The 60,948-nt window shown below is 37.5% G+C and overlaps 6 protein-coding genes and 1 non-coding gene across 8 annotated transcripts; 2 read left to right on the forward strand and 5 right to left on the reverse strand.

Moving 5' to 3' along the window:
- Window positions 1-15,426: 15,426 nt before the first annotated feature.
- On the reverse strand, window positions 15,427-17,968 carry LOC143616881 (DNA repair protein RAD5B-like). The gene is made up of 4 exons (XM_077089582.1): window positions 17,927-17,968; window positions 17,264-17,335; window positions 17,077-17,175; window positions 15,427-15,549 (listed from the first exon to the last, which is right to left on the reverse strand). The coding sequence occupies exons 1-4, from the start codon at window positions 17,966-17,968 to the stop codon at window positions 15,427-15,429; spliced, it is 336 nt and encodes a 111-aa protein (XP_076945697.1).
- Window positions 17,969-22,707: 4,739 nt separating this feature from the next.
- LOC143616878 (enoyl-CoA delta isomerase 2, peroxisomal-like) lies at window positions 22,708-23,442 on the reverse strand. The gene has a single exon (XM_077089579.1). It carries the CDS (start codon window positions 23,431-23,433, stop codon window positions 22,708-22,710), a length of 726 nt encoding a protein of 241 aa, XP_076945694.1. The 5' UTR covers window positions 23,434-23,442.
- Window positions 23,443-32,210: 8,768 nt separating this feature from the next.
- LOC143616873 (uncharacterized) lies at window positions 32,211-32,684 on the reverse strand. The gene has a single exon (XM_077089576.1). The coding sequence runs from the start codon at window positions 32,682-32,684 to the stop codon at window positions 32,211-32,213; it is 474 nt and encodes a 157-aa protein (XP_076945691.1).
- A 1,359-nt stretch (window positions 32,685-34,043) lies between these two features.
- On the reverse strand, window positions 34,044-34,176 carry LOC143616883 (U11 spliceosomal RNA). Its single transcript, XR_013150737.1, has one exon. It is a non-coding gene; the product is annotated as a U11 spliceosomal RNA (small nuclear RNA).
- Window positions 34,177-35,792: 1,616 nt separating this feature from the next.
- LOC143616882 (actin-related protein 9-like) lies at window positions 35,793-45,313 on the reverse strand. 2 transcript variants are annotated; one of them, XM_077089584.1, is made up of 20 exons: window positions 45,268-45,313; window positions 45,126-45,201; window positions 44,392-44,510; window positions 43,964-44,023; window positions 43,814-43,861; window positions 43,625-43,733; window positions 42,096-42,304; window positions 41,897-42,017; window positions 41,753-41,817; window positions 41,102-41,191; window positions 40,960-41,010; window positions 40,729-40,860; window positions 40,104-40,193; window positions 39,908-39,978; window positions 38,876-39,087; window positions 38,746-38,789; window positions 38,155-38,204; window positions 36,265-36,310; window positions 36,098-36,148; window positions 35,793-35,986 (listed from the first exon to the last, which is right to left on the reverse strand). In XM_077089584.1, the coding sequence occupies exons 1-20, from the start codon at window positions 45,268-45,270 to the stop codon at window positions 35,843-35,845; spliced, it is 1,791 nt and encodes a 596-aa protein (XP_076945699.1). In that variant the 5' UTR covers window positions 45,271-45,313; the 3' UTR covers window positions 35,793-35,842. The 2 variants fall into 2 exon arrangements, with proteins under 2 accessions (XP_076945699.1, XP_076945698.1); XM_077089583.1 differs by having other exon boundaries at window positions 43,814-43,879.
- Window positions 45,314-49,096: 3,783 nt separating this feature from the next.
- Window positions 49,097-54,524, forward strand: LOC143616874 (uncharacterized). Its single transcript, XM_077089578.1, has 3 exons — window positions 49,097-49,589; window positions 50,060-50,307; window positions 54,459-54,524. The coding sequence occupies exons 1-3, from the start codon at window positions 49,097-49,099 to the stop codon at window positions 54,522-54,524; spliced, it is 807 nt and encodes a 268-aa protein (XP_076945693.1).
- Window positions 54,525-54,787: 263 nt separating this feature from the next.
- Window positions 54,788-59,221, forward strand: LOC143616880 (uncharacterized). The gene is made up of 5 exons (XM_077089580.1): window positions 54,788-54,855; window positions 55,607-55,721; window positions 55,846-55,935; window positions 58,836-58,934; window positions 59,023-59,221. The coding sequence occupies exons 1-5, from the start codon at window positions 54,788-54,790 to the stop codon at window positions 59,122-59,124; spliced, it is 474 nt and encodes a 157-aa protein (XP_076945695.1). The 3' UTR covers window positions 59,125-59,221.
- The last annotated feature ends 1,727 nt before the right edge of the window (window positions 59,222-60,948 follow it).

Below are 60,948 nucleotides of genomic sequence, written 5' to 3' on the forward strand. Positions count from 1 at the left end.
ACATTTTAAATTACTCTCTATATTATAAAAACACCACTCACTGAATATGGTGGATAGTAGTGTTGCAAAAATCCCGACTAGGCACCGATTAGTCCCCGATTAAACGCTAGTCTCTACTTCACCGATTAATTTGGGGCTAATCGGTCAATGGCCAAATCCAGTCAAATTCAGGGTTAATCGTATTTAATCATCTTTTTCTGACGAGATTCTGGCCAAACTCGACGGTTTTTGACGAGATTCCAGTCAAAATCAGCAGTTTCCGGCAATATTCTAACAAAAATCAGTGGTTTCTAGTGAGATTTCGGCCAAAATGTGTTTATGTATGTATATAACTGAAAATTACATATAAAAATGTGTGCGTGTATATATATAAAACTGAAAATTATACATTAAAGTCTGATCTGATTAACCGCTAGTCCCCACCCCATCGCCCGACTAGCAACTTATGATTTTTATAACACTAGTGGATGGTATGTGAATACTCTTATGTTACATTTCTTTTTCTGTGTTTTTACAAATTTGCTCATTTAGCAACTTAAATTCTCTAGGTTTAACAATTTTGTTATATCGTTCACAAACTTGAATTAAGTTTAATAATATTAATAGTTAACTTTGATTTTATTTAGATTATTCTCATAACAAACCGAGCTAAACACCAACCAAATTCCTAACATGTCTTCACCGTAACACGCAAGTTTAACCGATATCGACCGACTTCTCGTCACGTTTTTGTAGTAACGTTGGAGTTGAAAGCAACTAGTTTAAATGAAGTTTGTAACAATATTTAATAAAAAAATAAATTCTTTATCAGAAATTAATATATTACCTCATGCTTAAAGATAAGATTTCAGAGTCAATATATGCTTCCGGATCTTTGATTTGCATGCCCAATCCAACGGCCATCGCAGCATATAATTCATGCACTACCCCCGTGTCACCGATCTGATGTCAGGTCTTATGTTACCGTTTTGTTTCATGCGATACGTGATGGTCGAAACACGTGTTGCTCTAGAAACCTCATATTAAACAACTTTATTCCACGTAGGTGTAACCATTTTCTACATGATGTAAGTTCACTCCAATTATTTTCTTTTTTATTTTTTCTAACTTTAGTTTGATAGTTTTTAATTCATTACTTTGTTTTACTTTAAAATAAAATAAATAGTCTCTTTTACCTATATAAATCTAAAATGTGTACAGTTTTTTAAGCTGCTTCTTACAAAACTCTAATTTAAAGTTGTTAATTTTGTGCACAGCCTAACAATTTTGGAGGCGCAAAACAAAAAATAAATTCAAGTCACTTTCAAATTTCAATACCAAAAAAATACTACTTATTTCGAGCAGCGACCGTAGTAGTAGTAATTTCTTTTGATAGAACAAATGTGATATTGCATTAGTGAAGTGAAGAGGTAGGTCCCAGCAGAGCCCAGTTGGACCCGCAAGACTCACCTTGAAGAGGGACGTCTGCGCAGAAACCAACTGGATCCGCAGGACCCACCATGCTCAGAGACGTGACGTCCTTACGCGCAGTACGCAAGCTGTTCCCGCAGGAAATGCCTCCCAATGGTGAAGGACTCTGCCTGTTCCCGCAGCTGCGGATACAAGCCATCAGGGAAGGCCACCCGCGCAGCAAGGCTACACGCACAAGGCACTTAGCTCTCAATCATTCAGTGTCACCTGAAGGAATGAGCAAAGCCGGGAACAATCCCGCACAAAGGCGGGAGGGGGAATACTCCCGCCCAACTAAGCCAGTCCGTACGATACGGGAAGATCTTCTGTACTGTACCTGACGAGGTATGGGCAAAAGATCTGACTAAAGATACGACAGCTTATTGACAACAGTATGGCGAGCAGCATGCTCCTGTACTGTATGTCACTATTAGCCGCTGCCTACTCACCAACTCCTGTCATACCACGTGCATAGCCGGCAGTTGGTGGAAAAGGAATAGTACACAGCAGGCCTGGTCACTATCAGCCGCTGCCTACCCACCAACTACCAGCAGGGCACGTGCGTAGGCCACAGTTGGTGGAACAGGAATACTATTCAGCCGGCCACACCTCCTTGGAAACCTACCTTCGGCTATAAATACCCCAAATGGTATGATTATCTCATCTTATCATATTATCATCATATATACCTGATATCTGCTCTAGCAATCTCTTAATATACATTTATATTTAAAGAGCAATCTAGTCTGATTCTCACGCCGGAGGGTGGTCACAAGGAGGAACCCCCCCTTCTCAGTGACAAGCTCACGGTGTCTGTTTTGCAGGTTATCAGAAGAACCATCTTTGCCGGGTCTAACCCCTCGTGGGAAACATCTATCTAATCCCCAGGTTACCCGTAATCTGCCCGGGGTCAGGTTAGTGTTTCTTCATTGGCGCCATCCGTGCATAAAAGCTAGAACTTCATTTCTTTTCAGTTTTTTCAAACTTCTGGAAAGATGGTTAAAGAAACTCCGGTAACCAAAACCCCAGCTACTGGGGGGAATACCGGCTACACAGTCTTTACAAACACTACCCCGGTTACCCAAGCCGGGGCAAGTGAAGTAAATTTTACGAACACTACCCCAGTTACCCAAGCTGGGGCAAGTGCAGTAAATAATCGCTCACTGGGATTCACCGATACCCAGTTAGAGAAACGAACAAGACTCCCCCGCCAAACACTCGATGAAGTTAAGGCATGGGCGGAGGCACGTCAGAGGGAATTCCAAGCTGAGTTGGACGAACGCTTGCGTTCTGTCCAACAGGCTGACGAATTCGAAGAATACTTGGACGATGACTCGGAGGAATCCGACACCGACGTGAACCCTGGCCATAGGGCAAAAGGGAAGCGTAAGGAAACGGACTCCCAACCGAGAAGGCGTTTTGGAGAAGCCTTCAAACCAAAAAACACAGGTGGAAGCCCACGTGACTTCTCCAAAACATTTAGACCAACTGTTGCAAATGCGGGAACGTCCAAATTTGCAAGGGACATTGCGGAAGCAATTGCCCCAAAAAGTGCCAAACAAATGTCCAACATAGACACATATGATGGTATATCTGACCCAGATGATCATTTGAACAGATTCATAGCGGGGGCAACCGTCAGCAATTGGACGGAACCTACGTGGTGTTACATGTTCCAAATGACGCTTGTTGGGCCAGCTAGAGCGTGGTTCGATCGTCTACCGGTCAACCACATCTACGACTGGGCAGACTTCCAACAGAAGTTTAGCCAACACTTCAGCCAACAACGAAAGTATACCGAGGAGCAATGGACAATCCTCAAATGCATTCGAGAGGAAAATGAATCTTTGCCAGACTTCATCACTCGCTTCAACTCAAAGAAGCTAAGTCTGGGTAACATTAGCGAAGATCTTGTTCGCGCTGCTTTTATTCAGGGCGCGAACGACCCAGAGCTCATCCGCACCTTAACGGGTAAAGATGGCATGCCATCCACATGGGATGCCATCATGACAGCAGCTAAACGCTTTGCGGAAACTGAGAGGCAACTGGGTAGAGATCTCCCACAGAGCACAAACCTCTACACCCAGAAAACAAGAGAAGACAACGTCCTTACCGCCCGATTAAACAAAAAGCGGAAGCTAGGCATTTGGCAGTCAAGGGTAAACTTTGACACCTCATCCGGCTTGCAACATCGGTTAGGCGGGAGGGATAACGTACGGTCGAACCAGAACTCCAGATGGACGCCACTCACCAAAAGCGTCACCGAGATATTCGCCACTGAGGAACTCCCATGGCCAAAGGCTCCATTAATCCGACATCGTCCCAATGCTGATCGGAGCAAATACTGCGACTTTCACAGGACAAAAGGCCACAACACTGAAGAATGCACAAAAGTAAAAGACATGGTCGAAGCATTTGTCAGAGATGGGACGCTCGCGCACCTCGTGGCGCAATGAACGCTGAGCAGGCTGATCCGTGTAGAACCTCAGCGGGGGAAAACACGAATAAAATTTCCAGCTTCAATGTGGAGACTACATGCTGCGTAAAGAACGAGATCCCGAACCAGGTGCATATCGGCTCGATGGCACTCCCATCCCAACAACATGGAAGGGAGCTCAATTACTGTAACACCCCGTAACCGCAGCGGAAACGTACACGGGATGCAACAGACACATCTGATATCAACAGCATTGCTTATAAAGAAAATACCACTACATTAATTTATAACATATTACATTGTTGCGAGTTACGTGACTGTCTAGGTGTTACACACATATTTTACCGATAAGACATTAATAAATTCATTACAAAACATAGAGCAGCAAGCTTCCAACAAGTAGCACAGATCATTAAGCACATATCAATCATTCCAACTTGGGCATACCTAGAAAACATGTAAAGAAAACGGGTCAACTACGAATAGTTGGTGAGTTTCACTAATTTAAATAAACACTGACAAATCAATTTAATAATCATTTATTAGCAATATAATCATGCTGGGAACTATGTTACCCCAGAACATTTCCATTAACTTTCTGGGAACTACGTTACCCCAGAACAATAATAACCTCTGGGAACTACGTTACCCCAGAACAATAATAATCTCTGGGAACTATGTTACCCCAGAACAATAATAATCTCTGGGAACTATGTTACCCCAGAACAATAATAACCTCTGGGAACTACGTTACCCCAGAACAATAATAACCCCTGGGAACTATGTTACCCCAGAACAATAATAACCCCTGGGAACTATGTTACCCCAGAACAATAATAACCCCTGGGAACTATGTTACCCCAGAACAATAACACATGATAAACAATTTATATATTCTGTGCATCAAACCATATATATATAAATATACAAGTATTTCCATACGATCGGTATGTACTTAAATACTTTAAATAAGACATGTTTTCCGCCCCGGGAAAATATATTTAAAACAGTTCATTAAAAGGGGCTCGTGAAAACTCACCTTTTTGTGAGTCGGTGGGTAATACAATGAACAGCTACGTGCCTGGATCTGTAATATAATATCTAGTCGTTACTATATAATTCCCGTAAATTAAATCTATGTCAATCGGTACGTCTGGGGACATTGTTAACCCAGTACTGTACTCGATCCGGGGACAATGTTAACCCCGTGACACTTCTAAGGACTCAGATTGTGACATTGCTTAGAGTCTGACGGTCAAGATTATCATTTTTATGATTTCCTTGATTTGCGTGCCTAGCACGGTTATCCGTCTTTAGTTTCAAAAATGAGTTTGGTCACACCCGACCCAAAAATGGTGTTTGACGGTTAATTTAGTTAAAGTGATGAAATTATAGCTCGGTTTGACACCCCGTTTGGCCGCGTGGCCCGTTTCCGTCATTTAGGTGCCGGAAACAGTAAAATCGGGTAAAATTACCCAAATCATCCGAATTATTTTCGGATGATTTATTTTTACTTAATTTACTTAGATTTATGAAAATAGTCCATTTTTAAAGTTTTCGTGTACCAGTCAGCTCGCTTATGCGAACTTTGCCGGTTTACACGTTTTAAGCTTTAAATATTTGTTTTTACGTTCTTTTTAGCACAAATAATTACCCGTTTAGTCTCGGGTCTTGAAATTTTGCACAAAACTTAATTTGACAGTAAGGAATTTTGTAAAAATTTTCCAGATTTATTTTCTTATATTTACATTTATTTATCTATTTTTAAACCTTATTAAAACACTAAATATGTCAAAAATACCAAAAGACTTTAGAAAAATCCCAAATTTTTCTGGGATGATCCTTGTCATCCTCATAACTTCCTGGAATTTTTCCAGAACTTAAAACTCATTTTTCAAGCCATTTTCACCCAAAACCGAGCTAGAAAGCCCTAGAACTCGTTTTACCGAAAAGCCTACTTAGACTTTTCCAACTGAGCTCAACTTTTGTGGGTGACTTTTATATGTTATAAAAAGCTTATCTTAAATTTTCCAGAATTTTTCATCATGTTTAGCTATTTTTCACTATTTTTGGCCAAAACCGAGCATTAAATTCACCAAATATTCATCTTTTATCCAAAAATTACCAAAAATTCACAGATCTTATATTTTCATGGGTAGATCATCTCTGTGAAATTTTGTGACCCGACTCTAAGCGTGCTACAATCTGTCCAAATTTCATAACCACACGAAAACCGAACTATTTTGTGTTTTCTAGCTTTAGATCGCAAGGATCTCGGTTTCTAGCCTTTGCTAGCCGCTAGATACAACACTTACAAGCACAATAACACTATACCAAGCAAACTATACCAACAATCAAACCATTTCTTTCATAATGTCGGTTTTTAAGTAAAAACAAAGGTTTTAACCGTAAAAATCCGTTCTCGACTCTTTTACTTATTTCTTGGACCAAGATCCTTTGTATAACATGTATACATCTCTTGATCATGCAAGAGTCGGTTTCATCTCGGGTTTTCACCCGTCTTTCACATGGAAACTCATTTACAAAGATTCTAACCGTAAAATTTTGTTATTGACACTTTTAACTCGTTTCTTGGATCAAGATCCCGTGTATATCTTGTATACATCACTTGATCTAGCAAGGATCGGTTCCATCTCTGATTTTCACCCATATTCACTTGGAACCTCTTGTTCTCAAGAATTATGAAATTAAAAACAAGATTCAAGCCTCAAATTATGTATATACCTTGAAGATCTTGGTTAAAAACTCAAGAATTTGGATGAACACTTGAAGGATTTGAGAGAGTTCTTGTTTGTTTGATGGATAAAAAAGAAAAAGTGAGGTAAATAATACCCCCTAGGACCGATCGGTCCAAAGTAATGGGTGGGGTGGGGCCCACACATCCATTCTAGGCCACATATTCGGATTACGCAATCCGGATAATGTTGTGGATAATCTGGCTCAGTTCGTTTCTCGTTTAAACTCGTAGTTCGGCTTAAAACGAGCATAAAATGGTTGTTTTTCGGGTTAAAATAAAATTTACCTAAAACTGATTTAAAAACTTAAAAAACTTAACCCATGACATTAAAACATCATATTATTAATAATTACGCATCTTTTTCGGCTTGATTGATCGTCTCTTGCTTGGTTTGGTGTTAAAGGTTTCGTTTAGCGTACCGACGTACCATTAAATCGAAATCCTTTTCCTGTGCTATAATTCACTTATCCCGAAGCATTAATACTTCGTAAACATCACTAAACATTATATGCTTCGTCTATAATGTAATTCCAGATTCGTTCGGGTTTCAATAATCGTTCATTGGTTAATTGTAATTCCAATACGATTCACTATATAATCGAGTATGATTCGTACTATGAATCATATATACTCGTATAAACGTACTATAACTCATATAATCAATATTAAATGACACGTAAATAGTATATACCGGCTAGGGTATACCTGGATTTGCCGGAATCGTTACAATTACACAGTTTGCATGTAGATCAATTCTAAATTTGTAAAGGCCCAGAGCCACTTCTAATGAAAATGATTCTCCTTAGAACATCGACGCTGATGATTTTACATTTATACTTTATGAACTATCAACACTGATGTCGGTTTTCACCGCATACATAAGTGTGAGTCGTTGCATGGGGAAGGCGGCAAAACCCGCATAAACCCAAAAAACGGCAAACCTTCACCCAGGTCAGTTGAAGGGGAAAAGTTCAGTCATCCCACTAAATGAAAGTGCCGGTCCATCCGCATGAATCATGAGAGGAAACTGAACACTAACCTATTAACAACCGCGCGTCGAACGGTTAATTTATTCAACACGGATATGCCGGTTTTCACCGCATAAATACGTGGAAAGTCGTTGCGTGGGGAATGCGGAAAAACCCGCATAAACCCAAAAAACGGCAAACCTTCACGCAGGTCAGTTGAAGGGGAAAAGTTCAGTCATCCCACTAAATGAAAGTGCCGGTCCATCCGCATGAATCATGAGAGGAAACTGAACACTAACCTATTAACAACCGCGCGTCGAACGGTTAATTTATTCAACACGGATATGCCGGTTTTCACCGCATAAATACGTGGAAAGTCGTTGCGTGGGGAAGGCGGCAAAACCCGCATAAACCCAAAAAACGGCAAACCTTCACGCAGGTCAGTTGAAGGGGAAAAGTTCAGTCATCCCACTAAATGAAAGTGCCGGTCTATCCGCATGAATCATGAGAGGAAACTGAACACTAACCTATTAACAACCGCGCGTCGAACGGTTATTCAAAACAGAGAATTTCTAACAAAAGGATGAGGAAAACCTACACGCAGGTCAGATGTAGGTAAAGTTTAGCCATCCTACTAAGTGCAAGTGACGGTCCTACCTGCACAATCACGAAAGATGAAGCAAAACTTCAACCTATTATCTACCACGTTCAAAGGTTAACTTGTCCTAAACACTTAGAAATTTCAAAAAAGATGAGGAAAACCTCCACGCAGGTCAGATGTAGGTAAAGTTTAGCCATCCTACTAAGTGCAAGTGACGGTCCTACCCGCACAATCACGAAAGAGGAAGCAAAACTTCAACCTATTATCTACCACGTTCAAAGGTTAACTTATTCTACACTTGGAAAATTGCTAGTTTAAACTAAAGTATGCAAGTCATAACGTTTATAAAGCAAGGAATCCAGAGAAAGTAGCGGTCTTACCCGCACAAAGATTTATATTTCACAATGATTCATTACAAGAATGGCCGGGTAACTACCCGCCTACAAGAATATAAATCTATACAAGCTAAATCTATCCTAGCGTGGGAAGGGATCTTCAGGATCAGGCTTCAGGGCCACTTCCACTTGGACCAGCACCGTCAGTAGAGCGTGGCAGTTCAAGGAAAGCTTTAAGGATAGCTAACCCATCATCAGCAGCAGCAACTTGATTCACCTTATCCACCACCGGATGCGGGAAGGCGGCGTACTGATTCACTGCTTGGTCGTATACAGCTTCAGTATCTACATTATACAAAGGGAAGTTGGAAGGCGGGATGCCTTTCTCAACGAACCCTAGACCAAGCAGGAAGCCGGCCTTTTCCCCATCCTCGTGAGAAGCGTTGAGGGCTGCGCTCATAGCATCGTCATAAGACGTATCAGCAAAGACTCAATGCACAACCTACAAGAAAATATACAAGTGTCAAAACCTTTTCTATTTACAAAGAAAAGCGTAAAGAAATGAAAAGCATACCTGAGACAACGCTTCTCGAAGAAGCCATTCCTTGGCAACCAGAGTTTCTTGGAGGGCAGCTTGAGCTTCGTTACGGGCGCGTTCGGCTTCACTCTTGTTGAGGTTGGCAAGCAACACTTCTTTAGCCGCAGCCTCTTCGACGCCCTTTAGCTTCCGCTCAGTGTGGTCAAGCACCCCCCTCTGGTCCAAGATCTCTTGGAGCTTTTTGGCGTCTTCCATCGCCAAGGCATCATGAGCCTGCTGGAGAGCCTCTAATTTGGCTTTAAGCTCTTCATTCTCACGCGTAGAGGCTCAGCAACAGCTTCAGCCTTGGTGGCCCTCTCGGTTGCGTTCCTTGCAGTTTCCTTAGCCAGCCGAAGCTGTTCATTAACAGCTTGGGCAGCCTTGGAACGGGCCTCGAGCCGGGCCTGAACTTCAACCTCGAAAGCCTTGAAGGCCTTCTCCTTTTCCGCAGCCACTGCGGTAAGCCTTTGGTTCTCCTCCCGGACAGCCCGCGCCTGAGCCACTTCTTTAATGCGAGCTGCTTTTAACTTGTCGTTTTCACGACAAAGCAGCTCGACGCGCGGCTGCATCCGGGCCAGGAGAACCCGAAGCTCATTGGTTAGCCTACCCTCCTGGTAGCTAGCCATGGCTTCCCCCAACGCACCACTGGGAGCAGCGTGACGAGCCCACTCCACGCACTCCACAGGGGTGCGAAGGGTTGTTCCTCGGCGGATGTTCCATCGTGGAACATACACTTCATTGGAATCCGACACTGCAAAAAACAAAAAGCAGTTAGGAAAAGATGATAAAAAAATATATAAAATAGGCCAAAAGAACCCTACGCACCTGTAGGGTCAATAACAGGCCGATAGCCGCCAAACCCATCACCTGAACCCAAGGGAAATCCATCCAAGAGGTCAGGCAGATGGGAAGGAGGCAGAGGTTGGCGAGAAGCCCCATGCATACCTGACGGATCGGCCGTCGTTGCCGATGACGGAGGCATGGTAGAAGCCGCCGCGGTCGCCGCCGCGGAATCCGCAGCAAAAGTAACCGCCGGCTCAGTGAAAGATGCGGTAAAAATGGCACTCACAGCCGGCGGTGACGTCATCACAGCTGGAACAGTCGGCTCAACGGAGTGAGCAACTGAACCAGTGGAAGCAGGCGCAGGCGCAGCCGCCTGGGTCGTCGCCTCAGGTAGGCTGACCGGGCCTACCGTCATTGGCGGGGGGGTACTCCTCCCCGCTCCACCCTGGAATGCGTCAACATCCACGCCTGCACAAAGAAGAAGTGTTAATGACGAAAAGCTATGAAGTTAAAAGATAAAGGTTGTACTTACGGGTTTTTTTGAGCCTGAAAGTGCGGACGGGCGGGGATGAACCCGATGGAGCCGGCCTCTTCACGCCGGTCACCGTTGTCATCCTGGGCTCTCCGGCGGTGACAGTTGTCACAGCCTCCGGAATGGTGGTCTTATCACCACCGGGATTCCCCGCCACCTCTTCGCTCTCGGTCTCCGAGTCAGACCGAGGCACCGGATCGGCAGTGGAGGCCACCTTCTCCTTCCCCTTCCCGCCGGCAGCCTTCTTCTTCCGCACCAACGGAGGACCATCTGCGGATTCCTCATCAGAACATACGATTAGAGGAATTCCAGCAGAGGTTTCAACATTGAGGGGTCGGGGGTTGAATAGCGCCTTACCTGGCCGCCTGGCGCTAAGGATCTCGTGGCCTAGTGGGTAGACCTCCACGAACCGATCCGCCGTTTGTTCTAGGATTGGCAACTCGTTCTCGTCTAGAGCGCGAGTACCCATCCGAGCGGGACCGTCAGCCTATCGCGGGTACATGAGCGACTGCAAGTCGTTCCCCTCTGAAATAAACAGGAAAGAAGTTAGAAGAAATTCTAAATCAACAAAAAGAAACAGAGCATACCGTAAGGAACAGAGTTCGAACCGTATTCAAGGACGATTGGGATTTTATGCGCATCCGCATCCTTCCACACCCGGCTCATCCCCAGCATCACCATCCCGGACTCCGAAAACCGGTAAACCGGAGATTGGACTCGGGATATCTTCGAAAACCATTCCGCCTCCTGGTAGTTGGAGGCGTGAAGGCTGGGAAGTGCTTGCCCATTCTTGAATTTCATGGCAAGGGGGATGGCGCGAGCGGAAATGTAGAAGAACTCCCTCTTCCACGAGCGAAGACTGCGCTCGGTTGCGCAAATCTTCAAACCCTTAATCCGGGTTATCAATGTGTACCACCCCTGGATGCACCTCCAGGAGTAGAAGGTCATCAGGCGGTCGACAAAGGGCTCAATGCCCAGAATCCGGCACACCCACTCGAAGTGGCGAATCTTCGCAATCGCCATCGGGTGCACCTCGGTCAGGTGCACACCGTGCCTCTCTAGGACACGGTAAACAAACTTTGTCAGTGGGAACCTAAGATTCCCATAGACAAAGAATGCAGCATAAACCCCGATCTTGCCTCTGGGGGCATCATACACCGTCTGGTGGGGTTCAGGAAACTCAGGCTCGAGAGACTCGAACATGAACTTCCTGACGATGTACTGATACAGATCGACAGGCAGAGCACACTGGCACTCGCCAGCAGTACTCTTGTCATCGGCTGTAGATTCGAGATCACGTGAAGACATCTTGCAGATGAAAGAAGAAAACGATTTCAAGGGAATGCTCGACTGAAAAGATGAGTATTCGCCGGAAATCGTTTTGAAGATGAAGAGAAGAGTGAAAGTGTGGATTACAAAGAACCCTCTCCCCCTTTATATACTAATCGCAATTAATGCGATGAATTTAATGCGGAAGAGAGAGAAATCGAAGGTGCAATGAAACTATGACACGTGGCAAAAAGCAAGCTGGCAACAGCTGTTGAAAGGACGCGTACCATTAATTTCGCGGCCACGCGCCCGAAAAATCGCGCCCACGCGCCTGAAAAAGCGTCTGGAATGACCATGTACTGTCACGTCACCATAACTTCCTGCACGTTCTGACACAGTCAGAAGAAACCGTCGCACGACGTTTCAGAGGTTTGGACTGTTCTTATCCTTTCACCAACTTTTCGAATTTCAAAATTCAAAAAGATTTAAAAGTAAGCGGGAAAATACCCCTTACCTTGGCAACCAAGTAACCATAAGACGGGTGCGGGTACAGTGTTAAGGCAAAACCCTTCACATACTTAGCACCTGCAGGGAATTGAAGCCAAGAATACCTTGGCAACCAAGTAACTATAAGACGGGTGCGGGTACAGTGTTAAGGCAAAACCCTTCACATACCTAGCACCCGCAGGGAATTGACGCCAGGAATACCTTGGCAACCAAGTAACCATAAGACGGGTGCGGGTACAGTGTTAAGGCAAAACCCTTCACATACCTAGCACCCGCAGGGAATTGACGCCAGGAATACCTTGGAACTAAGTAACCGTAAGACGATCGCGGGTACAGTGTTAAGGCAAAACCCTTCACATACCTAGCGCTCCGCAGGGAATTGAAACCAAGAAGGATCTTCTGGGCAATGCTTGCGGAAACGGAAATAACATCCCCGCATAGCGGGAACGTCGAGAACTACATTGTTTGAAGCTCCAGGATGGCATTGGTGGTTTTAACATAATTGATCACTATGTTCAAAACTACCAAAACCCCATGGAGAATCCACACAAGTGGGACTCAACGCTCCTGACTTGCGAGGAGGTTACAGACCTACCCGCATCATACCCAAAGATCAAGTAGGAAAGTCGGGAATTTCTGCAAGTGACAAGGACTTCCGCGGGAAAAATCCCCATGGAAAACCTTAAAAAACCCTTTTCAAAACCCTTTGCTTAAAGTCCAAAAGTTCACCTCACTTTATTAAACATTCATGAGAAGAACATTGGACTGGGGGGACTTGAAGAGGTAGGTCCCAGCAGAGCCCAGTTGGACCCGCAAGACTCACCTTGAAGAGGGACGTCTGCGCAGAAACCAACTGGATCCGCAGGACCCACCATGCTCAGAGACGTGACGTCCTTACGCGCAGTACGCAAGCTGTTCCCGCAGGAAATGCCTCCCAATGGTGAAGGACTCTGCCTGTTCCCGCAGCTGCGGATACAAGCCATCAGGGAAGGCCACCCGCGCAGCAAGGCTACACGCACAAGGCACTTAGCTCTCAATCATTCAGTGTCACCTGAAGGAATGAGCAAAGCCGGGAACAATCCCGCACAAAGGCGGGAGGGGGAATACTCCCGCCCAACTAAGTCAGTCCGTACGATACGGGAAGATCTTCTGTACTGTACCTGACGAGGTATGGGCAAAAGATCTGACTAAAGATACGACAGCTTATTGACAACAGTATGGCGAGCAGCATGCTCCTGTACTGTATGTCACTATTAGCCGCTTCCTACTCACCAACTCCTGTCATACCACGTGCATAGCCGGCAGTTGGTGGAAAAGGAATAGTACACAGCAGGCCTGGTCACTATCAGCCGCTGCCTACCCACCAACTACCAGCAGGGCACGTGCGTAGGCCACAGTTGGTGGAACAGGAATACTATTCAGCCGGCCACACCTCCTTGGAAACCTACCTTCGGCTATAAATACCCCAAATGGTATGATCATCTCATCTTATCATATTATCATCATATATACCTGATATCTGCTCTAGCAATCTCTTAATATACATTTATATTTAAAGAGCAATCTAGTCTGATTCTCACGCCGGAGGGTGGTCACAAGGAGGAACCCCCCCTTCTCAGTGACAAGCTCACGGTGTCTGTTTTGCAGGTTATCAGAAGAACCATCTTTGCCGGGTCTAACCCCTCGTGGGAAACATCTATCTAATCCCCAGGTTACCCGTAATCTGCCCGGGGTCAGGTTAGTGTTTCTTCATGAAGAATTTTCTTTCTATGTATCAATAGCTACCAGCCTTTTGTCACATATTGAGCGAGTGTAGTGTTCCGTACTTCCGTATGTCAAATTATATAATTTAGAATTTAGAGCTGAGGGTCTCTTTGAAAGCAATTTCTCTATTCTTTTAGATAAATGTACGATTTGCCTACATCTCACCCTCTACATACCCTACTAATAGATTTGCTATTGATGAGATTTTTACTGGGTATAATTGTTGTTTGTAGAATCTATATCAAAATGAGGGACTTATATATAGTATATATATAACTACTAAAAATGAAAATTGTGAAACAAATGGATTTTATGTATATGGAAAGAGAGAGATGTGTAGCAAATGAAAAAAAAAAGGATTAAAAAACTTTTGAGAAAAGATTGAGCATGTGTGAGAATGTCCACAACACGCTTTTTAAGTTACTGATGAACTATAGTTTTATTAATACGTTGTTTTCTATCATAGTTGAAAAAGTCGTTAGGCGGACCCTATGTGACCGACTGGAGAGTTGGGTGTATGCGGAGTACTTGGGAGTACTCGGAGAGTACTCGGGTATGGTAAATATAATAAAAATTAATTTTTGGGTATTATATATATGCCAAATATCATTAGTTTACCAATATTTATAACAAAATATGTGAATATCAATATAAATAAGAGAAATACATTTTTAAATGACAAATTATTCTAAAAATTGTTAATCATTAATTAAAAGAAAATGATATTTGTTCTTAATATTATAGAAATATGAATTATGTTTTATTTTTTAAGTCAAAATCGGCGTAAGTTCACCGACAAGATTCTGACTGAGGTTAACCATCTTTGATCGATTCTTAGTAACTAGGCGTAGTTAAAGAAACTCCCCTCGACGACATACCTTGTCCCAAGTACTCGGAGAATACTCGACCTTGTAAACATACTTTACTCAAACTAGCTATAGGACTTGCCCCGACTTTGTGATGCAAGACGAATAGGTTAAATGACCAGTTTGCATATAAATTAGTGAAAATATGGATCGCCATGAGGATTTTTAAAAATTTTAATTTTTTTCCTATATTGTTGACTTTTATTTATTATTTATTTATTTGCAATTAAGTGCTGTGTTTGTGGATTATTCTGACAGAAAGTGATATTTCGATTATGCTATCTATTTCATTTTGGAGTATAGTCAAGTTTTCAATTATTGACCAAATGTAATTAGTGAGTTACAAAATAATAAGTCTTAATACTTGCAACTATAATACATATGTTAAACCAGTAAATTATCAAAACCAAACCGTAAGCCAAACCGCACATATCATAAACCGACTAAACCATCCGAGTTGCTTTGATTTTCACTTAACAAAATTTACAAAGAGTGAAGCATTACATCAAAACAGAAACATAACCTAAACCAAATGTATTTCCATTTCAAAAATAAGAAATCATTAAAAACCAAAACTAAATCATCTAAAGAGCATCTTAAGTTCTTCAAGCTGAGCTGACCGAACTTCCTCATCGGTAAGAGCTCCAGCTATCATCTGCTGCTTCCTCGCCTGAACTTGTTGCATTCGTTCCTTCACAATATCCTACACGAAGGTCAAAACTAAATCAAACAAAAAGTCGAAATCATTTTCAAAGCATAAATAGTAAATCTACTAAAATCTTTAACTGAAAAAACACTAAGTGACCCCGGGCAGATTACGGATAATCTGGGGGTTAAGTAGATGTTTCCCACGAGGGGTTAGGTTCGGCAAAGATGGTTGTTCTTCAGATGACCTGCAAAACAGACACCGTGTGCTCGTCACTGAGAAGGGGGGTATCTTCTTGTGACCACCCTCCGGCGTGAGAATCAGACTAGATTGCTATTGAATATAAGTGTATATTAAGAGAAATGACTAGAGCAGATATGATGGTATGAGATGGGATAAGATGATTATACCGTTCCAAATTGTTGGAGTATTTATAGCCGAAGGTAGGTTTCCAAGCAGGTACAGCCGGCTGTATAGTATTCCTGTTCTGCCAACTGTGGGCTACGCACGTGCCATGTTGGTGGTTGGTGGGTAGGCAGCGGCTGATAGTAACCAGGCCGGCTGTGTACTATTCCTTTTTCACCAACTGCAGGCTACGCACGTGCTACGACAGGTTGGTGAGTAGGCAGCGGCTGATAGTGACATAAAGTAGTAGAGCGTGCTGCTCGTTGTACTGTTTGTCAGTGAGCTGTCGCAGCTTTGGTCAGATTTTTTGTCCATACCTCGTTAGGTACAGTACAAAAGATCTCCAGTATCGTACGGACTGGCTCATTTGGGCGGGAGTTTTCCCGGCTTTGGGCGGGAGTTTTCCCGGCTTGCTCACTCATTTAGGTGACATTACTGAATTATTTAAGAGTTAAGTGCCTTGTACGTGTAGCCATGCTGCGCGGGTAGCCTTCCCTGATGGCTAGTATCCGTTTCTGCGGGAACAAGCGGAGTACGTCAACCATTGGGAGGCTTTTCCTGCGGAACAGCTTGCGTACTGCGCGTAAGGACGTCACGTCTCTGAGCATGGTGGGTCCTGCGGATCCAGTTGGTTTCTGCGCAGACGTCTCTCTTCTAGTCTTGCGAGTTTAGCCTTTGCGCAGACGTCCCTGTTGAAGGTGAGTCTTGCGGGTTCAACTGCGCAGACGTCCCTATTTGAGATGAGTCTTACGGGTCCAACTTAGCTCTGCTGGGACCTACCTCTTCATTAACCTAAACAATCCATAGGTTTAATATATTTACATTCAAATGGCTGCTCTTAATAAAAAAACTGAAATCATGTGGAGAAAAAAACCATAAAAAGTCAAAGTTAGGAGGCAGGTGACCAGAACAAGTCATTTAATTAAAATGTTTTAAATCAGGTGTTTTAATTTTCTAATTGGAATATTTGACCCAGAAATATTCAAATACTATTAGTCCCGTTTTCTATTTGTTAGGCAGAAAAAGTTTTGAAAGTCTTAAATAGAATAATAAAAAAAGTCAAATCTACCTAAAGTCAAATTTGTTAAGAGTTTATGAATAATTCAGTGGTATTTGAAACATTGAGATAAGTATATCTGGGTTTCTTTTTGGATAAAATAATAACAAAATTATACTAACCTTTACAATAAATCTTCTAACACAAACGGTTCGTTTTTGACCGATACGATGAATTCTCATAATCGCCTGTTCCTCAACCGCAGGGTTCCACCATGGGTCCTAAAAGAATGAGCATAGTAATGTGAGCTTTGTATGCAAATCAAGAAACATAAAAAGTCAAAGTCAAAAAGTCAACATGGATACATACCATGAGAAATACATTAGAAGCTGCAGTCAAATTCAAGCCAACACCACCAGCCTTTAGGGACATTAACAACACCTGCAAGATGACATAAGTTAGATATATAAAAAACTAACTCAAAATTCAACCTTAATGTTCTAAGAATGTAGCTTGACGGGGGTAAAAACAGTCCTTTTTTTGTAACAAACACAAGGACCAGTTATACAAGTTAACAAATAAAGTTCAAATGTGCGACACATAAAGGAAACAGTTGGGTTACATGCGACCGTTCAACAGAAAGTAAATTCTTGACTATCCTTTGTGTTCACAACTTTTTGTGAAGAGACATTTAAAATGTAAAAGTGTATCAGTCTTTTCACTATTGTTTCTATAAAACCATTTTCACAACTTTTTCTGCAAACATTTAACCAAAGGTAAATTTTTGACTTATAACATGAAGCTTGTGTAGAAGAAACGTTTAAAAGACCATGCAAGGGTAAAACAGTTGTTTCATTATCCTTAATAAAAAATAATTATAAAAAAAAGAAAAAAAAAACATTTTCAAAAATTTTTAGAGGCAAAACATGGACATACTACATCAATTTGCAAAAAAACTGCTTCAACCTTATAAGACTTAAATCCCAATAACCAAACAAATAAATAATCAAAATCATAGTTAAAAATTCTCACCATTTTATCAGTGGTTTCACTGAACTCCCTAAGTGGTTTCATCGAATCCTATCGTTCTTCCGATCAAAAGCCCTAAAACATCGGTTTGTAACTCGGGAAAAAACATAACAGTGTTAAGTGTTTTTTAACAGAGGTCCAGTGAGACAAAAGTAGTTGAGAGTTGGGACCGCTTGTAATGATTTTTAAAATTGAGATTATTATCAGCCAATACACAAAAGTTGGAATTATTTATTTCCAATTTGCCTTTGTTTTTTTACTTTATAAGTTAAAAATACAATGTAAACATGACTTGTGAATAACAATGTTTTATGATACGTGATATGTGACGCACTGATATAACGTTTAATATACATTAATTCCGTGTACATTTTATTTATTATTTTATTAATTTTGTTTGTTTTCTTGTAAGATTTGTGTACTACTAACATGGTTTTATGTTTTAGGTGTCGGGTTTTAATTATGGTGAAAATAGGGCGAAAAAAGGAGCAAAAACAAGCTGAACCGGAGAACCGAAGGATCAAGAAACAAACCGGATCGGACCAGGAAGAGAACCGGACCGGCTAGGCCGGCCGGCCACCCCCCCCCCCTACATGCCGGGGCGCCGCGCGACCGGGGTAACCTAGCTCGCCACGAGGCGGCCCCTATGTTAGAACATTCCAGAAAATTTAACATACTTACGTATTTTTGGACTCCTGTTGCCTATTTAAAGATCCCTAAACTCACCCTTAAGCATACCCGGAAGTTCCAGACGAATTTGGTGAGTCGCGAGGCATCCGATATCAGTTTTCAGCAGCTTTGGAGTCGAAGAATTAGCTGGTGTTGCGCATATTGTTTGAAGACGAAGAACACGGGTTTTATCTTTTGTTTCTTTCGTTTTCGCTTATTTAACGCCATGAATTCTTTATTGTTTGTTTTGCTTAAATTTAAGATGCTAGGCTAAATTGCATGAACTATCTAAGCTTATGATGAACTTACTTTGATGTTTTGATTTGACTTTGGGATTTATTTACGTTATGGTTTTTCTGGTTTAGTAAAAGATTTAGTTATAATTAATTGATGCGTATGAATGCTTAGGATTGTTTGATGAGTTTTATTCCATAATTTTTCTTGATTATTGTCTGTCATATGATAGGATTGCTATTAGGTCAGTTACTTCGTGTTTTTGATTATTTTATGATTGATGTCATGATAAGATCATAGGAATAATATTATCGAATAAACCTAAGTGTGCTGCTAACCTAAATATGTAAAGTGCTAGGTTATTGATAAGTCTTTACTATTTAATCTTGCTAGATTTAGTTATTCGTAAGGAGTCCATTTAGGGTTGATATTTATTATTGTTTATCAAATCAATTAAATATAATAAATTGTCTTTAATTTCCGCGCTGTAAGGTAGGATTTCGTATAAATGAACTAAATTATAATTAATTAGGTGACCGTAAGGAAACTTGATTTTCAGTACTGGTGTGCATTAAAACTTGTTAGAAATCCATAGGTGTCTCTTGAGAATGGTTAGGGGTCTTGTTCGGGTTTTCTTTTAAGTCCTGTTCGGGTTTTCTTTTAAGTGTCTAATTTGCGATCCCAGTCCATAACTAAATATTTTCCCGAGTCAATTCATTACTTAAATTTAGGGGATTCTAGCCTAGGTAGTTTTCTCATTATCATATTATTTAATAATAGTATTAAATTAGTATCTTAAATAACCCCCCAAACAAATATAATTAACAAGTCATGTTTTGTAGTCGAGTCTAATTAGCTAATAAACGTAATTTAAAGAGTCTCGTGGGTTCGATATCCAGACTTACTTAGCTTTACTAGAGTCGATCGGTTCACTTGTCGGTTAGTAGTTTAGTCGAGTTTTAGAGAGTCTAGAGTATTACTTAGTGTTTATTTTTAGTTAATTTAGTTAATAAATATTAAACTACTTCAAGCACATCATGCACTATGATTCGAATCTAAAACATATTAATACAGGGCCCAATTTAAAGCCCAACATTTACAATGTTATGAATTACAATGTTACGAACTTATGATACGTGACATGTGACGCGCTATGAAGACAGGGTTTGGAATCACGCAATTGCTGTTTCAAGAGTATATGACTTTGGTTAGCAATTGTGAAATAAGTTTGATAAGAACACTAGCTATTGATGTTCATTAGCCTTACATCCATTTGACTAAATAGTTTCTTAACAATGGTTTTTCACTTTTTCTTTATGTCATTCAATTCACGCACAGCAGGATTCCTCATTTCAATACTGCAACTATACCATCATCATCCTCACCTCACCTCACCTCACCTCACCTCAGTATCCACATTCAATCACCATTCACTAGATAGTCATAACAGTTCATAACTTATGGACTGTTACTATAAGTAAAAGTGTCCAAACACAACCTTTTAGGTTATCGATGTTGGGGGTTGTCATGAATCTATCGATCGCCATCATGGGTCCTAAATAATGGTATTCCCATACTTGACTGGAGATCCAAATAATTTGTCCTGAATGTCCATTCAGATATTACATGATATCATGATACATTGATGCTAATATGTATACCTATCATAACCCCAAGCTAGCAAGTCATAATAAGGGAACACAAGTAGCTAGCGTGTGAACCACCGTTACACACACAGGTCGTGCCAACATCGTATTATTTACCAAACATGTGTAAGAGCACAAGTACTGCCAGGGATTTCAATACAACAACCTGGATTATTTAGAGAGTCGTGTGATGACTTTCAGATTAAGTGTTATCTTAGTGGTTCTTCAAAACACTTTAACCGAATAAAACTCTAAATTGAAACAAGAATTTTGTATGGAATTTGTGAGGAAGATGAGCCAGAGAAAAAATCAATCAAAACATGAACGATATATTGGCAGTTTTCTGGGTTAAGCCTCTCTCTCTCTCTGAGAATAGCTGCGGTGGTGGGCATCTGGGTTAATGCATACATATATATATATATATACATGGTGGACTGGAATGCGGTTGACCATGGTGGTTTCCGGTGGGAGTGGAGGTGGAGGTGGTTTTCTTTGTCGAAGAAGACGACGGCGGCGGTGGCTGCCGGAGAGCTTGGTGGTGGCTGCTGGAAAGCTTGATGGCTATGGAGGAAAAAGAAGACTAATTATAATTTAATAGATAAAATGACTAATTTGCTCTCATGTGCAAGGCACATGACCTGACTTAACGAGAAAATCTAACCGGATTAGGCGAAAAGGACAAACGCTGTTGGATTTTGAAACGTAAAGGACAAAAAAGATCAATTTTGAAGATCAGAAACAACTAGTGAAATTTGAGTCAATTTCTGTAATTCTATCTATATTATATTATATTTTATTTTCTGATGAGGGTGCTGTTTCCATTTTCCACACGAGAATGGTCATTATCAAATGTCAAAAATCTTGCAGCATTCTAAGGTGTTTTAATTTGGTGAAAATTCCCAAAATAAGCATTTATGAAAACAAATTTATAGTTTTAGGTATTATTTGCAAAAAATTCCAGAAATAGGTATCACAAACTACTCGTCACGACTAGTTTGTAGAACCAATTAAAATTTGCCACGTTTCCTTAAACTAACCGTAACGAGCACATTCACTAATCATTTACTCATCACGACTAAATAAGTTTGATACCTCGTAATCAACGCCCAGGGGTAATTCGTAAGTCTTTTAGTCGCGACGACAAGTTTACCCGGTTTATATTCCATACACGAGTAGTTTATTAGTAGCTAACTCGTCGCGACTAATTTAACCTTATAATCTACTCGTCGCAACTAACGGACTTATGAATTACTCGTGGGCGTTGATTACGAGACATGAAACATATGTAGTCGTGACGAGTAAATGACTAGTGAATGTGCCTTGTTACGTTTAGTTTAGTTTAAGGACACGCGGCAACTTTTAATTAGTTCTACAAACTACTCGTCACGACTAGTTTATGATACATATTTCTGGAATTTTTTGTAAATGATACATAAAACTAGAAATTTGTTTTCACAAATGCTTATTTTGAGAATTTTCCTTTAATTTGTCTTTCGGTCTTAAGGATAAGTTAAATAAAAGTAAGGTTTTGGTTTTTAGGGTGGGTGCGGAGTCGACACATATTATGTTTGAAACAAAGTCTCTATTTGCTTACAAGGCAAACACAAAACCAAAATCTTTTGTTGTGACACCAACTTAGTTTCTGTCTTTATTCCAATAATAATCCTATGTATGTATATAGGCCCATATTGAGATTTCCGAGCTTCCAAATTTATGTTCGGCTCCCGCATAGATACAAAAAACCGGTAGTTGGAATGGACCGTTACAGTCGATGCAATATAAAAGGAAATTTATGTAAGTAAACTATATATTGTAATGAATATTATTTTAGTTTACATATACTCGAATAATAATTATTTAAAAAATCAGTATATACATTTAACACACCCAAAGAAAATAATAACGTCCGATTTAAATGTAAAATAAATTATACAAGTCAAAACGTACTTTCAACATAAATTAAATCTATGCAAATGAAAAAGCGAGAAAGTAACATTAAAGGGAAATGTTGTACCTTATGAGTAGCACTAAACAAATAGTTACACCATATTTGGTGTATACATCATTTAGGCCTTTCATGTATCAATTTCATTCAACATTATTAAAACTCCATATAATCGCACCCCTTAACCACAAACAACCTTAAAAATATAATAACAATAACCATCCCAACTTTTCATTCTTTTTTTTTTACTTTTTATAAAAGCGTTTAAAACCACCCGCAATACTACTCTTCTAAAGCCGAGCCTTAACCAGATCTTTCGTACCTAACCCGAGCACACCAATCAACTCCGGATACAACCCCTTCCTAATCTCGGCATACACCTCACCATCCCACTTCCGTTTACCCAACCCCTCCGCAATCCGCACCGCAGCCTCCACCGTCTTCTCCCCACTATCACACGCCGAATCAATCAAACCCTTCGCCACCGCCTCGTCCGCCTTCACCTTCACCCCATTCAACAACACATCCCGCCGCGCATCCGGCCTCGCCACCTTCGACCTCACCAACGCCGTAAAATAATCCGGAAACGTCATCCCAATATCCACCTCACTCATATACAAAACCCCACGCTCTCGCCCCATGATGACGTAATCATGACTTATCGCCAGCATCAGCCCCGCGGCGGCTGCGTGGCCGGTGACGGCGGCGATCGTCGGCATCGGCAATGAGATCAGGTCCGCCACGACGTCCTTGAAGAGGTTGACCATGTGAAGGAGGAGGTTGACGGCCTCCGCCGGAGATCCGCCGGAGTTGTATTTGGCGTAGGCGAGATCGAAGCCGTTGGAGAAGAATTTTCCGGCGGCGACGGTGATGAGTGCGGCGCCGGGAGTTGACTGGGATTTGACTTGGGCGAGATATGTACGAATGGAGGCGATGAGAGTAGGGTTGAGACGGTGCTGATCGTTGCCGGTTAAGGTGAGGATGAAGAGGCTGCCGCGTTTCTCTAGAGTGCACATGTCGGCGGCGGGAATAATAATAATATTAATATAGATCTGGCCGGAGACCGACAAGCATAAGATGATTGGGGTTGTGGGGTAACTGGATAAGTGTTTGAAACTGTGAATTAAATATTTGAACTACTTTGCTTGTTTTGCATGTTGAGTCCCCAACTTTGAGAAATTACGGACTCAATCTGAATTGGATGGATGCTAACTTTGGTCGTTAAATGAGAACACACGTGTCTGGGGTTGAGCACGGTTTACTTTCGTTCGTTTATTAGGCGAAATGGAAACTGAAATTATCGGTTTTTTTAATGTAAAAACCGTTCAGTTTTGTTTTTTTGGTTATTTTCGGTTTCGGTTCGGTTATAGTCATTTTTTTTCCAAACATTGCAAAAAAACAAACAAATAAATAAATAAATAAATAATAAAAATGAAAAATGAAGATTTTAAGCTTGTACTAATATATTAGAGTACTACGTATATATTGAATTCAAAAAACAAAAATAGGCTCGTGTTACGTGAAACCATACGATATAAAATTACAAGAGCTAGAGTTTAGAAAACACTAAAAGTTTATTCTCAATTTTCATCATTTTACTCATCTTTAAAGTTTAGTCACAGTAGTCATTATATTCATAATCTTCATCCACCATCAATCGATTTGATTTGTTTTTTTTTTCAGTTTTTAAAAATGGAAAACCGAACCGAAACCAAAAATTTGATCATTCAAAAAACAAAAAAAATAACCATAAGTTTTTTGGTTAATTCGGTTTCGGTTCGATTAATTCGGTTTTTTCTCACCCCTGCACATACCTACTGTTGGAACCTATTCCGGGTGAAGGGGAAGGTTCCTAACAACTATAAGAATGGAGATCGAGAGTTGATAACGAGTAAAGAGTATTTTTGTATTATTAGTGAATGAATTTCCATGCTGATCTCTTCTTTATTTATAGAAGAAGATGTTTATACACATTGCCTATTGGTTTATTTAATCCGGTCGAGTCCTTTGGCCCGTCCTTCTTTCCTTTGGGCCTTGTTAATTCGCAGATCTTTATCTCCTGGTTATTGCCTTCTATCCCGGGTCATGCGTGCATTGGGCCACCCGCTAGATCGGACGTGCCACATGAGATTTCCCTCGCAAATAGTTTCCTTCCAAACCATCTTTTAGAACCTCTTGTATTATTGGGCCTATCATCGTTGGGCTTTGTTGACATTGCTGGGCTGGAGCTTGTCCATGAGGCCATTTCATGGTAGGCTCTTCACCTACCTACCGTATTGATTACTCGTTTTCATAACGAGATTTATGCATCTGAGTGTTTTAAATACCGGTTCATACCGGCCGGTTGAACCGGTAATACTGGGTTTCACATATCAGCCCGGTATTTTAAGGCCGGCATTTTTGGACGATTTGCTAGAATATCGAACCAGCGGTTTTTTCTAAAATACCGGTTTAAATCGGCAAACCGGTTTTAAGCCCAAGAGATTTTTTATATATTGTGGCCTATATTTTTTTTAAATTACTTTTAACCTAGCGATTACCGTTGAAACGAGTATACTTTTGGATTATTTTTTAAAAAACAAGCAGTGTTGTATTCTTTTTTAATTATGGATTAACTTTTGGATTATATTTTATTATGTAATCATGTATTTTTGGATTATTTTTCCGTTGAAGTTACAATTATATCCAATTGCAAGGTAACTACATAAGCCGGTTGAACCATCCGGTTCAACCGGTTGTACCATTTTTTAGCCTAATTTAGTATGAGTAAAAAACCGGTTTTTAAAACATTGATCTACTAGTGTTGAATACATTCTCAAGACCAATTATTGAAAATTATTTCAAGTTTGGTGTCGTGCGCTAATTGATTTCAGTTTTTCCAATATTATTGGTTGCGATTTTATAATTTAAATGATGTGATTTGGTTTCTATTTAATTTCTTTTTTGTTTAGACTACCTAAATGTGGTGGTGTATCGTGTGGAGGTGTTGAAAGAATTGATTAATATTTAGCTTACTATTTATTACCTTGATATTTAATGCCATTTATTATTTTTGTTTGTTACAAAGATAATTTTGTACACGGAATTTCTAGAGATACCATGGGTTTAAAAAAAAAAAAAGCTTATTAATATGTGGTGGATAGATCTATACGTAGTGTATTGATGAGTTTTTTTAGAAAAACTCACATTTTCTGTCTTATTATATTTTTTTCTTTTTTTTTCCTTTTCATTTTTCTTTATATAATAATTTTTTTTAAAAAAGATTTGTTTTTTGATTTATTATTAATAAATTTTAAATAGCTGTTATTAGCAATTAGCTCGATTTCTATGAGTTCGTTTAAAACAATAAACACACCAAAACAATAAAAGCATATAAAAGCAATCGTGGCACATGTTTGAGACTGATTTTGGAAACTTACTGAATTTCTTCTAAAAGCAACTCTCGACCAAAGTTGTTGCTCTTCGTTCATCGCTTCAAGAATTTCAACCTATTAATCTCATTGTAGCCATTTCTAAAGTTCTTGCTAATAGGATCAAACTTGTGTTAAAGTCGGTTGTCTCAAACTCCCAAGTTAACTCTATCTAAAAATTTAGAGATGTTGGAGGCTAAAAGAAGGAAGTTTCTGTGGGGAGGGAATGAAAGTAAATCGAAAACATGTTGTTGGGTAGCTTGTAAAAAGTAACCAGAACCAAAGAAGATTTAAGGTGGAAGAGGGAATCCATTATTCTATCTAGAGATCGTGGCCGGCTCTCCCGCATAATAAAAAACTAAATGGGACATAGGGAACCACAACAAAAAAATGGATAATTATCTTGCTGTTTCGTTTTATAATTTGATTAAAGGTGAAGTGGGAAATGGGTCTAAAATTCGATTATGGTTGGATACTTGGTTAGACGACAGCCCGTTAAAAAACTTGTTTCCCTAACTTGTTCTCGTTCAAAGTGGAAAAGAGTTGCATAGTGGCAGATTGGTGTTTAGAACGAGATGACGAAGTTATGTTAAACTGGAATTAGAGACATCAGATTGTATATGGAGAAGCGGTAAATGAAATAATGGACTTACTCGAGAAAATTTATAATTTTGTATTTAAACGGGGCGCGGATAAGTGGAATTAGGGTGGTGATACCTCTGGTTGCTTCCCGATGGCCTCGGTGAAAAAGCTTCTTTATCGAGCTGAACCCTTGCCTTTCAAAAACATTATGGAATGGAATACTTGGGTGCCCTTGAAAGTAAATGTTGTAGCATGGCGAGCTCTTCTAAGTTGTCTCCCCACAACGGATAACTTGATCAAGAGGAAAGACTTTTAAGGGCGGGATACCTCATCGATCACGTTTTTACTTCTTGCTATGTTGCATCGGTGGTATGGCAAAGCATCAGTGCATGGTGTAATATCCCCCCTAATCTATGCTTTTTCTATTCATGATATTATGGAGATACATAAATATGTACCTGAGGTGGAGAATAAAAAGAATACGGTGCAATCTATAATTGTGGTGGCTCAATGGTGCATTTGGAGAGCTCGTAATCATTATATTTTTGATAATGTACCAGTCAAGATTGATAGCATCCTTGGAGACATGAAAGTGTTGAGTTTTTATGGATTAAGAATAGGGGCATTTACATATTTTCCATTCCTAAACTTTGAAATTACATATTTTCCCAAATCATGCTTAAAGAGCATTGTACATTGTGCATTAAAAACTTGTATTTCGGGAAAATATATAATTTCAAAGGCTTAGGAAAGGGAAATATGTAAAAATCCATTAAGAATATGGCTAGAAGTGTTGGAATAGATTGGGCTAGATAGAAACTAATGGCTCTGTAATTGTTTGTGTTTGTTCCTCCATCACTGCTAGCTCCTCGGTAGGAGGGGTGGTTTGGTTCTTTTAACATAAATTTACTATTAAAAAATATAAAATCAGTTTATTGGTTGGTTCATATCGAGATTCCCAAATTCGGATTTGAAAGTAATTATGTTATTTGGCTATAATGGAAAGTGAGTAACACATTGATATTTAGAATGGGTACGTGTTCACCTATGATGTCGGCAGATTAGATAAAACTTCTTTTCCCATCTTTCACTCAACTTATGTTGTACACATCATTCACCTTTTTTAAATAAACTTTTGATAAAAAAAAAAACCCTATATCAATGAAAATCTGCAACTTCATCAAACTTTTAATTTTCTAATGATCAACATGATGGGGTCATTCTCACCACGCAAAGTTGAGCGAAGAATGGAGCGGCATAGCGTTCCTCATCACCATTCAACTTCCTCCTAAGCATCATTTATCCTTCCATGTATGAAGAAACACTAACCGGACCCCGGGCAGATTACTGATAACCTGGGGGTTAGATAGATGTTTCTCACGAGGGGTGAGACCCTGAGAAGATGGTTCTTCTGATAACCTGCAAAACAGACACCGTGAGCTCGTCACTGAGAAGGGGGGGGGGGTTCCTCCTTGTGACCACCCTCCGGCGTGAGAATCAGACTAGATTGCTCTTTAAATATAAGTGTATATTAAGAGATTGCTAGAGCAGATATCAGGTATAATATGATGATAATATATTGAGATGGTCATACCATTTGTGGTATTTATAGCCGAAGGTAGGTTTCCAAGGAGGTGTGGCCGGCTGCAACAGTGTTCCTGTTCCACCAACAGTGGCCTACGCACGTGCCCTGCTGGTAGTTGGTGGGTAGGCAGCGGCTGATAGTGACCAGGCCTGCTGTGTACTATTCCTTTTCCACCAACTGCCGGCTACGCACGTGGTATGGCAGTAGTTGGTGAGTAGGCAGCGGCTAATAGTGACACAGTACAGGAGCATGCTGCTCGCCATACTGTTGTCAATAAGCTGTCGTATCTTTAGTCAGATCTTTTTCCCATACCTCGTCAGGTACAGTACAGAAGATCTTCCCGTATCGTACGGACTGGCTTATTTGGGCGGGAGTATTCCCCCTCCCGCCCTTGTGCGGGATTGTTCTCGGCTTCGCTCATTCCTTCAGGTGACACTGAGTGATTGAGAGCTAAGTGCCTTGTGCGTGTAGCCTTGCTGCGCGGGTGGCCTTCCCTGATGGCTTGTATCCGAGGCTGCGGGGACAGGCGGAGTCCTTCACCATTGGGAGGCATTTCCTGCGGGACCAGCTTGCGTACTGCGCGTAAGGACGTCACGTCTCTGAGCATGGTTGGTCCTGCGGATCCAGTTGGTTTCTGCGCAGACGTTCCTCTTCAAGGTGAGTCTTGCGGGTCCAACTGGGCTCTGCTGGGACCTACCTCTTCAATGTAGGTATAGCACATGACCTAATTATATTAAGCACGAGTCTAAAAACTTGTTTGTGTTATTATTGGAATTCTCTTAACTTTAAGTTGTATTGTATTGACCTTGATAGCACGCTTGCAGGTTTTTTACCCTAGTAACGTTGTACTTTTTTTCTAGATGTATAAAAGCTTAAAAAAAAAAGAAGGAAGATTTCCTATCATTTAGAAATCTAGAAATTTTATTTATAGTTCCCTACACAACACTAACTAGATATATATGTGATTAACGCATCACTCATTATCTTCAATGCACAACCAAAAAGGTAAAAACTATTTGTATGGTATCAAATTTTACTACTGTGAAGTAGAAGTACGTAGCTTAAGAAAGGAAAACCGTCAATTAATACTGTAATTTATGAATATAAAATGTCCATAAAGTTTTTTAAAGAAGAACCCATAACCTAGACTATTGGTCTAGTGGTATTATGTCCCTTCACAAAAGTGAAGTGGTCGATTCAAATATTTGCAAGTGCAAGGTTTGAGGGATTTTAAGATGAAAAAAAGATGTTTACAAGAAAAACTACCTTTAACAGAGTGTTATACACAATATGCAAGCGAGGGAGGAGAAAAAGTTGATCAAGATGTGTATATGAAAGGTTACATAAGAACCAAAAGTTATAAAATAGTAAAATACTATATGACCAACAATAACAGTAACATAAAAAGAAAAAAAAATCACCGAGTTTCATAAGAACCAAAAGTCATGAAATTTAGAAATATGTACGTTAGGTAATAAATTTTTTCAAGATTCGAGTATGATATATGATTCGATTGCAAATTTGTGATTGCAAGTTTCGGTAAAAATTGTTAGATACAAAATAAAAAACATGAAACTCGAGGAACACACTTAAAAGGACTCAAAAGATATACATATCAAGTTTGGTTGTGGTAGGATATGTAGGCATAAACCCAGTCCGGGTTGGGCCAGTAAAGGGTAGGCACATGATAGGGTTTAGCCAGCCCTACTCCTCACTGGTCCAGTTGGGCTTAACTTGTTGATTAAGTTACCAATGGTGAAACCTTATTAGGTTTTCTGATTATATCTCATTATGTACTTGTAATCTTTCACCACTCAATAATATGAAATCCTAGTTGATGTCGATGGATGTAGGGTTAAACCGAACCATGTTAAATCCTCGTGTTCTTTATTTGCTTTCGTATTCGTGTTTGTGTTTGGTTCGTGTATGTTATCCCTAACAACTGGTATTAGAGCAAGGTTCTTAATCTGGGATCGCACAAGAAAACGAGAATCTTTCAAATCAAAGCTAGTCTCGTCCACCATCACAAGGGTTACCGCCATCGCCGGGTCTCCGCCGCTGCTAGGGTTTCCACCGCCTCCGTTGTCGAGGGGATTGATTATTAGTTAGGGTTTGCGTACCAGTAACCATTGATCGTGGTTTTTTTGGTTATGTTCAACAGTTCGAAAGTCGCATCAGTTCTGCCGCCGTCATGGTCCGTAAACGCTGAAGTTCCATAGACTGTTCGTCTGCATCAGAATAAATAATCTCAGAACAGTTGATCTGTTTGATCAAAATTAGCTTGCGGTTGATTGGGTGCAAAGTATATTCATTTTCCGTTTAAGCAAGAACAAGCGAAGAACATACTAATATCCTACTTTGTTGAAGAATAGTTGTCAAATCAGAATAAACCTTAAAGAAACCTGGAACCAGTGCCAACCGTGTTTGTCAGGTTTTATTGTTTCATTTTAAGGTTTATATTCTTGGTTTACAAGTTTGTTATTTCGTTGTGTTGAAGTAGGTTGGTCGTTTGGTTTAGGCTCGCGTTTATTGTTGTGTCTGTTTTGATCAGTTGTTCGTTTAGTCATTGTTATGGTATAAGACGGAAAGTATGATAGAAAGAAGATTGGTTGTTGGATGATGTAGATTGAGGATTTGTTTTGTCAGAATGTTTTAGACGTAGTATTGGCAAGGGTAAAAGTTAGAGAATTACAGTTGATCAGATGTTCAGGAAAATCCAACAATGATTAGAGTTTCAAGAACAAATTATGGGATGAATAGATCAAGTAATTTAGAGAAAGTCCGTTTATGTAGATCCAGCAGTGATTTAGTCAACAGACTTAGGCGTGATCACGGGATTTGATAGTCGGGTGTTATTCATGACGTTGAGATATGGTCCTTTGGGAAGTCTTGCTTCCGGTTCATTGAAACTTATTGGCAGAAAGGTTGCTTTAGTAAGATGAGCACTTAGAGCTAATGTGAAGATTCATAATCGAGCAAGAAAAGGTTCAGGAAAACTAGTAGAAGGATTTCATGGTAGTGGGAGCACAAGGTATCATGTTTCAGTTTCAGGGTTTTGCATTAGTGGGAGCATTGGTCGTGTTTCAGTCGTTGTTCTATGACGATAGTGGGTTAGAACAAGTATTCGAGCTGAAAGGGTTGTGAATTCCAATGCATCGTTTAACGACACACACAACATTAAAATGATGTGGAATTTTAAAATTGTGGATTTTGGAGGGGTAAGACTTGAGAACGATGAAGTTCTAGAAGTTACGAGTATGGGAGATATTGATTTGAAGACTTCAACCAGTTTATGGACTTTGAAGGTTGTCAGGGTTACTTCAAGTCTGGAGAGGTCGTTGAAATCTGTCGAATAGTTGGATTATCAGGGGCATAGGGTTAAGTTCAGGAATGGGCAGTGGAAGGTAGTCATAGGAAATCACTTGTTGGCTCATTGCAAGAAAAGAGGTTCGTTTTGTTGTGTATGGTCAGTAAACCGTCAAAGGGAGATTCGTTTATTTTTGTTAAAAAATAAGTTTGGTTCGTTTATTTTTGTTAAAAAAGTAGTTTGATTCATTTATTTTTGTTAAACGAAATGAACTACTTGTTAAAATAATGATTCGGTTCGTTTAGTTTGATAAAAAAAATTAGTTTGGTCCTTTTTTTTGTTAAAAAGGTAGTTCGGTTCATTAATTTTTGTTGAAAAAGTTGTTCGGTTTGTTTATTTTTGTTAAAAAAATTAGTCTAGTTTATTTATTTTTGTTAAAAGGGGAATGGGACTCAACGTGACCTTATAAAAGTTCAAGGACTCAGAGTGACAATGTATAAACATAAAAGTGAAATGCCAAATCTACCCCTGAAACTAACCCAGTTAAGTAACAGCAAGGACTCAAATGGTCCATTTTTGAAACCACAGGGACTCAACCAGTTCAAAATTTTTTTAGGGACTCATTGTGCCACCGCCTTAAAACCACAGGGACGCAAAAAGTAATTTTCTCTTTTCAATAATCTCTTTCTTTCTTAAAATGCTCGTATGCTACTTTATCAATTGTTTCATTAACTTTTAAATCTTTGACGCATTTCAAACCAACTAGTCATATTCTTCAAATGTTCTAAGCTAACTTCGTGTTCTTTAAGTCTAGTGGTAGCATGTTGCCAATCCCTATAGCCTTCACTATCCAATGTATCTTTTGGAATCCCTTTTTTTAATAGCTTACAACAAAAACAAAAAACTTTGTCAAGCTCTTTCGAATACACTAGCTATTCTTTCACAATTCTCTCCTTTTGATAAAATTCTAGTATATAGCGTGGCATGAAATCGTCTTCCAAGTTTATCCTTAGGACCCTTATCAATGGTCAAATCTCGTTTTAGACCTTTCTCTACCAAAACATTGATCATGTTTAGATTAAGCCCACCCCAATTTCTTGGATCAAATATATCAATTTGGTTAACCTCAACATCATCTTCTTCAACATTGGTACCAACACCATCTTCTTCAATATTAGCACCATCATCTTTTTCAATATTAGCTTCATCAGCATTAGCATTTGCTTCATCAGGATTAGCATCGGCATTAGCTTCGTCAATGTTAGGACCTTGAGGTTGTTTTAGTAAATATCTGAACATATCCCCTGTTTGAGACTTTCTGAATTCTTCAATTCTTTGTCTGTTTTTTCGTTTTTGAAAACCGGATAAGTGTTTAGGAGGCATAATTTCTGAAAAGCATAAAAAAATCAAAATAGCTAAGCAAAAATTCCTAATAATCAAAGCGTATTCAAGTGCATTTTTAAACGTAAAAAAATAATTTCAACTTTTATTGCAAAAAGAATATAAACTAATAATAAACTTAATGAAATAATAAGAATCATAAAGAATTGCAAACTTATAATACAAGTATACAACTTAATCAAATAATAAAGTACCTTCATGTTAACTTGACACAAATCCACAAACCACACCTTCAAGACAAGAACAAAACCTTCACTCAATCACCGTTCACTGTCTCTTGAACCCACGAATCCTCAGTATTCACAACCCCTGATTCGGATTTCGGAAACCCTATACTGTACAAGTCGATGTGATCTGATCAAATATTTGGAATTTCGAATGCGAATTGTGTAAGTTAGTAAGTTTCAGCCATTGATGGGCCTGATTATAATCATAATCTATAAAATATATTAATAGGAATTAAAAAAATACGGGCCTTCATAATTAATGGGCCTTGCACCATTACCCACATTGCACATGTCTCTAGCCGGGCCTGCCCAGGATAGGGTTTAGCATGCCCTAGTCCTTGCGGCCCAGTTGGGCTTAACTTGTTGATTAAGTTACAAAGGGTGAAACCCTATTAGGTTTCCTATTTATATCTCATGATGTACTTGTAATCTTGCACCACTCAATAATATGAAACTCTAGTTGCCGCCGATGGATGTATGTCAGTTTAGACCGAATCACATTAAATCTACGTGTTCTTTATTTGCTTTTATATTCGTGTTCGGTTCGTGTATGTTATCCCTAACAGGTTGAGTATTAATCAAGAAAACATGGCTCAGAACAAGAACACATGACTTGATATGCTTTTGAAATAGAGACCAATAGGATTCTATTTAGTTTCTTTTTAACATTTTAGTTTTAGGTTAAATGAGTTACATGTTAATAATTGAAGTTATAGTTTTTAATAGCTCAAACTATAACCCATTAACTAGAATTTATACTACCAGTACGACCAACGTCACTTTTAATTCTCGGTGCAAAAGATATACTGCGAATCATTAACTAATAACAACTCATATTGCCAATATGACTATAATTGAAAAAAAAAACATCTAAAATAAAGTTAGTGACAAACGGATAATAACCAAACATCGGGTGGATACCCAACAAACCTGAACATGACGAATTCAAGTCTCGGGAGAATAAATCCAATCCCTTTCCTATGAGGAAGCTAACAGCGTTTCTGCTTAGTAAATTGGATCCACAGGTTATTCCATCGAGTAAATCATTTTTAAATATTTTGTTTAGTTCCATAAGAGTTTTTGAATAACATTAGAAATTTTAGATAACTGAAAAGGGAGGGTCGGCCAAAGGGAGCCAACCCTATGAGTTCCCACAAATTATGTCGGCCATATGTCTTGATAGCCATACAGCACTCACCTTTCAATAAGCAAGCGAGCGTGGCATATTTAGCCAACCGACCCTTTTAACTTGTAAACTTTACCCTTCTCATACTCTTATACCCAACTCCACTCTACCAAATATTTCAACTCATCGATGTGGGACAACTAACTCAAAACACAAAATCACATTTCTTTCAAAATCCTGTCATTCAATACATCAATACTCATACTCAATAGTAATATATTCATATTTATTTATGTAAAAGTGGTTTTGCTTGAAGATAGTAAGAATCCCAACATTAACGAAACGCATTTATAATTTCTAAGAGTTCATGCAACATATTGGTATGGATGCAAATAAGCTCGCTAGTTAGGATCTAGGGCTGTAAACGAATCGAACGAACACGAATAAGGCCTTGTTCATGTTCGTTCGTTAAGAAAATAATGTGTTCACGAACACTTACCGAACAGGATTTTATGTTCGTGTTCGTTTATTAAGGAAATTAATGTCTTCACGAACGGTTCACAAACACAAACGAGCACAAATAAAATCGGCCGAGCTTAGAGATTGAGACCGATGTATTCATTAATGTGAATAATAGAAGCCTGTAAACGAATCGAATGAACCCGATGTTCGTGTTTGTTCATTTAACTTTAAAAGAACACGGGTACTTAATCGAACAAATATTTATGTCATGTTCGTTTATTTAAAAAGGGACATTTGTGTTCGTTTGTTTAAAATCTAAACGAACATAACTGAACATAGATAAACAAACATACATGAACAAATGTAAATGAACACAACAAACATAAACGAACTTAAATGAAAACACTTAAATGAACACAAATTAACAAATATAAAACCTTTAAGCAGATAACCTATCCAGATAATATTTGATTATTTTCTATTAATACATAAATGAACATAAATAAACGAACATTCATGAACATAAATGAACGAATGGAACATATGTTCATGTTCGTTCGTTTAATTATACGGACACAAATTTATTGTTCATGTTCGTTCATTTACTAAATAAACGAACATAAGCGAACTTCCCGCCGAACGGTTCACGAATAGTTCACCGAAGGTTCGGTTCATTTACAGGCCTATTAGGATCAGTTAAAATTTTGAAACGAGCTGAGCTTTTTTGTGCATAAGCCAAGCCCGAACCTCAAATAAAGCTCGTTTAGTCATCGGCTCGAGCCTGTATGGAAACTGATTTAGGCTCGTAGAGCCTTAACGAGCATTGTGCTTTTTTAAGTTTGACCTCTTTTGGACTTTTATGTATTCATTTCACATTGCGCAACCAAGTTCGAGCCAAGCTTTGGCTCATTTAAGATACTGCACTAGCTCAAGCCTAGCTTAGGCTTATTTAACGATTTTCTCTAACTATATGAAAATAATTAAAAACATATATAGTTTAGTTAACAAATAAAAAAGGAGCCGAGCCCAAGTTTGAAAAAACAATTCACCAGCCGAGCTCGAGCTTTAGAAAAAGAGCGCGAGCTCTAATAAGTTAAAACAACTTGGGCTCAAACCTAGTCAAGTTCGGGCTCGGCTCGTTTACACTCCTAATTACATTGGTTGTGCTTGAAAATAATAAGAATCCAGAATCCTGATAAGGTTGATAACATCATCGAAACACGTTTTTAATTTCTAGAAAAATTATGTAACACATTGGTTGTGTGAAGATAACAAGAATGAATCCTTGTAAGGTTGACAACATCAACTAAACACATTTTTAATTTCTAGGAATTTATGTAACACATTGGTTGCGCTTGAAGATAATAAGAATCCTTGTATTTTCTGCCTACGGCTATATGAATCCCGTTCTGAATCCAATCTTCTCGGTGTATCCAAGCTTCACGACCATAATCGATCACGCCCAGTATCTGCATGGAATTAGTGGCGGTCGATAAATAAATAATGTATTGAATATGATTACAAAAATTATATTATAACAATGATAATCATCTAGTTTCTAGTTTTTAGAATTGACTTACAGCTCCGCCTCGCCATGCCACAAACAATGGATTGGTTCTTGATTGCAATACCTACTCAAGCAAGTCAAATTTTGTATAAAAAATATGACATACAACCTTTTATAAAAATAAAGAATCCAAGTTTTATAAAAATAAAAGTCCATAAATTTGTGGAAGTAAAAACTAACCTCAACAGTATCAATAGCTTCATTCGAGGGAATAGCATGTAAAACTCTGTGAGCAATAGTCAAAAAAACACAAGTCAACAACTTCTGTAAAATGGATATACGTGTTTTAGAATTTATATATTCCCTTGCCGGTCGTGAGTTACTTGAGATCGGTTCGCTAAAAGCTCAAAGTGAGCCAAGCTTAAACAAGCCCGGGCCTAAAAACAAGCTTGAGTAATAAAGGAACCTGAGCTCAAGATGGCTCACGAGCCTATTATTTATACAACTTTTATTGATCATATTTAATATATATTTGTATAATAAGTATTATATATAAAGATATGATAAAAATAACTGAATACTATGTATATTATGCTATATGTAAAATTTTTAATTAATAAATATATACAAAAAAATTAAAAACGTATATAATTTAATCAACAAATTATAAACGAGCCTGAACTTCATTGATTGAGCTCAAGCTGGCTTCTGAGCCTAAACAAGCCTATATTTATACAATATTTATTCATCACTTGAATATATTTAATATATATTTATATAATAATAATTAAAATATATAACATAATGGTAAAAAAAATAAATAATATATATACATTATATGTAAAAAATAAATTAATACATATATAATTTAATTTATAAATAACTAGATTTTATCCCCCGTATTACGGGGGTTGTTTTACATTATTCGTTTTTAATACACACACACACACATATATATATTTAGATTTTAATTTTATTTATTGTAAGAAAGTTAATAATTAATATACTTGAGGTTTGATGATAAAATGGTTTCACAAATAAATGATATGTTATAATCCGGTTTAAAAGCTATCTGGGTTTGGTGATACCCATCACCCGTTTATTTTCTTTATTATAAAATTGTTTCTTAATTATAAATAATATCTTTTTATAAATAAAATAGGATATTAATTTTTAGTATATCCCTATTTTATAGGATTTTCATATCAAATATTTGATTAGATTAATTTTTAATATAATGAGATGTTATACCCCGTTTAAGAGCTATCTGAGTTTGGTGAGACCTTTACCCGTGAATTCGGGTCAAATGCGTGAGAAGCCTTCATTTACAAATAAGGCAATCTGATGGCTTGAGAGAATGGTTGTTTTACATTTTTCGTTTTTTAATATCTATTCTTTGGATTTCAATTTTCTTTGTTATAAGAAATTTAATAATATACTTAAGGTTTGATGATGAAAGGGTTTCATAAATAAATGATATGTTATAACCCGTTTAAAAGCTATCTGGATTTGTGACCCATGACCCGCTTATGTTTTTTATTATAAAATTGTTTATTAATTATAAATAATATCTCCTTCTTTTTAAATTGGATATTAAATTTTAGTATATCCCTATTTTATAGCATTTTCATATCAAATAATTGGTAAGATTAATTTTTAATTTAATGAGATGTTACAACCCGTTTAAGAGCTATCTGGTTTTGGTAAGACCCATACAGTCCATACCCATGAATTTGGGTTAAATCAATGAGAGGTCTCCATTTAAAAATCAAGCAATCTGGTGGCTTCCATAAAAAGGGGGAGCGACCATATCGCGACACGTAGGATTTTAGGGTTTTCATTTATATATATTATAGATAAGCAAGCCGAGCTCGAGCTTGAAAAAACTATTTAAGTGCTAAGCTTGGGTGTTAGAATAAAGCTTGAAACGAGCCAAGCTTGAGCTCTCATATGTTAACGAGCTGGCTCGAGCCTGAAAAAACTACTCAAGAGCTAAGCTTGAGCATTAAAATAAAGCTTGAAATGGGCCAAGCTCAAGCTTTAGCTCTCATAAGTTAAATGATCCGAGCCTCCACCAGTATAAGCTGGTAAAGTATTAAAACTAGAGAACAGAAAACCATAATTCCAAACCTCTCCTCCACAGCTGAAATAAGACCGGTTGTCAAAGCGACTCCACCAATCTACAATTATTAAAAAAGAATATGATTATTCCAAATTCATTAGAAATTGACTTTAACAAAATCCTCTCAAATTACACTTAGGGCCCGTTCGTTTCACGGACTTTTTTTAAAGGATTTGGAATTGGAATTGGAATTGGAATGGAATGGAATGTTTGAGAATCCCTTTCATGGGTTTGGTTGGTTAATATGTATTAGAATTGGAATCTTCTTCATTCTCGGGTTTTTTTTTTGTAGAACGAGGACAACGAAGGAAACGTTTTAGTTTTTTTACATTTTTCATTTTTGATTTATATTTTGAGTTATGATTTTTTTATTAATTTTTTTGAATTTTTTTTGGAGGGGTTTTTATTTTCCATAACAATCCTTTAAAATAGGTGGGATTTTGAAATCCCATGAAATGTGGGATTTGATGGGATTTAGTTTCCATTCCCATTCTTTCATTTAATGAAACGAACATATCAATTCATGGGATTTAAAATCCCATTCCTTAGAATTCCTTCCAAATCCTTGAAACGAACAGGACATAGAAGTTGGAACTCACCAGTTGCATGCTACAAAACAGTTTTCTCTGTAAATCTATACGCCCTATCAGTTGGAGATATAAAAAAAAAAGTGAGAATAAATATAGCAATTTGTGATGTTATTAGCAGAATCAATGGTTTATTATTTACCTGTTGACAGGATACTCTTTGAAATGGCGTCTGCAAGCCCGATAATATTATCTTCTTTTTTCTGCTGATTTGACATTGACATATATGGATAATTATCCCACATTTGTAATGGATTATTGTTAACGCCTGCATAAAAGCCGTCTGATACATCAGGTCTTCTGGGGAAGTCGATATGCCAGGTGTCTTCGAGCATATCTTCATAATCTTTAAACCTAGACAACAAATTTTGGATGAAGACGTTTAAATTGCAGAACGGGCAGGTTGACTGGGTTAGGTAACAGTCAAAAAGTCAAAGCAGGTAATATATTTACGGGTTGACTCGGTTGACCCAGAATTCTTTCGTCCAAAGTTTTACTTTTTAAATAATCAGAGTGTCAAATATGATTAGAAAAATTATACTACTCTAATAATACTCTTTCTTTAAGGAGGAAAAATGATTCAAGAGGTTTTATGCATTAAAAATATACTTAAAATGACTTACAATTAGGGGTGTAAATGAGTCAAGCCGCTTGGGAGCTACTCGAGATCGGCTCGCTAAAAGCTCGAAATCGAGCCGAGCTTAAACGAGCTCGAGCCTGAAAATAAGTTTGTTTAACAAATGAACCCGAGCTTCCCTTATTGAGCTCGAGCTGGCTAGCAAGCCTATCATTTATATAACTTTTATTCAAAAATATCAAATATATATTCATATAATAACTAATACAATATATAAAATTACGAGAAAAATAACAAAAACTAAATAATACATATTATGTTATATATAAAATTTATAGTTAAAGTATATATAACAATAACTAAAAATGTATACATATTAATTAATATATAATAAAGAGCCGAGCCCGAGGTTGAAAAACTACCCACGAGCCAAGCTCAAGCTCTAGCAAGTTACTTTACACCCCTACTTTCAATCCATTTGACCCGTAGAGATAAAACACAACCAGAATCGACACCATTCATAAGTAGATGATTCAAAATTTCCACATCTAGTTATTGTTAATACGAAATCCACGTTAAATAATCGTTAAGACTCACCAAGTACGAGGTGGTGGAGGATAGACATCTGGAACCAAAAGTGCAGGATAGAAAAGACCCATAGGCGCCACCTGTTCCAACAGATAATGAACAATTAATTGCATTTTAAGAACCATAACTTTGTTAAACCTAAAATATATAAGTTTCTGCATGTCAAATGAATAATAATATGAGATTTTAATATTATAATTTATACATTAAGAGCAGTTAGCCTTGTCTTATGTGATCCAGGTGGCAAACCGTCTTCATATGAATGAACCACCCCAAATGCTTCAACTTCCCCCTCCTGCTCATAGAAAAAAATATTTTTTAGGAAAGTAAAAGGGTATAAAGGTCATTTTATAACTTAACAATTTTTTAAACTTCAGTTAGCCCAAATATTCTCGATTGCTTAAGAATTAAAACCTACAAAACAGACTATTTAAGCAAAAGGATATAAAGGTCATTTCAAACGACTTAACTTTTTAAGTTTACTCTAAAATATATTAGATTAATACTTTTATCAATATAATTTTAAGGTTTACTAGAGCCAATATATGATCTCAATATAAAATTACTTGAATGCTTAATAGTAAAACTTTCCAAACAGACTTTTTATGTAGAAGGGTATAATGGTCATTTCAGAACGAAATAATTTTTTAACGTCAGTTAGTGAATAGGAACAAACATGTTGCTGTGTCTGAACAATGAGGATCATGCATGATATATGTGGTTTTTGAAAAGAGAATATCAGACTTGCAATATGAACATATCATATGGTTAGTAACTTAACAATACAGTTTTAACTTTTGAGGTTTAATAGCGCGATTATATGATCTTACATAAATCTGGCAGTACGATTCTTTTAGCCGATTCAGCATCAATAAATCTATCGGTTTCGCAAGAGAATCTGAACGTATAGGTGGCCATGTTTGATGATGTCTCTGAGTCCACAAAAGGCATCTTGATACATCCTGACACAATTAAACAAATCATTATGTATAATCGAGTCAGAGTCAAAGTCATAGTCAGCACTTCTGACAAAAAAAAAACTAATCAAGTCAAATTCACACCTCTCCGCCAAAACGTAAGGTGATTTGTGTATGAGGAAGAGCAACTCCATCCTGACAACATTCATAAATATTTAAATATAAGATCATAAATAAACTGAGGTTTGAATTATTTATTATTATTGTTATCTTATCGATGGTATACCTCAACACAAATAACTGAAGTGACCTGAGCACCAATATTCACAATACATGCGGTTGGTAATCCGTTTCCAAACACTGCAGCAAGACCTTCCTGCATTTATGATATCATAATATTATAGTTTCATTAATTTATATTTTTAGTAATTATTACTTGCAAATTTCAAAAATATTTCACAGGCAAAAGGTTCCATGTTGCTTGATTACTAAGATTATCGTATCCTAACATAAATCTGGCCGTAAGATTCTTAGGGCTGTTCAAAAAGTTCGAGGCTCGCTCGAAATCGGCTCGTTTACAACGTCTCGAGCCAAGTTAACCTCGAATCATTGGCACGCTCGTTAGGCTCGTTGGCTCACTCATCACTTCATCAGCTCATTTAAATTAAATCTCAAATGTTAAAATACATGAATTAAAATTCTGTAGTTCATTGATTATGCATTATATGGATGTTAAAAATTAATACTTTTTTTCTTTTTTATATATATCAATATGTGTAAAAATACAAAACTAGTGTTTTCTCAAGTAAAATAAGCTGGCTAGACAAGCCAAAAGCCGGCTCATAATTTTGACAAGCCGAGCTCGAGCCCAACATTTCAGTTCGTTTACCACCTACTTGAAATGTAACATGCAAAAGAATATATAACGAGTTCTCACCTGATGAACAACTGCCGAACTAAACCGCAAGTCTCGTAACACAATAGATAATATCTCCTTGATTTCTGAATATAAATATATGCCAAAAACATGATTTATCTTGCATGCATATGACTGAATTAAATAACAAAATAATATAAGTACCTCGATTATCAAATGTTTCAGGCACTACAATAAGAGCAGAATACATGTTTCTCTCACTATAAGGAATATGTAACTTATCAATCAATATCCAGTCCCATATGGCTTGTATATCTTCAAGTACCTGTAAAAGAAATAATTAAAAAATGGTTATTTTTTCTTTATTGAAATTGTTATTGGAATAAATATGAAAAAAAAGTACCTGTTGCATGGGATAATGTTGAGAAATATTAAGATGGCCTCTACGTATAGGGCGTCTTAAACAATACGGTTCGGTAAGAGAAATACACATAGCTTCTTCACCGCATATGTACTCTTTGTATTTGGGTACGCTTGACTTTGGCTTATCCCCACCATTACTTTCTTGTGGGCTCGGGGACTCGATTGTTGCATGTTCATGTGATGAACTTTCTGATACATTTGAATATAGTTACTTAAAAAGGGTATAGGAGGGAATATAAATAATAATAATAATAATAATAATAATAATAATAACAATAATAATAATAGTATGTTTGGTAAGTAAGAAGGTATCGAATTGTGATTTTTAAGAATAAGAAACATTGTGTTTTGCGAGAGATTAGGGGTGGCGAACATAGCAGACAAGATAAGAGAGTGGAGATTGAGATGGTTTGGACATGTAAAGAGAAGACAGACGACGAATCCTGTTAGATCCGTAGAAAACATTACTATAGAGGGGAGGAGGGGTAGAGGACGACCGAAATTGACTTGGGATGAGAGGATTAGGCATGTTTTGATAGACCTAAACCTCTCCGAGGACATGGTTGAGGATAGGAATTCGTGGAGAAGTAGAATTAAAGTTAAGGATTTTTAGAGAGAATTGAATACCTTAGGGCTTAGACTTAACTTATTTAGGTCGCATACCATAATGGTATTTCCCTTACATATATTATTATTATTATTATAATTATTATTAGCTTTTATATAGCTGTTAAACTGTGATCTTATTATTAATATTATTATAATTAGTAGTAGTTTGTATATAACTGTTAAACTTTGATTTCCTTTATTTTGCTTCATACACATGTACTTAGAGCCGAGGGTCTCTCTGGAAGCCACCTCTTCATTCCTTTGGATGGAGGTACGGTGTGCCTACATCCCACCCTCCCCAGACCCTACTTATAGCTTTGCTGTCGGTGGGATTTTACTGGGCATGATTGATTGATTGATAGTATCAAAATTGCCTTTAGTGTGCTAACAACCAAAGGATTTTCAAAACATGCATATTTGCCAAGGGGTATAAATGTCTTTTTTGCTGACTTTGGTTAAGGTTAACTAACTGAATTATCATTTTCAGCTAAATTGCTCTATTCTTTTCCTGGTGCTGGGGCTGTAAAAGTGCCGAGCCAAGCCAGGATGGGCTCGGCTCGTTTATAAACTGAGCTGAAATGCTGAGCTTGACCCAGCTAGTGGCTCATAGAGCTGGCCAGTTTATTTATTTTCTTAAAAAATAATTTGTAAAACTTTATACATGTTACATAAAATTATAGAAACTACATATAATATTTGTGACATTCACATTATATTTACATTTATATTTACATATATATATATATATATTACAATTTGGGCTTAATTTAAACGAGCCAATTAACAGGCTCGCCATGCCGACCTTGGCTCGGGCTCGGCTCATTTACAAACCGAGTTGGCTCGGCTTGTTTGTAAGCGGGCCAATTTTGAGCGAGCCATGAGCTTTTTGAACAGCTGTACCTGGTGCAACAGATGTCTCGGAACTTGGACTTTTTTCGTACACATCGGTCCATGGAAACACAACCTCTTTCTTATTATTCTGTTGAGATAACACATCAACACGACCCATCTGTAAAATAATCAATTTCAATGTTAACTTTATTACACTATAATCAAATAATGTTATACAAATACAATAAACAGGCCTACCTTTCGTGGGTGGGAGTTGTTTACCACCTCTTCATCAAGAAACGGTATCTTCAATAAAGATGCAATCTGTAATATTTAAAAGAATAATAACAATAAAAAGACATTCAATTTCAAGCATATGAATTTATCACAAAAACAGGTATCACTTACAATGTCATACGCATTCTCTCTTTCTACATGTTGAGCCGTCGTAACTTGAGAATTTAACATCTGATAAATTCAAACGTAAGCAACAATTAAGTTGAAAAATTAACCTAAACTTTCTTATTATGCACATTTGTTTTGTGAGTTAATTTACAATAACACCCTTGTTTTCTTCTACAATACACAACTTTTAGGAGCATATTTGGGATTGAGTTTGAAAAATGCTTATTGGCTTACAGGCTTTTTCAAAAAGCCAGGATTTGGGGCTTTTAAAAAACTGCTTTTTAACCCTTTCAAAAAGATAAAATAAAAAGGATTTTCGTTATTGCCAAACACATTTTAAGTTATTGGCTTTCTAAAAACACCAATAAGCCAATAAGCATTTTTCAAACTCAATCCCAAACATGCTCTAACTTGAATGTACAAAAGTCAACCTGATCTTGCACATTTCTTCTAGGTGATTGATTAGCTCCGGTAGTACGCCTTGCAATGCAATGAGGAATATTAAAGGGAGCATCTTGATGAGCCAGCCCAATTCGTACATTTGCAGACCCTAAAATGAAAACTTTACTCATTATCCCTAAAATCTAGAAATGTGAAACGGGTTGTATTCGCAGGCCGAACCTGGCATGAACCCGAACACGACCCGAAAATTATACAAGACACGTGAACCCGAACATGACCCGCATAGTTGCAGGTTGACCCGAATTCGGCTCGTCTGACCTGAAAGTCTTTCTTACTTTTTATTCTTTTCACCTATTAGTATTTTAAATTTATAATTTTATATAAAAAAGTACAAATTAATATTTCAGTCAATTTCTATTTTAGTTATAAAAATTGAGCTAACCAATGTAACTTATTACACAAAACACATTTAAAATAAATAATTTCAAAAAATACATGGGTTAAAGTTAAACGGGTCAACCAGTTGACCCGAACCCAGGTGGACCTGCTTAGTTAAACAGTTTCACGGGTGGGTTCGACCTGAAACTGACCCGAGCCCTTTATGACAAACCCAAACCCGCAAACGTCGTGTTAGGTTCGTGTAGTGTAGTGTAGTGTAAAAAATTCACATAGTAAAACCCAAGAATACAAAGTAACAGATGCAATTAAAGTTAAAAATGCTAGAAAATATTAGAGATTAGGGTTTGGAAAGAGAATTAGCCACCTGGATTGATGACGACAAGGTTAGAGTTGCGGTCGCCGAAGAGGTGTGAAGGGATTGCTGCTGATTTCGAGTAATCCTGCAAACCAGGAACAATTGTAATTGAAACTCCATTATTATAGAAAAAGGTGTATTCTTTGTTTACCATTGAGGATTAGGGTTAGCTGGTACGACCTATCACCAATTTGGGGGCACTTCTATCCGCCGATCAGATCAATTTCCACTGTGTGTTAGTTTTGAGTATGTTTCGTTCCTTTATTCTATTAACCAGCTTTTTACTTTTACTTGTGCCTTACAATACCCAAAAACAACAAAATTGGCATTAGGATAAGTGAACTAAAAGAAACTGCGGTAAGTCTACGTGAGTTCGGTTTTTGTTACATTCATTAATCATTATGGTACCATAATTAAAACAAAACAAACAAAAAAAATTGTCGTGGGTCAATAAGGTGTCGTTAAGTGACCCAATGAGAGCTTTGCTGCACAATATTTTTCTTTTAATCTTATTAGTAATAGTAAGTTAGTTAAGGTATATGAGTAAGGAGACATTGTTCGTTTTCGATTGTTTGTTTGGTCTAAGTTTTAAAAAAAGAAGCACGATATGTTTTGTTCGTTTATATGTCTACTGATAAACCATGTAACTACTTGTTACACGGGGGTTGTTCGAGATGATCTAACATGCATACAAAACATTAAAATACATAAAGTTTCAAATGGATGTTTTTTATCAATATATTAAACTCGTAGTCGTTTTTAAAACCATAAAGTTTCAAATGTATTGTTCATAACAACTTTCCATAAATCTTATATTAAACATGTCTAAAATATAAAACAATTGTTAGTTTGTGAAAGTATATTAATATTATCAAAACGGTCCTGTTAACAAGCTTAGGCATAAAATGAAAAATATGATGAACTTAAACAACTTTTCTGCAAGAGTAAGGTCTGTTTTCGGGTTGGTGCTAGCATGTCGTTTACAATTTTGTAACAACTTAAGAGACACCGATGGACCACATTTCAACCCCACCCCTATCATTTGATAGAAACCGTTCCCATAATGATGTATATACCGTGTATAGGGACACAATCCATTAGCCATTGTGAGAGTTGTGTTATGAAGTAATGAAAGACGAATGACATGACTGCTTAAACCTTGTAGGATCACTTATTTACGGGTGTGGGTCTCGTTGTTGGAGACTGAGGGTGTTGAAAGAGGGTTAGGAAGTATGTATTGGCTGGGGCACGTGGTGGTTGTGGTGGTGTTTGGTTATCTGTTTTATATTTTAGAAGCTTTATTTTACATCTATTTAATAAATACTCGTAGCATGTATTATGTAACAAAGGTGTGACAGATTTGCAAATACTTATCACAATGACACTAAATTTGTATTTAGTGATAAAATTCAGGACATTCATTATTCTAGTTAAACACAATAAAAATTTTAACTTCTATATATTTCATATTCATATTCGAGTGATGTTCACGCTTTTGTATGCTCTATCATGCGATTTTTGCAATTTGTACATGTCGAGTCAAGGTCTGCTATTGCTTGGGGTATTAGTCATTAGTGGTGCTGGTTGCGCTATTTATCCTTGTCGTTTGTTAGGTGTCTATGTCGTTGGTGGCTATTCATGCTCCCTTACCGTAAGATTGGTCCAGTTCAAAAACTTGTTTTCTGAACTACAAAGTTTGATCGAGAGTATGCACTCGAAATATGGGGTGTTGACATGGAACTTGTTTATAGTATGGGTTTGGTCTATAAATTCTAGGCTCTCTTGCCATGTGTCGCGTATGATTTTCATGTGCTAAAAGCGGTATATAAAAACTTAACCTAACCTAGACACTCTAGTTTTAAATTTATAAGCATAGACTCTCCTAATGCTAGCCCGCTAGACAAGCAAGTGAACCTATCGACTATAGTAAAGACTAATGAAGTCCGGATATCAAACCCAAATGACACTAGCGACACCTAAACTAGACTCTGACTATAAACATAATGATTTAACTGATTGGACAATTAATTAATTAAGACAAAACTAACACTAACACACTTCAACACTATGACCTAGACGACTCAAAGTTAGGAGAAACACTATCTAGGTTTAAAATCCGACTTGTAACCCTCTTGCTTGGGTGAAGCAGATCAAAAGAGATAGGATTTATTGCCCTTCAAGAATCTCAAACTGCTAAAGTTAATAAAAACCGTCTGGCTAAGTTTTGGGGTAATTCGAATTTTGACTTCTTGGACGTCGAGGCGTCTGGAAGGTCCGGGGGTCTGATTTCTTTGTGGGATTCGTTCGGGAGTGTTTTCGTTAACTGATTCTTGGAGATGTAGTAATTTAATTCTTGCCTCGGGCTTTATAAAAGGGGTGGAGGCTTGTTGTCATATTTTAAATGTTTACGCTCCTTCGGATGCTCGGCGCAGAAAGGAGCTTTGGGTTTTAATTTCGTCTCACCTTGTGGATAGACCTGGGCTCTGGATTATTTTGGGGGATTTTAATGAAGTTAGGTCGTCGGCGTTAACTCTTCGTTTGATCCGGCCGGGGCGTTAGCGTTCAATAATTTTATTAGCCAGGCGGACAGGGATTGCAAATTGAGTAAATTGGACAGAATTTTGGTTAATGAGGCTTTTATGAACCTTTGGCCTGAAGCATCTCTCAAGGCCTTAGACATCTTTCTGATCATACCCCTCTTGTCCTATCCACTGTCGCCGCTAACTTTGGAGCCCGCCCGTTCAGATTTTTCAACTCCTGGCTTAGCAACAAAGATTTGTCGGAAGTGGTTAAGTCTGTCTTCTTACAGGATATTGGAGAGGGTCTTCCGGACGCTGTGCTTTCGGTCCTACTAAAACGGTTGAAGGAAAGGATTAAAGTTTGGAGGAGTTCTGTTTCCTCCAATTCGGAAAAACAAGTGAATGGCGCTATTCGTGAGGTGAACTCTTTGGAAATTTTAGCAGAAATCTCGGCCGCTTTCTGAAGAAGAGATGCATAAACGGGCCGAAGGGAAGAAGGTAATAAAAAATTGGGAGGAAGAAAAAAGAAAAGATTTACAACAGAAGGCTAAAGTTAAGTGGATTGCGGATGGGCATATTTTCATGGTATGGTTAACTGACACAAATTAGCCAATAGAATTAATGGTCTTTGGATAAATGGAGCTTGGTCCACAGATCCTAAGGCAATCAAAGAGGAGGTCAGAAAGGTTTTTGAGGCTAAATTCAAAGAACCTATGTCTAAAAGAGCAAGTCTCCCGAATCTCGGCTTCAATTCTTTATCCGATTCTGATATTGGTAATTTGGTTGCCCCTTTCTCTAGTGAGGAGATTAGGTGCGTTGTTTGGAAGTGCGATGGAGATAAATCCCCGGGCCCTGATGGGTTTAATTCCGAGTTTGTTAAGGAGTTTTGGGCTGATTTTGCTCCGTTTTTTTCCGCTCTCTTTCGCCATTTTTTCATGCATGGGTCTCTGAATAAAAAATGTGGATCTTCGTTCATAGCTCTTTTGCCTAAAAAAAGAGACCCGACTAGTTTAAATGACTTCAAGCCTATTTCCTTAATTGGGATTATTCATAAAGTGGTGTCGAAGGTTCTTTTGTATAGATTAAAATCGGTGATGGGGGGGCTGATTTCGCAGACTCAAACAGCCTTCATGGAAGGTAGAAATATATTAGATGGTCCTCTCATTCTTAATGGGACTATTGCCTGGGGAAAAAAGTCTAAGAAAAAATATTGTTGTTTAAAGTCGACTTCGAGAAAGCCTATGACTCGATAAATTGCAAATGTCTCCTCGCTGTTATGACTCACATGCGCTTTCCTCCTAGATGGAAAAATTGGATCCTTGGTATTCTTTTTTCGTGTCGGTCTTCTGTTTTGGTGAATGGCTCACCGACCACTGAGTTTGATTTGGGAGAGGCCTTAGGCAAGGCGATCCCATCTCGCCTTTCCTTTTTCTGTTGGGAATGGAGATCCTTAATAAAATGATGGACAAGGCGGTCTCTATTGGATTGTTCGAAGGGATCAAACTCCCTAATGGTGGACCTATGGTCTCGCATTTATTCTTCGCTGATGATGCTACTTTTATAGGGGAATGGAATAAAGATAATTTCCTTAATCTATGTAGGATTCTTCGGATTTTCTCTCTTATCTTAGGGCTTTGGGTTAACTTGTCAAAAAGTAGTGTTTTGGGGATTGAGGTGGAAGATCAGGAAGTGGCTCGTATGGCGGCTCTTTTCAATTGTAAACTTGGCTCCTTGCCATTCACGTACTTGGGGCTGCCGGTAGGCGCAAATATGAAAAGAATTTTAAGTTGGAAGCTGGTTATAGATAAATTCCAAGCTAAGTTGTCCGCTTGGAAAGCCAACACTCTTTCCTTTGCCGGGAGATTAACGCTTTTGAAGGCGGTCCTTGGGAGCCTACCAACTTATTTCTTCTCGTTGTACAAAGCGCCAGAGAAAGTTATTAATATTCTTGAAGGCATTCGAAGACGTTTTTTATGGGGAGGATCAAAAAAATAAAATTAAATGGGTAGCGTGGGACCGTATCCTTGAATCTAAATGTTGAGGCGGGCTAGGGGTTGGAAGTATTAAAGACGCGAATTTGGCACTTTTATGTAAATGGTGGTGGCGGTTAAAAAACTCTAGGAATCTTCTATGGGTTCGAGTGATTTTTTCTCTCCATGGGAACGCTAGAACCATAAGAGTTGTTCCGGTTAAAAAACGTCTCTCAAGGGGTATGGAAGTCTATAGCTGAGATAGATAAGGATTTTGTGAAATATGGCATGGACCTTCATAGAAATCTTGTGTGCAAGCTTGGAAAATGTGATAAAAGTTATTTTTGGGGGGGTAATTGGAGCGGATTGGGCCTATTTAGCGACGTTTTCCCATCCATTTTCAAATTGGCAGCCCACAAAAAAGCCTTGGTTATGGATTGTTGTGAGGGTATAGGGGGGATTGACTCTTGGAGATGGCGGTGGAAACGGAGCCCGTCTACAGCTGAAGAACGAAACCAACTTCAACAGCTCATGGAAGTTTTAGCTCATAAATCTCTTTTGCAGGTTGAAGACGAGTGGGTTTGGAAAGATGGGTTACACAACGGGTTTGAAGTAAAAATTGTCCGTCTTGATTTGGAGCAATCAAAAGGTAATATGTATCAAGTTCATCCTTTTGTTTGGGATTGTTGGGCCCCGTCCAAGGTAAAATTTTTTGTTTGGCGTGCAATCGATGGTAAATTCCAACCAAGAGCGCCCTAGCCTATAGGGGTATGACGTTGTCTGAGTTGCTTTGCCCCTTTTGTTCTATGGAGGATGAAGACTTGGATCATCTTTTGGCAAGTTGTCGGTTTTCGATGGCCATTTGGGAAGAGGTTTGTAGGTGGGTCAAAATTCCTAACCCGGGTAATTTTATGAATGTCAAGTGAATCTTGTTTTTTGGGAATTATTGGAGTTCAAATAAGGTGAAAAGGAAATTGCTTATTACTATTTTCCTCGCTACATTGTGGAGTTTATGGTGTAATCGTGATAAGAAGATTTTTGATGGCAAGGCTATTTTGTTTCATAAAGTATTGCACGCTATAAAAGAATTGGCTTTCTTGTGGCTTTTTATACGGTCCAAGACATCTATAAGAGAGTGGAGGTTATGGTTTGGTTTTAACCTGGACGGAATGTTGTATTAGGTGTTTTGGTTTAGTTTTTGTTCTTTTTGAACTTTTTTCTCAGCTTCTTATTGAGTTTCTGTTGCCTTGTATTCTCTTTTTGGTTAATATAAGCCTTGCTGTTCAAAAAAAAAAAAAAAAAAAAAACTCTTAGATTTCTCTTGGCTATGGAAACTATGATGGAACCGGGATCTTAAAAATACGACACCCTTAGACAACCTAGTGGATTTCTGATCATTCTCTGGGTGTAACCTAAAAGGAAACTCTAAGTGGCGTTTAAACTTACCGGCTGGCCAGATTACATGTCAGTCTATCCAACAATGCTAAGTTACCATAAAAGATAGATCATCTGTCGGTCTCATTATCTCAATACACCATAAAGTGCAATGGGTAATCTATAAACAATCGATAAACACGGAATTAGTGTACAAGTCCTTAGACTAACTTTATTCCCAACCCAACCCAACCCAACCCAACCCAACTTTTCAGTAATAAAATACTAATTACTCTCTCTTCCACCAACACAACCCAACCTAACTCAACTATACACTTTTATTCATAACCCAACCCAAACTAATTTTTTATTTACATATATCTTATTTATATTTTAATTTATTATATAAAATTTATTGTAAATAATAATAACGTTCTTTTGAAACAATACTATTTTAAGTATAAAATATATTAAAATTAGAAAAAAAAGTTAAAATAAACATATTGTTTGAAAATATTCCATAATATAAAATTTATATACTTGAAAGTATTTATGTTTAAATAAACTAGACGTTTATTTCTAATTAAAAAATATATATTTATGAAAGTACTTAGTTTTTAATAAAATTTATATCAAAATGTTTAAAAAAAATTAAATAAGATTGTGTTTTTAGTTTTTTTTGTTAAAGTTAAATAATATAAGTTATTAAAAGAAATCAAAATATATGTAAAATTAATTCTTTAGATTTAAAAAGAAAAAGAAAATAAAATAATAGACCACTAATTAATTGCTATGTGGCATTGAATTGAAAATGGTTGGGTTGTGACCCAGGTTGTTTGGATAACCGGTTCGTGAGATTACAAAGATTTTTAATATTATTTTTGTTGTCATCTAGTGAACAACCCAACCTAAGGGTTGGGGATAAAAATGGTCTTAGTGGTATTGCCCGATTTTATTTGTCGTGTTGTTTGCTAAAGTTAATATTGCTCATGACTATTGTTTTTGTCTTTAATGTATAAGTTGTCCGGTTTAAATATGGTGTTTCATAGGGTTTTCAATTAGGGCATGCGCTCCAAATAAGAAGTGTTGGTATGAAACTCGTTCTTGTGTGGATTATTTAGATCTTGTGTTCCGAACTAGTTGTTTTTATGTGAAACTAGTGCTTCGGATATGAGAGTTGATCTTTCACTTTTTATCGCAATATGGCATAAACTTGCTTTAAAGGTTGTGATATGGACTAGAGGTTTTTATGTAGAGCTTGCGTATAAACTCGATCAAAAGATTGTGATCTGTCTTACAAATGCAAGGAGTTACCCGGGCATATGATTCTTGATTATGTAGCTTGTGCTCCAACGTGTGATGCTCGATTTGAAAGTTATGTCATAGATGAGAGAGTTGAATGTTACTCTTTCACTCTATTGTGTAGTCTATATATTTGTAAGGAAGATTTAATTTTAAGCTTTACTCATCAAGCTGAAACTTCTTTATATGAATAAGTTAGAATTTTGAATAATATAACCAGTTTATATATATTACTAACTTTTTTCCTTCGTTTTACGAGATTGTTTTACATTATTCGTTTATAATATTTATATATTTTTTTAGATTTTATTTTTATTTATTATAAGGAAGTTAATAATATACTTCGGGTTTGATGATAAAAGGGTTTTACAAATAAATAACATGTTATAACCCGGTTTAAAAGCCATCTGAGTTTGGTGAGATCCATGATCCGCTTATTTTTTTTTCACTATAAAATTTGTTTCTTAATTATAAATAATATCTTTTTCTTAAATTAATTATTAATTTTTAGTATATCCCTATTTTATAGAATTTTCATATCAAATATTTGGTAAAATTAATTTTTAATTTAAGGAGATGTTATAGTTTAAGGGCTATTTGGGTTTGGTGAGACCCGTACCCGTGAATTCAGGTTAAATGCATGAGAAACCTCTATTTACAAATAAAACAATCTGGTGATTTGATAGAATGTAGAGAGCAACCAAATTTTTTTTAAAGGTTTCATTTATACATATTTAAGAGAATATAAGTTATTACCGACAATCTTCTTATTAGTATAAAGGGGCGCACCCCAAACTACCCAATTTACCCAAATCAAACAATCAATCATCAAAACGCACCACATTCTACCCAAATGAACTCAAAAGTACCCCAAATTAATCGCGACAATGTCCCCTAACCACCCAAAGTATCGGGTTCCACTACTAAACACAAAACAATCATTACACATCTTTAAAACCCCAAAGTATCTTCTTGATTTCACTACCCCAATTCATTTGTCCGTGTTCCCAAAGTACCCGATCGGTGTTTGTTAATCAATTCTTTTAATAACAATTGCAAGTTTGGTGTCGTCAAGTCTCGATTGGGCTGCTTGGCGGCACCTTATTGCTTATTGACATTTTTTTGTTTTAGTTGTGGTACCCTAAGGAATATAACATAAACCAACTGAATTCACATAGACTCACAACCTTAACGCCTATGACCGACAATGCTCGGATTTTACCAGTTCACAAACTGATGCCACCTCCATTTTTTTTATATTTTTTGGATTCGGTACCATACAAAAGTTAAAGAATAGACCTCCAACGTTTGAGTTTTACATGATGTATTCCAAGTGGATGAAAGTAACCAGTGTCGTGATATATAATAAATAGACCCAATTACAAATTTTGTCCTTTAAAAAAAGCCAAATTACGGTTCGTGTCCTTTCCTTGCAGGCGGTGTCCTTTAAACTTTTTTTTTCTACACGTTATGTCCTTTACGCTAACTGGGTTAGAAAAACTCAGTTAAATGCCCTCACGTGAGGCGCATGTGAGGGTATTTTTGTCTTTTCGTCTTTCTGACTCCATACTCTTTCCACTGTTCCTCTTTCTCTCTCTAATCTAAACCACCGGAAACCACTGCCTTTTTTGCAGGTGGTCACCTTCTCCGGTCACCATCAAACCACTGTAGCCAAAAGCTCCAGCATAACGACCGCCACCGTAGCCACCGGAAGCTCCCCAAGAACCGAGATTCACTCTCTTTCTTACTCGATTGCATCTTTATGTCTTCGATTTGATTCAAAGACTATGAGCGAGCTCCGATTGGGGTTCCGATTTGGCTGGAATAAGATGAACAGAGTCCGATTTGGGCGGAATAGGATGAATGGACTTCGATTATGGTCCCGATTTGGCCGAAAACGATGAACAGACTTTGATTATGGTCCCGATTTGGCGGAAGACGATGAACGAGTTTCGATTAGGGTTTCGATTAGGGTTTTGATTCGACGTCACCTGCAACTCCTCTCCTCCACTCCGATTACCTCCGCTGACGTCACCACGAGCACGGCCGGTGGACACGGCAGCTACGGCCTTCGTAACCTTCCGCTTTCCGGAACACCGATTACTACTAACAGTAATAGGTAAACAGGTTGTTCTTCTGTAGCAACTGGAGTTTATGAGTATGAACGGTGTGTGTAGATGACAGCTAGCGGTGGTCATGTTATTATTGTTGATGAATTGGAGTTGGAAGAAGAAGAAGGGTAGGCAAAAAGACAAAAATGCCCTCACATGCGTCTCACGTGAGGGCATTTAACTGAGTTTTTCTAACCCAGTTAGCGTAAAGGACATAACGTGTAGAAAAAAAAAGTTTAAAGGACACCGCCTGCAAGGAAACTTAGAAAAGGACACGAACCGGTTTTTGGCTTTTTTTAAAGGACAAAATTTGTAATTCTGTCTAATAAATATAAATAGTCTGAACACTTTGATTTCTCATTTGTCTCTTGAATCGAGTTTCCGAGCAGCGGCAAATGGGTTTCTTTTCCTTCTTCGGAAGGCTCTTATTCGCATCTCTCTTCATCCTCTCCGCTTGGCAAATGTACGTACGTCATTAGATCTACTTTACACCATCCTATTTAGATCTATTATTATTATTATTATCATTATTATTATCTTGTCATTTTGTCTAATTTAGGGCTTTCTATTTTGTTTAGGGTTTGATTTGATCTCCAAATGTATGGTTTCATTGCGTGTTTAAGGCCATGTTTAATTATGTAACAGGATTTTTGAGTTTATTTTTAGATTCATTTATGATTGTGGATTTGGTTGTTTTAGTTGTTTACAAAGACAATTGGTTTAACAATCTAATGCTCATTCCTAATTCTTCTCAAACCTCAAACATATCTTTTGTATGCTATTATTATATAATAAAAGTTTCTGTTAGTGTAATTTTTGCTGCCTTTTTTTGAGTATTAGTGGCTTGAAGTCTCGGGACCCGTCAAGTTGTAGCGAAGATAGTGTTGGTTTCAAAGTAAAGTATGTTTTTGCAGTATTATCAATGAAAAGTTTTAAGTAACAATATCCTTACGTGTTACTTTTATATAGTAAATACTTGTTTAAAGTATTTAAAACTATATGTATTAAAAGATTTAAAACAAAAATCACTCACCGCTCACTAAGTGTAATGCATGGTGAATGCATGCCTTTTCTGCTTATGTGGTGCCTGTGTGCGGTGCTTAATTTTCTGCTTATGTCGTGTCCTGTGTGCGGTGCTTAAAATTTGGTCTTGTATTGGACACACCCCTATAAATACATAATTTTAACACATTTTAATGTTTATTATTAACTAGGTTCAATGATTTTGGCGATGATGGTGGCCCTGCTGCAAAGGAACTAGCTCCCAAGATTTCGTTTATTCAAAGATATCTTGTCGCTAAGATTGGAGATGTGGTGCCAAAAATTGATGTGAGACTCTAATTTATACCATTGAACTTAAATGTGAAAATAACAATCGTACTTGGCACTTATTGTCAAAATTTCAATTATTATTATTATTATTTTTCTAAATTCAATATTTACATCAATACAGGTTAAGCATGTTGTTTTGGCTTCAATGGCTCTTAAAGGTGTCGGTGGGATCTTATATGTATTTGGCAGCACCACTGGTGCCTATTTGTTGGTAATTATTTTATCCTTGTCTGTGTTATCTTCCCACATTTTTATCCAGTAACTTAGTGTTAACTAGGGATGCAAACAAATCGAGCCGACGCAGCTCTGCTTGTTTATTTTAACGATCTGAAATGTTGCGCTTGAGCTCGGCTCGCCAAAAGCTCGAGCCAGCACATTTATTCTTTAACGATTTTCAAACTTTTAATATTTTTGTTTTTTACATGCATTGATATCTATAAAAACAAAAAAAAACAGTATTTTTACATACACATGGGACGGAATTTATGACTGTAGAATTTTGTAATCTATATATATTAAAATTTGGGTTATATATTGCATAATTATCAAACACATTAGGTGCACTTAAGGCGCATAGGCCACTATGAGGGCCTAGGCGCAAAATTTGTAATGGAATGTATCTCTTTTTTGAAATACCAAAGTATTTGAAAACCATAATCCTCAACATAAAGTACCAAAATCATCTAAAAACCCAAAGCAAGTTCCAAAATGATCGATCTCTGGTTATTCCTGAAAAAAATCTCCATTATCTGCCATAATAGTGAAAGTTACTGAATTGTTTGTTTATTGTAAGTATTTATTTAGTAGAAGAATTTTGAAAGGTTTATTCTGGCCATAATAATGAATGTTACTGATGTGATCAAATGAGAAATTATTATATTGTTTATTTTGATGACTTTGTTCTTGGCTTCTTCTTTGTGATATTGAATAACCAGGGATCGATCATTTTAGGGCAAATACCTTAAAAACCAACCTACCTTTTGTTTTTGCTCATTAAAGTCCTCACACTTTTTCTTACATATATAAGTCCCTTAACTTGGCAATTTTAAACATAACCATGAAGTGACCCACAATAGCAAGTTTAGATGGGCCAACCAAAACTCATTTACCATACAATAAATGAAATTAAAAAACATCAATATTTTTAAAGTCATTATCTCCTACCTCAACACCACCATACTTCCATCACTTAACTCATCGACTACCTATCCAGTCACATACTCCGGTCACGTATTCATCATACCTCTTTTTTTGAAAGGCATTCATCATACCTCTTACATTGATTATATTAACACTTTCCAAAATATGAGATGATAGGTTTTTAAATTCTTGAATTCCACAAAAAAAGTAGCTCCACCGTCAATAACCATATTTTTTGATTATCGGTATAATAGTTGCTGGTTTGGACGATTCTTAACACTGAAATTGGGAAAAATTAAAACCCCAATTACTGACACATTGAAGCTCGAATTGCTCAAATTAATATCACTGGTGTGGGACGGGGAAAAATGGAGACGTACCAAATGGATTCTGGTTTAATTGATATCAAAATTACAAGTTGAAACGCTACTGAAAAACTGTAATGGTAGTGTTAAGTGTCCGAAAAATTGTGGTTCGGGTTTTAGAGTATAAAGTTAAACCTTGCAGGCATTATATTTGAATAAAATTGTGGGTCACTTGTGGTGAGTGGAAGGTAACTGTGAGGACTTTTATGAGCAAAAACAAATAGTAGATTGTTTTTTTTTTTTATGATATTTGCCCATCATTTTATAGTGATATCTAGTTAAATTTGTTAAACCATTAATTTTAGGTAGGTTGTTTAACTAAGTTAAGTGATAAATCAAAAACAGATCAAATAGAATCAACTAAAAAAATCAACAAAATTAGGGCTAACTGCCTATAATTGTGGCTGCTTCTTCGACTAAAAAAATGCCTAGGCGCAAAAAACCAACGCTTATAATAACTATATTATATTGTATATATTAAACTTTGGGCTTTAATTTAAACGAGCCAATAATGAGTGAGCCAACGTGTGCGCTTACCATGGCCCAGGCTTGGCTTGATTACAGACGAGCGGATTTCGAGCGAGCCTCGAGCTACGAATGTTTTGAACCACCCTAGTGTTAACTGATAAAATTCAACACGCTATTAACTAAAAATTAGTTCAATCAGGTTGAAAGTTTAGAATAACCATTTCTCACTAATCTGCAGTATTTTCTTAATGAAGCGGGACCCGCTAAACGCCTGTCTTGTTTAAACTTGTAGCAAACTGGATCAATATTAGGCCTGTAAACGAACTGAACGTTCAGTGAACTATTCGTGAACCGTTCGGCGGGAAGTTCGTTTATGTTCGCTTATTTAATAAACGAACGAATATGAACAAAAAATTCGTGTTCGTTTAATTAAACAAACGAACATGAACACATGTTCTGTTCGTTCAGTTATGTTCATGAACATTCGTTTATGTTCGTTTATGTCTGTTTATTTATGTTCGTTTATGTATTAATAGAAAATAATTAAATATTATCTAAATAGGTCATCTGCTTAAAGGTTTTATATTTGCTAATTTGTGTTCATTTAAGTGTTATAATTTAAGTTCGTTTATGTTTGTTTACATTTGTTCATGTATGTTCGTTTATCTTTGTTCAGTTATGTTCGTTTATATTTTAAACAAACGAACATAAATGTCCCTTTTTAATAAACGAACATGAACATAAATATTTGTTCGATCAAGTATCCGTGTTCTTTTAAAGTTAAATGAACGAACACGAACATGCCCTTGTTTGTGTTCATTCGATTCGTTTACAGGCTTTCATTATTCACATTGATGAATACATCGGTCTCAATCTCTAGGCCCTGCCGATTTTATTTGTGTTCGCTTGTGTTCATGAACCGTTCGTGGAACACATTAATTTCCTTAATGAACAAACACGAACATAAAATCTCGTTCGGTAAGTGTTCGAGAACCGATCGTGAACACATTATTTTCTTAATGAACGAACATAAACAAGGCCTTGTTCGTGTTCGTTCGGTTCATTTACAGCCCTAATCAATATATATGTAAATTAAAATATAAATCCTTAGTAATTTTCTTTTATTTCTCATCTGCAGACATATCACCTGCTACTTATGACTCCATTGTTACACGACTTCTATAACTATGAAATGGATGATTCAAGGTTTCACTCTCTTCTTGCTGATTTCATTCAGGTTTGCTTTTAACTTATATATTTTTTTGGTTGGTAACGTTTATTACGTCCTTTTGTAACTTTTTAACTGTGGTGCGCGTCTGTTACAGAACCTTGCACTGTTTGGTGCACTTCTGTTTTTCATTGGAATGAAGAGTGTGGTTCCAAGGAAGTTAGTGAAGAAGAAGCCTATAAAGACCAAGACAACCTAGATTCTTTGTTTGATTGTTGGATGGTAAGTACTTTTGTTAGAATGTGCTTCCGAAGATTCTTTCTAGAACTTTTTTGGTTTGTATTTCTGGATGTATTTCTGATTTCATTATTACCAACTCTTAATTGGGTATTTTTCTTAACACGAGAAGATGTTCGAGAAATAAAATTTTGGTCATTTTGTTTCTGTTATTTTTTAGTTTATAAATCATCTTTGATTTATGAAGTTATTGGATAAGTTGTCAACAATAGTGTGCGAAAACGATGATTGCTATGACCAACGCATTAGTCATCACAGTCAACGAAAATGATGATCAATATAGACTTGATTGTAAAATATACGGACACCTAGAAGCGTATTAGTCATCACAGTCAACGGGACCTAGAAGCATGTCGGTCGTCAGCTCGCCACATGAAAGAACCCTAGGTTTTCCCAGGCCGCATTGATCTTCTCCACCATCGATTGGTGGATCCAAAGTCTATGACTGGACGCTTGAAAGGAGTGGAAGAATTTCCGGTTAATGATGAAGGATGGAAGAATGAAAGTTACTAATTAAACTTAGATTTTTTGAATGGCTATTTTGAATCGCTTAAAAGAAAAGGTTGAAATTAGTGACGAAAACTTTCAATTAAATAAATTTTAATTTTGAGAGACTTGTTATAATTTTAGCCTTCCCGGTTGGCCAGTTCCCATAGTCCACCACTTTTCTTTGGCTCTTACATCTAGACGTTAGTCAAACTGCTGCAAATTAATTAGATCTATTTCATCAAGGGTTACAGATGAGATCTCTTTCCTGGATGGCCGCAAACCAGATCCAAAAGTTATATTTTATTCACATATATTCTTGTTACACGTTTTTTAATTGAACAACCAATAAACATATCCTTGTTATTCACATATATGCTTGTTATAAGCCCTTTTAAAACAACCACTAAATGTATACTTGAGTTTCTTTCATCTCCGATCACCACTGTTGGAACCTATTCCGAGTAAACGGGGAAAGTTCCTAACGATCACAAGAATGAAGATCAAAGAGTAGTGAAGAGTGAAAGTGCTTTGTATTGATTATGTATATATTACAATGTTTATCCTCTCTCTATTTATAGAAGAGAGTGTTTATACATATGGTCTAATGGTTTATATCTTCCGGCCGAGTCCTTTGGTCCGATCCTCTTTCCGTTAGGCTTTGTCCGTCCGAAGATCTTTATCTTCTGGTTATTGCCTCCTATCTCGGGTCATGCGTGCCTTGGGCCACCCACTAGATCGGACATGCTATATGGAGTTTCCCTCGCAAATGGTTTCCCTCCAAGCCATCTCTAGAATATCTTGTGCTATTAGGCTTGCTTTCATTGGGCCTTGCTCGGATTATTCGGCTAGGGCCTGCCTATATGGCCACCTTATGGGTAGGCTCTTCAAGTCCCCTAGTCTATTGCCCTTGTTATTTATGATAAGGGTAATAGACTTAATAACTATTGTCGCTCGTGTCTTTCTTCACTTTCTTCTTTTTGGGCTTTTGGTAACTGGCCCATTGTGTATTACTTTTCTCTTTTCAGCCTTGCGCCTTCTTTCTTACTTAATGGATTTTAGTACCTCCGGAGCCCAATTCCGAGGTAGGCTCTTCAAGCCCCCCAGTCCATTGTGCTCGTTATTTATGACGAGTACAATGGACTCACAACAAGTCCCTATTCTTCCTCTATCGTGACCTCTTATGTGATCTTCCTTATTCTCTGATTGACCTTTATATGGCCGGGGGGTATCTTTGATACCAAAAGAATATCCATAGAACTATTATATGCTGGTTCTTGTCCTACGAGCTTTCCCTTGG

The sequence above is a fragment of the Bidens hawaiensis genome, unplaced genomic scaffold (assembly GCF_021521415.1).
Source record: "Bidens hawaiensis isolate Kalapana, Puna unplaced genomic scaffold, B.hawaiensis_p1.1 tig00050220_1, whole genome shotgun sequence".
Classification (NCBI taxonomy): domain Eukaryota; kingdom Viridiplantae; phylum Streptophyta; class Magnoliopsida; order Asterales; family Asteraceae; genus Bidens; species Bidens hawaiensis.

Coding starts and splice junctions, on each gene's coding strand:
- LOC143616874 (XM_077089578.1), top strand. CDS start 49,097: ATGGACAAGGCGGTCTCTATTGGATTGTTCGAAGGGATCAAACTCCCT. Junction 49,590..50,059: donor AGTTATTAATATTCTTGAAG/GCATTCGAAGAC, acceptor GTGAGGGTATAG/GGGGGATTGACTCTTGGAGA. Junction 50,308..54,458: donor ATTGTTGGGCCCCGTCCAAG/GTAAAATTTTTT, acceptor CGGTGTGTGTAG/ATGACAGCTAGCGGTGGTCA.
- LOC143616878 (XM_077089579.1), bottom strand. CDS start 23,433: ATGTGCACTCTAGAGAAACGCGGCAGCCTCTTCATCCTCACCTTAACC.
- LOC143616880 (XM_077089580.1), top strand. CDS start 54,788: ATGGGTTTCTTTTCCTTCTTCGGAAGGCTCTTATTCGCATCTCTCTTC. Junction 54,856..55,606: donor ATCCTCTCCGCTTGGCAAAT/GTACGTACGTCA, acceptor ATTATTAACTAG/GTTCAATGATTTTGGCGATG. Junction 55,722..55,845: donor ATGTGGTGCCAAAAATTGAT/GTGAGACTCTAA, acceptor ACATCAATACAG/GTTAAGCATGTTGTTTTGGC.
- LOC143616873 (XM_077089576.1), bottom strand. CDS start 32,684: ATGCCTCCTAAACACTTATCCGGTTTTCAAAAACGAAAAAACAGACAA.
- LOC143616881 (XM_077089582.1), bottom strand. CDS start 17,968: ATGAAACCACTTAGGGAGTTCAGTGAAACCACTGATAAAATG. Junction 17,336..17,926: donor GTGAAACCACTGATAAAATG/GTGAGAATTTTT, acceptor GTCATCTTGCAG/GTGTTGTTAATGTCCCTAAA. Junction 15,550..17,076: donor TTAGAAGATTTATTGTAAAG/GTTAGTATAATT, acceptor ACCTTCGTGTAG/GATATTGTGAAGGAACGAAT.
- LOC143616882 (XM_077089583.1), bottom strand. Junction 41,818..41,896: donor TGAAACATTTGATAATCGAG/GTACTTATATTA, acceptor ATTTATATTCAG/AAATCAAGGAGATATTATCT. Junction 41,192..41,752: donor GTTCGGCAGTTGTTCATCAG/GTGAGAACTCGT, acceptor TCATAAATGCAG/GAAGGTCTTGCTGCAGTGTT.